Source organism: Bos indicus, chromosome 19 (assembly GCF_029378745.1).
Source record: "Bos indicus isolate NIAB-ARS_2022 breed Sahiwal x Tharparkar chromosome 19, NIAB-ARS_B.indTharparkar_mat_pri_1.0, whole genome shotgun sequence".
NCBI lineage: Eukaryota > Metazoa > Chordata > Mammalia > Artiodactyla > Bovidae > Bos > Bos indicus.
The window spans coordinates 44980462-45042446 of record NC_091778.1 but is presented as its reverse complement, the minus strand read 5'-3'; the positions used below and the strand labels follow the sequence as shown (position 1 = coordinate 45042446).

At 49.3% G+C, this 61985-nt stretch overlaps 2 protein-coding genes across 9 annotated transcripts in view; one reads left to right on the top strand and one right to left on the bottom strand.

Annotated features, from left to right (window-relative positions):
- The first annotated feature begins 3929 nt into the window (after window positions 1-3929).
- On the top strand, window positions 3930-33814 carry MPP2 (MAGUK p55 scaffold protein 2). 3 transcript variants are annotated; one of them, XM_070773577.1, is made up of 13 exons: window positions 3930-4491; window positions 7316-7366; window positions 12056-12174; window positions 26045-26197; window positions 26311-26460; window positions 26775-27002; window positions 27770-27901; window positions 27995-28100; window positions 28182-28250; window positions 28471-28632; window positions 29284-29486; window positions 29831-29959; window positions 31284-33814. In XM_070773577.1, exons 2-13 carry the CDS (start codon window positions 7336-7338, stop codon window positions 31458-31460), a joined length of 1659 nt encoding a protein of 552 aa, XP_070629678.1. In that variant the 5' UTR covers window positions 3930-4491; window positions 7316-7335; the 3' UTR covers window positions 31461-33814. The 3 variants fall into 3 exon arrangements, with proteins under 3 accessions (XP_070629678.1, XP_019838163.1, XP_070629677.1); XM_019982604.2 differs by lacking the exon at window positions 3930-4491 and adding an exon at window positions 4525-4852; XM_070773576.1 differs by lacking the exons at window positions 3930-4491; window positions 7316-7366 and adding an exon at window positions 10370-10473.
- A 17362-nt stretch (window positions 33815-51176) lies between these two features.
- CD300LG (CD300 molecule like family member g) overlaps window positions 51177-61985 on the bottom strand; it is an 11732-nt gene continuing 923 nt past the window's right edge. The window contains exons 2-7 of one of the 6 annotated variants that reach the window (XM_070773579.1): window positions 61561-61887; window positions 60515-60776; window positions 59555-59667; window positions 57430-57482; window positions 54126-54245; window positions 51177-53644 (exon numbers count right to left, since the gene is read on the bottom strand). In XM_070773579.1, the coding sequence (XP_070629680.1) occupies window positions 54168-54245; window positions 57430-57482; window positions 59555-59667; window positions 60515-60776; window positions 61561-61887 (833 nt within the window). In that variant the 3' untranslated portion in view covers window positions 51177-53644; window positions 54126-54167. Of the gene's footprint in view, window positions 53645-54125; window positions 54246-57429; window positions 57483-59554; window positions 59697-60514; window positions 60777-61560; window positions 61888-61985 lie in introns of all 6 variants that reach the window. The other 5 variants (XM_070773578.1, XM_070773580.1, XM_019981997.2 and 2 more) reach the window with 5 other exon arrangements.

The following is a 61985-nucleotide window of genomic DNA, read 5'->3' as shown; positions in this document are numbered from 1 at the left end:
GGGTAGGAATGAAGAGGACATGCTGTCCGTAGTAGATACCTGGGGCTCCAAAAGCCCTGGGGGGCCCACCGTCTTCCCCAGGAGGACCCGAGGTCAGTTATGGGCATGTCAGACAGCCAGAGACAGAGACTAACCACCCACTGCTCAGCTGGCACCTAGTGAGAGCCTGCTCAGACCTACTCCCAGGAAGGAACCATAGTTATAAGGCATTTTCTGTGTGCCTGGTACTGTGGCATCCATTCTGTGCCCTCTCCCAAGGTGGAGGCTGTTATCCCTATTGTGCAGATGAGGAAACTGAGGCTCAGAGAGGTTATGTAACTGACCTAGGACACATATACCACATGACAGAGCCAGGATTTCAACGCAGAGCTCTCTACTTCCAGAACATCCCACCCCATGGGGTTGTGGCAGAGTAAAGCAAGGAGGCAGGGCAAAGTGCAAGTGTTGGGCCAGGGGTGGGGTGGGGGGAGGAGGGCAATGCAGCAGCTTCTGGGAGAAGTTTTGGATCTCTAGACCGGTATCTAATGTGGGGGCAGGGCCGGTTAGTGTGTGGCTGGCGGGTGGATGATGATGGTGGAGGGGGTTTCAGGCTGTCTGAGGTTGTGATGGGAGTCAGGGCCCAGAACACTTGGTTCTCCAGGGAAAATTTGGTTTGATCCTGGACGGGTGGGGGCGGGGTACAGCTAGCTGTCCAGATGCCCTGTTGAGGCTTGGGTTATGCTAGTGCTGAAGCTGGTATCTGACTCAGTACCAGTGAAGCTGGCACCCTATCTGGAACAGAATAAGAGCCTCCTTTCTCATAGAAATTTGGTTTTCTTTAGAAATTTGGTTTTCGAAGTGGGGAATGCACCTAGGGGTGCATCAGATGATCCTTTAGGGTATGGTAAGAAAATACTGGAACTTCTATTTATAGTCTAAAAATAATCATTAGAATTTTTGAATGTGATTTTTAATAGTAACTATGTATATTAAAAATCACATTCAAAAATTCTAATGATTATTTAGTAGCATACATATAGTAATATGGCTTCCCTGGTGGCTCAGACGGTAAAGCGTCTACCTGCGATGCAGGAGACCCGGGTTCGATCCCTGGGTTGGAAAGATCCCCTGGAGAAGGAAATGGCAACCTACTCCAGCACTCTTGCCTGGGAAATCCCATGGAGGAAGGAGCCTGGTAGGCTAGAGTCCATGGGGTCGCAAAGAGTCAGACATGACTGAGTGACTTCACTTCACTTCATATAATAATATATAAATATAAGTATACTTACAGTGATGGTTCCAAACTTTTTTGTTTTTACTGAGAGATACAGACAGTAGAAAAGGCTTCTAGAATAAGACTGGTGAATTGCTGAGGTAGTGGGCTAAGGGATCGGAGCCGGTGGGTGTAGAAACAGAGACGCGGGGTAACTGTTGGCGGCCCCTGCTGGTCATCACCGGAAGTGCAACATCACTCAATTACAGAACGGGCTCTTTTAGGGCTTCCCTGATAGCTCAGCCGGTAAAGAATCCGCCTGCAATGTGGGAGACCTGGCTTCGATCCCTGGATTGGGAAGATCCCCTGGAGACAGGAAAGGCTACCCTCTCCAGTATTCTGGCCTGGAGAATTCCATGGACTAGAGTCGGACACGACGAAGGGACTTATTTCACTTCACTTCTGCTGAAAATTTATAACAGCTGCTCCGAGTTTTCTCTCTTTCTGTGCGTTGAATCCCAAAGCCTTGGAGCGAATATCCACCAGAGGAATATCTCGATTTGAGGGTAAGCAGAAACACTGCCGGCACCGTTGTGGCGCAGGCAGGGAAGAAGACAGACCTCAGAGGAAGAGGACTCATTCCTCTCACTTTTCCACCTGCCTCCTCCCCACCCCAACGCCTCATTTCTCCTTACTCTCCACGTTCCTCCATCCCACTGGCAGAGGGGGCAGCCTCTAACTGCCATGGAATGCATTGTGGACCCCTCAAACCTGCTTCCTACCCCAGCTACACTATATCCCATCAGTAACACCCTCATTCCTTTGGGGCCCTGCTTAGAACACAGCACGTCTATTACGACATTCAGTTGTACCGCTAGAAAGTGATTTCTGTGTCTGACATTCCCCCTTCCGGACCTCCACCTTCAGGAATCACTGATGCTGGCCCTGTAGCTGGTATCTGACAGTATCAGTGAGGCTGGCACCCTATCTGGACCAGAATAAGAGCCTCCTACTCTGTATCAGGAAATGTTTCTCCTCTCTCTGTAACCTCATGGGGCTGTTGTGAGAATTAAACAATTTATCAATTGTAAGGTCTTGAACAGATGTGAGGAGCTGGCATTCTATAAGGCCCTTATAAGAGAGATGCTTGCTGACTGACTAATGGGGGTGGGGGGAGGGACTGCGAGGAGGCAGCTGGTAAGAGTAATGAGTTAGGCTCCATTTCCTAGAGGGCCAAAATCAGGGATCCTCGTTCTGGGGATCTTGAATGAAACTAAAAGTTTGCTGTATGTTGTTATGGGGTAATAGTTGCCTGACTGAGAAGTAATTAATACTATGGAGAGATTCAAGATGCTTCCATTTCCCCACCACCAAATAGCCAGGTGGACAGGCTAGAGTGGAGAGTAGCTTTCATGACGGGAAGGGGACTTCTTCTCTTTTTAAAAAAATTTATTTGGCTACTCCTGTTCTTTGTTGCAGCATGTGGGATCCATTTCCCCGACCAGGGGTCGAACCCCGGGCCCCCTGCATTGGGGACGCAGAGTCCTAGCCACTCGACCACCAGGGAACTCCCAGGGACTTCTTCCTAAATTGAATTATGAAGATCTTTTGGCTTGAAGGCAGAAGAGAGGGCAGAAAGCATTTTGCTCCGCCAAGTTCTTTGGTTGGAGACGGAAGCCTGTAATTCCAGTCCCTGCCATCTGGGGTCGCTAACTAACTTTCCTTTCCTTGCTCAGTAATAAGGGAGGAGACCACCGAGAAACATCAGGACTTTCTGTAGAGCTTGGCAGTGGTTTTGTGGCTTGTGTTTGTGTGCTTGTTGTTAGTCGCTCAGTCGTGTCCGACTCTTTGTGACCCCCATGGATTGTAACCCGCCAGGTTCCTCTGTCCATGGGAGTTCCCAGGCAAGAATACTGGAGTGGGTTGCCATTTCCTCCTTCCGGAGATCTTCCTGACCCAGGGATCGAACCGAGATCTCCTGCACCGCAGGCAAACTCTTTACCTATACTCAAACCTGGCTTTTCCCGATGGCTCAGTGGTAAAGAATCCGCCTGCAATGCGGGAGACGCAGGTTTGATCCCTGGGTTGGGAAGATTTCCTAAAGAAGGAAATGGCAACCCACTCCAGTGTTCTTCCCTGGGAAATCCCATGGATAGAGGAACCGGTCGGACTACAGTCCACGGGTTCGCAAAGGAGTCGGACAAGACTTAGTGACAAAACAACAACAGTACTGAAACGTATGATCGCCGGAGCCCAGTGCAAGCTGAGTCTCCTGCAACAAGGGGACCAGTCCCCCCTGCTTCCAGGATCAATTTCCAAGTCAAACCCATTTCTGAGCTTTCCAAGCAAGTTTCCAGAATGCAGTGCATTTCTGATCTTAGGAGACCTGCATATTCTAGAAAGCAGTTGGAGAGGGTGCAAGGTGGGGAATACCGCGGCCAGAGTACTACCTCGGCTGACCCACCGCGCACTTGGCGAAGCGTAGTCTTCCCGCTGAGCTTTCAGTATTCCACGGCTAGAACTAAGTGCAGGTCTACAGTGGAGCCAGAAGCTGGGGTGAAGGCGGGCAACTGGGTTTGTCTTTACTTCTTGAGATGGAACTACGAAGAAGGATGGCGAGTCACCTTGTTCTGTATTCCGTACACTGGGGTATGGACCAGCTCTCCGGTCCAGGCTTGAAATACGGTCTCAGCGCCCCCCACCCTTTTTTTTTTTTTTTTTGCAAATTCGCCTAGCGAGTCTGGGATCTAGGTATCCACCAATGAATCCTTAAAAGCTGCTTCTGAGTTTGAGGTCCTATGGGGATGGGTCTCCTGCTCCTTGAGGGTTCTCCCTAAACTCCTCCTGCTCCCTTACCCAGTTGGGAAGCAGGATAATGAGGAAAGGTGAGGCAAGCCTTGAACTGGAACGCGGGTCTAAAGCTGAGAGAAGGGGGCGGGTCTCTTACCATCGCCCTTTTAAGGGAATCGCTGGGCGCCGAGGGACTAGTGGGTACAGGTCCCAGTCCTTGCTTCCCTGGGTAGGAAGCCAGCTGCGGGTGGGGGAATCGTGGGCTGTGTAGTGTCTCCTAAGTCACCACCTCCCCGCCTACCCACTAGCTGCTCGGAAAGGGTACTTTCCTGCAGGTGGTCCCGCGGCGTCCTCATCCCCCTCCCTCTCCCCTTCTCTCTCGGTTTCCGCCCCTTCGCGCGGAGGAGGCCTGGCCGCTTTAAGAGCCGGAGTAGCGATTGACAAGCAATAAACGCGGAGCGCCGGGCTGCGCGGGAGCCACCCGGAGCTAAGGGCCTCTCCAGGCGCAGGTAGGCGCCCCCCGGCCCCCGGGCCAGCACCCACCCGAGGGCCCTCTTGGTCCTGGCACGGCACCTGGGGCCCTTTCTCTGCGTTACACCTCCCCTGGCCTCTTCCCTCTGGCCCCTCCCCTCACTCTCACCCTCCCGCCCCTTTTCTCCCTCTCACCCTCCCGCCCCCACTCCCCTTTTCTCGGGGCTCCGAGAGAGAGATCAGACCTCGCGGCCCGTGGACACTGGCCCCCCGCCCCTGCGGTGAGGGCTCCTAGGTGACGTCAGGCACAGAGCCTGGTGAGCTGTGCGGGGGCCCGAGTGTCCGTGCGGCTTCTCCGGGGACTGTGCGGATTCTGGGGACTTCGGAGCCGGGCATTACGTAAGAACCGCGTTATTAGCTCTTCCAGGGGTGGGGGCGCAAGACGGAGGTTGTGTGGGTCCCCTTGGCTGCCCTGCCACCTTGGGAGGCCAACACCTCAATCTCTCCTGGGAGGGGGTCCTGCGAAGGGGGAGTGCTGCTGCTTCGCCTCCCAGGTTGTAGAGGGGGCGGGTCTGGGTCGGGGGCCAGGACTAGGATCTGGAGACCTGGGAAGGGGTCGGTGACAGGAGCGAGGAGTCAGGGCCAGAAAGTTAGGTCAACTCAGAGTGGGAGCGTGAGGACGCGGGCGGGGGTGGGGTTGGGGGGCGGTGTGCAGCCATTCAGTGACCTCATCCCCTAGTCTCCGCCGGGCGCGCACGCAGAGAGACTTCTTTGATGGCTCGCAACACACCCCCCTCCTCCCAGGTCCTAGCGCCCAGCGTTTTAGGGCTGGGCTCTTGGGGCGGGGGCACTCTGTTCGTCGGTGCGTGCAGGCCCGCTTGGCCACTAGACCCCATCCTGCAGTCTGTCTACCCCTCTCCACGACCTGTAGATCTTCAAAGCTCCTTTGTCAGACCTTTCTCCTCTATATCTCTTTGTACGCGTATTGACAGAGCTTGGAGGAAACCTCCCCCTTTCTCGGTGGGCCCACATCGGCTACCAACCCAGGGTGGTGTGGATAGCCTGGAGATAGGGGTGAGAGGGCACGTGGGCCCAGGGTTTTGGAAGCTGAGGTGCGAGTTCTCAGATGCCTGGGCTCCGGACCTTGACTCGGAGCCAGGCTGGCTTGCCTGGCACTGCTGTTCTCCTGTGGGCACAACCGGCCCCGCCCTCCCAGAGGCTTGGGTGGGGGTAGGGCAGAGCTAGCCGATGCCCGTGGGAACGACTCCTCAGGGAGAAAACCCAGGCAGGCTGGGCAAGACTTCTGGGGACCGGATCCTCCCTGCCTCTTCCCACCCTCCACCCTCTGGGGAAGGAGGACTTGGGAGAGTAGTGCCAGCTGGAGAGAGCTGCAGGTTCCTGGTCCTCAGGACCCGGGACGGGCCAGGGGTGGGGTTGGGGGGTGCGGAGAAAGGGATCCCTCTCTGATGCTCTCTAGGAATAGGGGTGGCAGGAATTGTGCCCAGGGCACTAGCTGGCACAGTGGATCCTGGGCATTGCTCCTAGTCTAGGTGCTAGCCTGATAGGAGATGTCCTTCCTTTCCCCGAAAGCTCCTTTCTTCCTTGTCCTCAGGGCAGATCCAGGAGGAAGGGGAGTCATCCTTCCACTTTTGTAATTTCTGCTACTTGAAATTACAAGTAGCAGGGAGCACAGATGACCTGCTCAGGCCTGGGAAGGTGATAGGAAGAGAGAGGATTTCATTAAAATCAGGTAGTGGTCCCTCTAGGGACCTTTTTAGGGGGAGGAGGTGAAATCGTGGCTCCCCCACCCCCAGGGCCCAGTAGCATTCAGACCTAAAGTGGGCACTGCCAGATGCTTTCTTCCACTCCCCCACCCCTGCTGGGAGCCACCGCGCCTCCTGTTGTCATGGCAACCGGGAATTAGGGTTTTCTCCACTGGCACAAGCCCAGAAAGGCAAAGGGATGAAGGATGGTGGGTTACCCACCTGCACCCTTCCTTGGAGAATAAAGGATCCAACGCCATTCCAGGAGGACCTGGGATGGAAACTGGGTCTGTAAATTCCGTGATGGGTTTTGCCCAGAGCCCCTGCTCTCCTTGTCCCAGCTCTGGGCTAAGAAGGGGTAGAGGGAGAAAGAGGAAGCAAGAGAGGCCCTAGTGAGGTATGACATCATTTCTGCCAGACAGATGAACAGATGTTTGTAGAGCATCTTCACTGTGCTGGGTCTAGGATCCAGAGGCAAAATAAAACAGATGTGATTCTTGACCCATGGAGCTTAAAGTCAGGGAACACCCATTTTCTTACTTTTTACCTTTTTACTTACATTGGACTTTCCCCCATCCTCTCTCTCTCTCAAAATAAATAAATAAAATAAAAAAGACAGATGGTAGGCAGAAATTTTTTTTTTTTTTTGAGTCATAAAACCTGGAGTTTCATTGTGGCTGTCCTTTTCTTTAAAAAAAATATTTTTATTCATTTATTTGGCTGCACCAAATCTTAGTTGTGCATGTGGGATTTTTAGTTTTGGCATGTGGGTTTTAGTTCCCTGGCCAGGGATCAAACCCAGGCCCCTAGCATTGGGAACCCAAAATCTTAGCCATTGGACCACCAGGGAAGTCCCCATAGCTCTCTATTAGCTTTGTGACCTTGGACAAATCAACTAACCTCTCTGATCCTCTGTCTCCTCCTCCTTGGAGAGATGGGTGTGTCATCCCTTCTTGCCTCCCAGAACTATGGGATAGTTTGGAGTCAGGGCAGTGCCCTCTCCCCTACCCCACTGGCTCCTGAGGGGGAGGTCCTTCCTAATTCCTTCCCCATTATTTTGCCCTTCTGCCTTTTCAATCTCCTCTCTCCCTTCCTCCAGGAGCCCTTGCTGATTTCACCATGCCAGTTGCAGCCACCAACTCCGAGACTGGTAAGAAGTGGGAGAAGGGATGTCAGTTATATCAGTGGTTCAGGGGATTCCAGGCAGGTTGGGGAGCACAGTCAGGCACTGCCACAGCTCCCTGTAAGAGCAAACTGACCCCTGCTGCAGCTGCTCCATCCAGCTGCTCAGCCATTCCTCCGGGCAACTTCTATCACCCTGCTGCACCAGCCCCAGGGTGGGGCTGGAGACAGAGCACAACTCACCTCCATGGAGGGGGATGCATGCTCTGGAGACGTCCACAGTGCAGTGCCCCCCAGATAGGTAAAGTGGACCAACACATGGGAGTGTGTGTGTGCTGGGCTGTGGAGAATGCCAGGTCAGGAAGCCTTGGCTTAGTTCTGTAGGAAGTTTTAGGGCAAGGTTGTGGGCCACCCAGACAAGCTAGGAAGCCTCAGGAACAATCTGCTTAGATTCTTGGAGGCTGTGTCTCTTCTGTCAAGATGTGATGTGAAACTCAAAGGCTATAATAGGGAAAGCATGTTACCATTAGGGATATTCACAGTTATTATGCTGTGCTGCTGAGTTGTTGTTACCTCTTTAACCTGTGACCCTGAATCAATCACCTCGCTTTGAGGACCTAGGTTTCCCCATCTGTAGAATGAGGTGATAGGACAAGATCAGTGTTTTTAACTTGTATTGGTCCTGGATCCTATTGAGAATCTGATGCAAACCAAGGGCCTTCATCATAGACAAAGGCTTCTATGCACGAAGTCTGCATTCCACTCCAGGGGTTCAGGGATCGCACCCTGAGTGTATGCAGAGACCCACCAGGTGAAGTACCCTGTACTCAGGCTCTCAGAGGGCCCTGACAGTTGTGAACTGTTCTTGTTTTTCTCTGATTGATCCCCGCTTGGGTGCCTCCTGACCTTGTAGCCCCTTCCTTCTCTCTAGGTGCTGCTATTGCTTCTGCAAGATGTTCCAGGCCTCCCAGTTTAGATTGACTTCTCTGTGCCCTCCCCTCTGAAAAACTGAAGCAGGAAAGTGAAGGCTGCTGTGAGGGGCCAGAACTAAACTGTGACACCCTTGTCCCCCAGGAAAGGCCTCTTCTCCATGCAGTGGCCAGACTGTCCCAATGTCCCCTAGCTGCTGCAGCCTTGGAGGGTTCAGTGCATTCCCCACTGCTCCAGCCTGCCTGGGCCCCTCTGTAAGCTGCTTAGGGGTTAATTAAGCCCATCCCTGAGCCTGTGATTAAAGGCCTGTCAATCTGGGGCTGTCCAGTAAACCCATTAATGGTGCCTGGCAGGGGTGTAGAGGGAGGGGAAGGCCCACCGCTTTGGTTTCCCTGCTTCAGGCCACTTGATGGGCCCTGGTGGGGTGGGGGACAGGGTAGGGAGTGGAGTTCAGGAGATAGGTGTGAGGGTCTGCTTCCTCTGAGGACTCCTAGGGCACCTGCTCCCCTGGGTGTTGTGTCATGGGCTTTCTGTATCCAAAGGAAGAAAGTTGCTTAAAGCAACTTAAGCAAAACTTGGAGGCTGCATTTCTTCCTCTGAAAAGAGGCAATGGGCGACTCAAAGGCCAGAAGCTTTGTCTTTCCGTCAGGTGGCCCTCTGTGCCTGCCCCGGGGTTGGGCAGGCTCCTGGCCTCAAAACTCTAATGGTGGCTTCTGCCCCTTCTCATTTGGTGGTCATTACACTTCCCACGGGTCTGATAGACAGCTGTACCCTTGCCTCTAAGGTCAAGTTCACCACCCCCCTCCTTCTCCTTTACCTTCCCCCAGAGATCCTTGCCTTGGCCTCTGCAGAAATTGAAGCTAGCAGGGTCCTTCTACCCTGATCCACATATCAATATGGCCACTATCATCGTGAAGGGAGCGAGATGGTGTGGGTGTTTTCCTCTTGCAGAGAGACCCTAACTCCATTCCTAGTAAGGTGGAGGAGCTCTTTCCCTGAGGGTTGGAGATGCATGGGTGTTGGCATGGGTGAGAGTCCTTGCTCCTGGACTCCAGACCTGAAGCTCTGCCTCTGCACCGGGTTCCCTCCTTTCTTTGAATTAAGGCTGGAATGTGGGGCTTTCAGGTAGAGCTGTCCCTTTAAATCTCTGGGTTAATGTTCTAGTGTGTAATCCTGCTTGCTGCCATGGCAACCAGGGTGTGCTGTGACCCTGTGCCACTCCTCAGGGAATGGCAGTCTGGTGGCAGGAGCAGTGCCTAGTGGTGGCCTCAAGGGTGCAGGGTCTCAGAGGAAGGAATGGTGGCTCTGGGCTGGGGTAACTTTCAAAACCCCTCCCTTCCTGCCCACGCTAGTCTCTTCTGAATGACTACTCCCTCACCTTTTCCCAAGTCCCCAGTACCTAAGTCCCAAGATGCCTGACTTGTCCACAGCCATCACCCCCTGAAGCAAGTGGTGGGGGGCGGGGGCGCACTTGGAGATGGGGATGGAGAAGCTACTCCTGAGATGTGGGGTCTGAGGGCCCTGCCACTGCCTCCTCATGAGAGTCGTTCTTGGGGGCTTCCTTTGACCCTGAGGGAGTCACTGTAAAGAAAACTGGGTGAGGGGACCGAGAGGAGCGGTCGGAAGTCGGAAGTCTAGAGGAGGAGGTGGCAGGCGGTGTAATTGAGGAGGGACTTCTAGAAGAGAGGGACTGGAATAAGATGGGGCCAAGTCCCCATCCGCCTTGGGTTTCTGGGAGGGGAGGGTCTCTGAGCACCGCTCCAGTCTTGATGGGGGGCAAGCTTAACAACACCCCCACCCCCACGCCCCGGCCAGAAACCTTTCCTCAGCCGCCTCCTTGCCTTTTAGTGATAGGTATTCAAACAGGGGAATCTGGCCATCGTGGGACGAGGACCCTTCCACGGCCCCCTCCCAGCTCTTTCACAGCTCCCTCCCGCCTGTCTGCTCCCAGTCTGGGCTTTGGCCAATCAACAAGGCAGTCAGGCGGCTGAGCCTTACAATTGGCTGATCCTGCAGAGGGCGCTCCCTGAGTCCCACCTCCTCCAGCGCTGCCCACTTCTGGCTGGGAAGGCTGCGGTGGCGTGGAGGCTACTCCACAGCCCAGGTCCCGGAGGGAGTCAGCCATGGCCGGCAGCCCAGGGAGCGGGGCCTCTTTGGAGGGTATATCCCTGGGCTCCTCTGAGGAAGCTGAGCTCCGGAGGGAAGGTAGGGAAAGGTGGAGTGGCGAGGCTGGGGTATGGTCTTGAGGGGTTTAGGGCATCTGGAGAGGGTACCCTAGGAGCAGGCTCTCCGAAGCCTAAGGGTCTCCAGGCGCGGTCCCCCAGGAGAGCTGACCTGTACTGAGGGCACCAACTCCCTTGGCTCAATCCCCTCCCATAGCTGGCAGGCTGGGGAATCCGTGTGTGAAGATGACAGGAGAGGAAGGGTCCCAGGATATCCTGGCAGAGTGGGAAGGGTTCCTGCCCTGGCCTCTTTCTGAGTCCACTAAGGACCTGGCAGGTTCTGACCGATGCCAAGCCCAGACATGAGCAGGAGGGGTCTGGAGGGCAGGTATGAATGTCATTTGTGGAAAAGGTGGGGAGAATGAGAGGGAAGAGTGTGGAAGGCCAAGGGTCCCTGACCAGTGGCTACCAGCTTCCAATCTCAGAGCCTCCTGCAGCCCACCCCCATCCCTTCCTGGAGGAGGGGGCATGGCTGAGAACAGTGAGAGGTGCCAGGGACTGTACCCACCCTCCTCCTTCCCAGCTTGGGTGCTGTTATGCAGATGTAGGCGTGGGTGGCACGGTGGCAGAGTAATGATACCCCCTGCCCATCTCTGCCCCCAGCTGGGCACACTCTGCTTCTGCCTCCCTTCCCCCAGAACCTGCCACAGCCAGTAGCTCCCACCTCTGCTGGTGGGGGAAGACAGCCCCTACCTGAGGCTGAGCCCCTCAGCAGTGGCCCAGCTTCAGGTGTTCTCCCCTTGCTGATGTCCCATCCCCAGCTGAGGGTTTGCTGATCCCTAGGATGATTTGGTCTGACCTCTGCCCCTGGGTGTCCACAGTCATCCCAAGCCCCAGAGTGCCTATTTCCCCCAGCTTCTACCAGTGTCCTGGGCCTCAGCCTTGGCTTCCTATGATCTATATTAATTTCCAGGTCATTGTCTTTCAGAGCTGAAGGGCCTGTAGATACCATCCAGTTTAATCCACCCATTTTACAGGAAGGAAAGACTGAGGCCTGCGACAGACAGTGACTTGTGCAAAATCACCCTGAATTAGTGGCACAACTGGTAGTGGATGGTGGGTAGGCCCTGACCTCCTGCTTGGCTGTCTGCTGACTCCAGGCTCACACTCCAGGGACATGTTCCAAGCGCCATCTCTCTCACCCCTGAGCCTGCCACGTGCAGGTGGCTGAGTCCTGTGGCTTCAGCCCATCCAGAGATTGAATGCTGTGGTTCTCTGGTTTAGGGCAGAAACTGGAACCTGACATCTGCTTGCATTTCTCCCCTGCCCCCACCTCAAAGTCCACTTCCTGGTGCTGGGAGCCCTCCACCTCCCAGGCTAGTATTACCTAGGGCCTAGAGAACAGGCCAAGGAAATTGCCCTTCCCCTCTTAGGGTCTCTGCCACAGGCATTCTAGGGCTTGGAGTGCCAGGCGGGGAAGGATGTGCTGCGGGGAAGGATGTGCTGCGGGGAGGGGCTGTCTTCTGTGGGATGGAGGGTAAGAGGGGTGGGGTTTCTATGGTGTGTTTGGGTCCCCTGTGCTCAGCTGGCGCCTGTGTGTCTCACTGTCTGCTCCTTCCATCCAGCCATGCAGCAAGTCCTGGACAACCTGGGATCTCTCCCCAATGCCACGGGAGCAGCCGAACTGGACCTGATCTTCCTTCGAGGCATTATGGAAAGTCCTATAGTGAGATCCCTGGCCAAGGTAATGTGCTCCAGGGAGGTGGACACAAGGGTGCTGTGCCTGGGAAGGCATAGCAGGGGGTGGGATGTTAGCCACAGGGAGCCCTGGGAATGGGACAGGTGGCACTCGAGACCCTGGGAGGGGGGTATGCATGGACATCCATGCCCGGGTGATCAATCTGAACCACTGCAGGTGGTGGGGGCCCACCTCCATTCCTGACTGTTGAGTCCAGAGACGTGCCCATGTGGATGGATGTTTGGTGACTGCCAGGTTATGGAGGGTATGCTTGGTTGGGAATGAGCATGGCTGTGCTGTAGAATCTCTGAGGTTCAGCCTGCTTATCTTTCTGCCTCTGGACACTTTGTGCAGACATCTTTCTAAGGTCACCTGCCACATACCAGGCAGGGGAGAGACTCACTGAAAGAGAAAGTTACAAACCACTTTGGTAATGACTTTGATAGAGGCAGATGCATTAGGTGTTTGGGGAGGGTAAAGGATGCCTGACCCAATCCAGGGTGGGCAGGGAAGCTACCCTGGAGGAAGGGTCACTTGTGTTGAGTCTTGAAGATTGAGGAGGAGGGGCAGTGCATTCCAGGCCACAAGAAGAATTTCAACAGGAACAGAGGTGAGAGAGCTAGAAACGTACAGGGGCTGTAAGTGTTGAGAGCTAGAAATGTACAGGGGCTGTAAGTGTTGATGTGAGGCTGGAGCTTTAGGTGTGAGACAGGGAGTATGAGCTGTGGAGATGTTGGCAGCTGTTGGCAGCTGATGAAGGGCCCTAGGAGCTGTGCCTGGGGCTTAGGCATCGTCCTGTGATGCCCTGTGAGCAACTTGGAGCCTTTTGTGGATTTTAAGCAGGCATGTGATGATGGCACATGGATGTTTTGGGAGCATCCCTCTGGTAGCCATAGGGAGGATGGTTGGAGGGTCATGACTGGAGTTGGAGAGACCGGAGTCGGTGATCATCCTGAATTAGATCTGTGGTAACAGTTCTTGAGAGAGTTCTTGATTTATTTCTTGATAAAAGAAATATTTAGGAAATAAATTGGCAGTACTTGATGCTTGGGTGTGGACGGTCAGGGGTGGGGGTAGCCAGGCACCTGAGATTCTGTACTGGGGAAGGGCTGGTGCCACCTTCAACTGTGACAACAAGCAAGGATGGAACAGGGGAGGGGGCGACCCCTTTGCTGGGGAGGAGGAGAGGAGGTGAGAATGATGCCAATAGCTGTGTTGGAGGCAAGGCTGGGAGTTGCAGGGAATCGTGTTAATTGCTCAGATTTCTCAGTGGGGTGGGCGGTCTTCAGCTGAGAATTAAGGATCAGGGATTGAGTGGAGTGGGGGTGGAGGGTGGGATTTGGAAGTGAAGGGTCAACTAATAATTACTAAAGGGGAGAGAGGGACCCTACCGAAAGTCAGGGAGCAGGATCAACAGGGCTCCAGATCATCAATCCAGGGTGGGGATGATTCAGTCCAGAGACACTGAGGGTGGCTTTGGTCCAGGGCTTGTGCCGGATGGGGGCTGTAGGAGGCTGAGGTGCAGGGAGAGGTGAGAGTGGCTCAGAGCATCACCTCTGGGGCTGAGGCTGGGAGGGGAGGGGAGAGTGGCCAGGAAGAAACAGAAGGGCGGGGAGAACGTGGAGGCAAAGACCTGGGGGCTCTCTGGGGTAAGTGTCTGGGGAGAGAGTGTACAGCTAGAGGAGGAAAAGGCCAAGGTCAGAGAGGGAGGTGGGAAGTGAAAGGTTTCCAAGGAGGACAGTTCTAGGGATAACATTTTGAATGTGGCTATGGGGGGGCAAAGAGGCCATCAGTGTTAAAGAATTCTAGGAATGGATGGGTTGGGTGTGGGATGGCGTGTCTACACAGGCATGAGGGTGGGGAGACACTGGAGGCAGCCCCAGGGTCTCCGGTAAGTGGTGGTGGGTGTGACCAGGAAGTTGGATGATAGTGGGGGGTGGGGCAGTACAGCTAGGTGGTGGGTCTTCCACAGGGTGAGGTGGGGACTCTGTCACAGGACAGCTGTGGCCTTTTCTGACATGGGGCTTGGAAGGGGACCAGATGCTAGTGGGAGGTTCTGGGGAAGAGAAAACCAAGCAGATTGGAGGAGATTGGAAAAAGGTAGGTTGCCTCTTAGTCAGTGGTTAAGGACTGGACTTATGTATTAAAAATCAAAACGAGGAGTTATGCATGTTTCAAACAGAGAGAATATGAGCTCCTTGAGGACAGCGATGTTGGCTTTGTTTACTACTGTGTTCCCAGAGCCTAAAACGGTGCCTGGCACATAACAGGTCCTCACTGAATGTTTGTTGAATGAATGAATACAAGAAAGTGTGCAGAAAAAGCACGTAGTACCCAGCTCCAGGATGTGAATGCTGATCACATTTGCTTTAGTTCTGGCTCTTTCTTTTTAAGAAATAAAAAGTGTGTCCAGTAAATGCCTCTCCCCTTTTCCTCATTTCCACTGCTGTCCCTGCCCACGGGTGACCCGTGGCTGGAGTTGATGATACCATGCCCCTGAATATTTGCCCATCTTGACTACATATGTATTTAGATGTAAACTACGTGCCCCTGTTATATGTGTTTTTAAACTTTACATAATGGAATGATAGTGGAAGCAGCGATGGTTTTTGAGATTTCTAGTTCATATAAGTGATATAGTTACTGACATGCATAGAGACATAGATTCATTTGGACTGTTGTGTTATACTCCAATATGTGAACAGAGCCCAGTGTATTCATTTTCTGGTTCCCCTACTGAGAGACAGGTACACTGTTGCTGACTTGTTGCTGTTAAGCACAGTGCGGCAGTGAACATCCTTACATCCCTCTGCTTCTACACGTGAGTTAGAGTTTCTCTAGGGTGGACACTTCGCAGTGGAATTGCTGAGGACCTACATTTGAACCTCAACATCTATAACCTTCCAAAGCTGACTTCACAGTTGAATTTATTAAACCACACCATCTCTGAGTCACACTAGCTATTTGCTTCTACAGCGTGACAGCCAGTGAAATAAGGAGGCTCTCTCGGGATGCAGAACCTCAGGGTTAGAAGGTTCTTTAGCCAGAACCCTCCAGAGGGAGATGCGCCCCTACCCCATCCCCACCTCCATAGCATTCCTCTCTAGTGGCCTCTTAGAACCCATCTGACAGCTCTCCAAAGGTGAGATTGGTGGCTGGATGGCTCTGTCATTCACTTGGTCATTCCGTCATCTGTCCTCTGTTCAACAGATATCTCTTGCATGCTCACCAAGGCCAGGCGCAGTGCTAGGGCGGTGGCAATGAAACGTCAGATAGTTTATTCTTCTCCTGAGGGAGCCCAGAGTCTGTCAATTTCTCACTGAGCTCAGCAATGTCCTAGTCCTGGGACCACAGCCTGATGGAAAAGTTACCAATGTACTGTCAGTTTACATAAGTAAACTTCCTTCTCCAGGAATGTTCTCTCCATCTAGCTGTGAAACAAACAGGAAATGAATCTCCATAAGGGAGCGTCTGAGTTCAGTAAGAACTTCCTTGGTGGCTCAGACAGTAAAGAATCTGCCTGTAATGTGGGAGACTTGGTTTTGATCTCTGGTTTGGGAAGATCCCCTGGAGGAAGGCATGGCAGTCCACTCCAGTATTCTTGCCTGGAGAGTCCCAATGGATAGAGGAGCCTGGTGGACTATGGTCCATGGGGTTGCAAAGAGTCAGCTCAGGAAAAATCCCTCTGACCCCTATATATGTGACCCTTTGCAATACAACTTTGCCAGTCCTCTCATCAAAAGGTAAACTTTCTCCACTCTTCAATCTGGGCTTGACCACATGACTTGCTTTGATCTACCAGACCTACATCTTACTCCTTCTCATACATATAATGATTACATATACACAGATCAATTTCTAACCTATTAGACAAAGTACTTTATCAAAAATATAGCAGCAAAAGCTTAGAAGCCCAGAAACCCACAGGAGTAGAGCCCAAGTAAAACCGACGTGGTAGTTATTCACCTCCTTCCCTTTCCCTGATGACACGGACTTGACTGTCCTCTCCGGGGAGGTGCCAGACAATGCGGGAGGGGCTGCCTTGGGTAGATCTGGAACCAGGGAGGAGCAGGCCCTGAGGGGACAAGCCCAGAGAGTTAACAGGCGCTGAAGGAAGTCAAATCTGGCAGGCAGATCGGAAATCCAGAGGGTTGGCTATGGAGAGCAGGTGGCAGTCCTGGCAGGTGGGTGACGTCTGGGAGCTGACGTGGACCCAGTAGCAGGTGTTCCAACAACAGGCAGGGCCACGATGAGGAATCAAAGGCAGATGACATTCAGAAATTTAGGCAAACGGTTATCAGTGAGGACAGCTGCCAGTTGGGAGGCCTGTGAACTAATCCACATGAGATGAAGAAGAAAATAAACAGCGTTTGAAGTCCGATTCATTGACTGGCTGTGTGACCTTAGTAGGGCTGACAACCTCTCCGAGCTTCAGCCATTACTTCTGAGAAATGGGGATAACAATACTTACCTCTCAGAGTTGTGGTCAGGAGAGGGGGAGGTCACGGATGTGGAAGTGTTTGGCCTTTGGACTGGAATTCAGAGGGAAGACCCAGTCCTGTGGTGGTGGTGGGAAGGTGAGACAGCTGGCAAAGAAAGGCAGGGTCTTAAAAGAATGAGGGGCCAGGAGGGTCACCAAGATGGAGACTCTGACCAGGGGACATGGTGGGGAGCCCAGTGCCTCAGTTAGCTTTTGCTGTGTAACAAACTACCCCACAGCATAGTGGCGTGACTTGTGTCTCATGATTTTGTGGATTGGCTGGGTGGTTTTCTGGTCTGGGCTTGCTCAGTTGGGATGGGGTAGGACAGCCTCAGTCACGTGACTGGTGACGCAGCCGGGAAGGCTGCACTGTCTGGGACAGTGTGGTCTCTCATCCTCTAGGAGGGTGGCCCAGGTTGCTTCACATGGTGGTCTCAGCTGTAATGAAAGACCAGCCTCCAGTCCTAGACCCTTTTCAAGCCTCTGCTTTTACATCTCATTGGCCAAAGCAAATCACGTGGCCAAATTCAGGTGGAAGAGTCCCTTTACCTTCTGGCTCACCATGCTTTCAGATTTTGAATTACTTTCAATTTTGAATTACTTTCAATTTTGAATTACTTAATTATGAGCCTGGGCGTCAAGTGGGAATTCCGTCTCCTGATGAGAGAAGTTGGAGTGGAAGGGTGGAGGGAAAAGTTTTCCGAAGAAAGGCTGTGGCGTGTTTCTGCATTTGCAGTTCACATCTGGCTCTGCATGGGGAGCTGGCAGATTTGGGATTAAGAACCAGCTCTTCAGCCGGGTGTGAACCTGGCCCAACTTTCTGGTCTGTAAGGAGCTTGAGGGTGTGCTGTGCTGAGGGTGATTTTTCAGAGCAGAATTAAGCAAATGGTTACCAGAGAAATTAAAAACTGCTTTCCTGGTTGTGGGCCCTCGTGCTCCTAATATTGTAGTGTGTGCTGTGCAAGAGAACACTTTCTAAAAACCGGTGCCCAGATAGTGGCACCACAGCTGTGGGGGTGCTCAGGAAACTTTGACTTGCATCTCTGCTGTATACCCAGGAGTTGTGAAAAGGAATTCATTTTACCTGCTAGAGCCTCAGATTCTTTATTGGGAAAATGGCCTTTATACTGTTAATCTTACCATCATTTTGACATTTAAATGAGATGTCTATTGAAGTATAATTGATTTACAATATTGTATTAGTTCTAGGTTTCAGCAAAGTGATTCAGTTTTATCTATCTCACTATATATGTCTCTAATTCTTAATTATTTTTCATTATAGTTATTCATTACAAGATATTGAACATAGTTCCCTTTGCTATGCAGTAAATCCTTGTTCTTTATTTTTTGCATGGTAGTGTGTGTCTGTTAATCCCATAATTCCCAATTTCTCTCTGCTCCCCTTCCCCTCCAGCAACCATAAGGTTGTTTTCTGTGTCTGTGAGTCTGTTTCTGTTTTGTAAATCAGTTCATTTATAGGATTTTTTAAGATTCCACATATAAGTGACATCATCTAGTATTTGTCTTTGTCTAACTTCACTTAGTGTGATAATCTCTAGATTTATCCATGTTGCTGCAAATGGCATTGTTTTGTTTTTTTATGGCTGAGTAATATTCTGTTGTTTATATGTACCACATGTTTATCCATTCATCTGTTGGTAGACCCTTACGTTGCTTCCATGTCTTGGCTATTGTAAACACTGGTTACTAATTTAACTCCATATGTCAGAGAACATATTAGATATGACTAAATGTTTAAGAAATGGAGTCATTTGAGATTTGTTTTATGATCCCAAACATTGTCTGTTTTGGGGACTATTCCATGTGCGGAGAAGGCAGTGGCAATCCACTCCAGTACTCTTGCCTGGAAACTCCCATAGATGGAGGAGCCTGGTAAGCTGCAGTCCATGGGGTTGCGAAGAGTCAGACACGACTGAGCGACTTCACTTTCACTTTTCACTTTCATACATTGGAGAAGGGAATGGCTACCCACTCCAGTATTCTTGCCTGGAGAATTCCATGGACAGAGGAGCTGGGTGGGCTACAGTCCATGGGGTTGCAAAGAGTCAGACACGACTGAGCCCTCAGTACTTCCTATGGCTCAGCAATTCTGGTTCTGGGAAAAACTCTCACGTTTTTGTGGAGACACAGAACAGAGTGTTCATAGTAGTTTTGTTCATTGCCATTTGGAATGGTAAAAACCTGAAATGACCCAGAGGCCTCTCAGAGAGAGAGGAGATGGATCAAATATGGCATAGTCACATGATGGAATATAATATAGCCATTAAAATGAACAAACTATTGGGATATGGGAAAAAAGAATGGATCATAGCAAAATAACATTAAATGAAAAATAATATGCTGGTAAGTCACTTTAGTCGTGTCCGACTCTGTGTGACCCCACAGACGGCAGCCCACCATGCTCCGCCATCCCTGGGATTCTCCAGGCAAGAACACTGGAGTGGGCTGCCATTTCCTTCTCCAGTGCATGAAACTGAAAAGTGAAAGTAAAGTCGCTCAATCGTGTCTGATTCTTCAAGACCCCATGGACTGCAGTCTACCAGGCTCCTACGTCCATGGGACTTTCCAGGCTAGAGTACTGGAGTGGGTTGCCATTGCCTTCTCCGGGAAAATAATATTAAGTGAATATGTTTTCACTTAATATGAAAAATAAGAACAAATCTTTGCAAAAAATAGTAAGTGAAATAATTTTTTACTTAAGTTAAAAAAATCAGGCATTTGGGAATTATATATAGCACAATTCCCTTTTTTTAAAGGTAAAAATAACTAAAAACAGTACTTATTTTAGGAATATATTGAATATGTATAGATACAATAAAACTATATAAAATGAGAAGCCAGGGCATGATGAACACAGGGAATCAAGATGTGGTTTCTGAGTGGGGGAAGTGGGTGGATGGGTGTGGGGGACATGTGCTTAGAGGTAGGATAGTGTCAAGATCCTTATTTATGGTTTAAGTGGTGGGTTCTTGCATCCTTGTTACATTATTACAAAAGTACCCAGTTTCAGTTCAGTTCAGTTCAGTCGCTCAGTCACGTCCGACTCTTTTCGACCCCATGAATCGCAGCACGCCAGGCCTCCCTGTCCATCACCAGCTCCTGGAGTTCACTCAAACTCACGTCCATCGAGTCAGTGATGCCATCCAGCCATCTCATCCTCTGTTGTCCCCTTCTCCTCTTGCCCCCAATCCCTCCCAACATCAGAGTCTTTTCCAATGAGTCAACTCTTCTCATGAGGTGGCCAAAGTACTGGAGTTTCAGCTTTAGCATCATTCCCTCCAAAAAACACCCAGGACTGATCTTTTTTAGAATGGACTGGTTGGATCTCCTTGCAGTCCAAGGGACGAGTCTTTTCCAACACCACAGTTCAAAAGCATCAATTCTTTGGCACTCAGCCTTTCTCACAGTCCAACTCTCACATCCATACGTGACTACTGGAAAAACCATAGCCTTGACTAGATGGACCTTTGTTGGCAAAGTAATGTCTCTGCTTTTGAATATGCTATCTAGGTTGGTCATAACTTTCCTTCCAACGAGTAAGCATCTTTTAATTTCATGGCTGCAATCACCATCTGTAGTGATTTTGGAGCCCCCAAAAATAAAGTCTGACACTGTTTCCACTATTTCCCCATCTATTTCCCATGAAGTGATGGGACCAGTCGGAGATCCAACCAGTCCATTCTGAAGGAGATCAGCCCTGGGATTTCTTTGGAAGGAATGATGCTAAAGCTGAAACTCCAGTACTTTGGCCACCTCATGCGAAGAGTTGACTCATTGGAAAAGACTCTGATGCTGGGAGGGATTGGGGGCAAGAGGAGAAGGGGACAACAGAGGATGAGATGGCTGGATGGCATCACTGACTCGATGGACGTGAGTCTCAGTGAACTCTGGGAGTTGGTGATGGACAGGGAGGCCTAGCGTTCTGCGATTCATGGGGTCGCAAAGAGTCAGACACGACTGAGCAACTGATCTGATCTGATCTGATGGGACCAGATGCCGTGATCTTTGTTTTCTGAATGTTGAGCTTTAAGCCAACTTTTTCACTCTCCTCTTTCACTTTCATCAAGAGGCTTTTGAGTTCCTCTTCACTTTCTGCCATAAGGGTGGTATCATCTGCATATCTGAGGTTATTGATATTTCTCCCGGCAATCTTGATTCCAGCTTGTGCTTCTTCCAGCCCAGCGTTTCTCATGATGTACTCTGCATATAAGTTAAATAAGCAGGGTGACAATAGACAGCCTTGACGTACTCCTTTTCCTATTTGGAACCAGTCTGTTGTTCCATGTCCAGTTCTAACTGTTGCTTCCTGACCTGCATACAGGTTTCTCAAGAGGCAGGTCAGGTGGTCTGGCATTCCCATCTCTTTCAGAATTTTCCACAGTTTATTGTGATCCACACAGTCAAAGGCTTTGGCATAGTCAATAAAGCAGAATTAGATGTTTTTCTGGAACCCAGTTTAATAGCAGCTAACTAAAAAGAAGTCATGCAGGAACCAAGGATGAGAACATATGAGCAAAGGATATGATTAATCCAATTCTGAGTTCTGAAAGTCCCAGAAAAGAGTGTTGCAAATTGTGATATATGTTGGGTGTTCTCAGTATTGGTCAATCAGCCTGCTGGTAGTGTTTCTTTTGTATAGGAATGATTAAATGTTTCAAGTTTCCTCTGGCCCATGAAGGTTGAGCTTGGAGAGTTGTGTTCTGTCTGTGGGGAAGATGTCCAGGGCCAGCCACAGGGGTGGGAATGGATCAGCCTAGGGAGAGGGGTCATTAAGTAAAAGATGGGAGGTAATGACTTGGAAGATACACTGTCTTCCTGCTTGGTTAGGTGAGGGCTCCTCGGGAAACCTGATGCCCGCATCCATAGAGCAGAAGATGCTAAAGCTAAAATGGACAATCTCTAGGCTGCTCATGTCACCTGGGCCAGAGCTAGCCCCCATTAACTGGAAGGAGCCTGGCTGGAGTCGCCATGGTGAAGGGGCTGCAGGTCTGAGTGCCTTCGTTTATTCCTGAAACACGGTTCCTGGGGCCCTGGGCTCTTAGCATTGTCTAGACACTGGTAACAGAGCCAGGGCCTCCGTGGGTTGTGCTGAGTTAATGACTGAAGATCACACAGCGTTTGGTAGGAACTTCTGGGGCATTTCTCTGCCCTCTGGCTTCTGAGGATCATCAAGGCATAACGGTCTCCGAGTACTACTTCTTTGCTCCTTCAGTTGTCTGTTTCCCCAGCAGGAACGCTCTGTCCAGTCGGGCTGTGGGAGTCACTCTGAAAGGCTGCCCTCCCAGAGGAGGATGATTTAGGGGGCCCCCCTAAATGGGAAGCTGTTTCCCTGGCCTGTTTGGGGTAGAGAAGATAGAAAAGGAGCTAGCCTTTATTGAGCAACTGCTGTGTGCCAGGCACTGTATCCATCTCATCAAATCCTCAGAGTATCCTTATGAGATGTTGTTAAAATTTCCTCATCTCATGGGCTTGAAAAACTTTCTGTTATGGAAATTTTCAAAACTGTTTCCAGAACCCCCATCATCCATTGCCCTACTTCAACATTGAACAACTCAGGAACAATCTTGTTTCATCCATACCTCCACCTCCTTCTCTCTCTCCTGAATTATTTTGAAGCAAGTTTCAGACATAATTTTATCTGTATTTCAATATTTGTAGTTAAAAGTTCTTAAAAAATATTTGCACTACCATTATTACATGTAGAAAATTAAGCAATAATTTTCTTACAGATTTTTATTAAATGGTGTTGTAATACCTGGACAGTCATTTGGAAAGATATCAAAGCAGATCCATACTTCACACCATTCATCAGAATAAACTTCCAAGCAGGTCAGAGATCGAAAAAACAAACTATATACATCCTAGAAGAAAACACGGATCTGTGTGTAAAGGAAAGCCTTTTTTTAAAACTATGCCTTGAAATTTGGATGCATAAAATATTAATAAATTAAACTAAATTAAATACATAGTTTTTGCAGTGACAAAAAAACATAAGCTGAGTCAAAAGATAAATGACAAACTGGGGGAAAATATTTGCAAGAGGTATTACAGATAAAGGGCATATCTTCCTAATATAGAGAATGTTTTAAGAAGTGAGAAAAAGAAAAAACAAGATCTGATGGAAAAATTGGCAGGAGACGTGAACAGACAGATCACAGAAAAAGATATACAGATGGCCTTTAAACATACGAAGAGATGCTCAGCTTCACTCATAATAAGCAAAATGCAAATTAAGCCCCACTGTGAGATGGCTTCTCATCGATGTGGTTGGCAGACATTCAAGGGTTTGATCACACGCTCTGGTGGCAAGGCTTCAGGAAAGTTTCTCTTCTAATGCTGCTGGGAAGACAAAGTGGCACCAGCCCCATGGAGGGCAGTTTGTCAGTATCTAACAAAACCGCATATTTATTTACTGCTTGACCCAGCAAGACTTCTAGGAATTTACATGAACGATCTACTCCGCGAATATAGAATGGCTATGCCAAGGCTATTCACTGCAGTTTTATTTGCAATAGTAAGATATTAGAAACAACCTCCATACCTATGGAGAGTAGTTGAACAAATTATGGTACTCCAGTCATGAAATCACACAAATGCAGTGATTAAAAGATAACAATAATAAAGGAAGATCTCCATGGAGCAGCACAGAGTGATTCCAGAGCATATTGTTAAATAAGAAAACAGGGACTTCCCTGGTGGTCTAGTGGTTAAGAAACCTTGTTTCCATTGCATGGGTTTGATCCCTGGTTGAGGAGCTGAGATCCTGCATGCTGTGTGGTGCAGCCAAAAAACAAGAACAAACAACAAAAAGAAACCCAAACAGCAAACCAAACCACTTAAATGGACAAAAACCCCAAAGTATCAAAGAGTACACATACCTTTTATATAAGAGAGAAAGGGAAATATTTATTTATTTTTGTAGAAAAAACACAGACTGAATAAACTAGAAACTAATGAAAATGATGTCTTTTAGAGTGTTGGTATGAATGGGGTAGAAGGGATGAAGATGGAAATAAGACTTTTCGAGTTTACTTTTTATATAGATTTAAGATAGCAGCCATGTGAATGTTGTACATATTAAAAATAAGATTAAATTTCAAAAGAATGAAAAAAATCTAACCCTGAAATTAAGTGCAGATAAGTGAATCTATTCATATATCAAATTGTTAGCAGAACAGAAAAAGGAATTAAGTAACTTCACAAAATTCTGACTATATGCCTTAAGTGGGATATTTACTAAGCCTGTAATATTTAATATTAGTAGCCACTAGCCAGCCCCATGTGGGTACTTATTTAAATACTTTACTTAAATTAAAATACTTAAGCTAAATGCTGATATAAAATTAAAAATTCAGTTTCTCAGTTGTACTAGTCGTATTTCTCAACAGCCATGTGTGGCTAGTTGCTACCACATAGACAGCCCAGATATAGAATATTTACATTAACATTGTAAGTTTTTAAAAACTATTCTGGGGACAAAAAGAATGCAGATAAGTCTTGATTTTTTACTTGGATAAAATATACAGAAGGTGATAACTAAGGTGACAGGTAGCAGTAATAGTTTAGCAATTCTGAAACTTTCTGAACATTGAAGGACAGAATAAATAAGTAAATATATTAAAGTTCTTGGGAGAAAAGTCTCACCAAAGGAGAAAGGAGATACAAATATGGAATGGGAGAAGGCAAGGAAAATCGTGTAGAGTTTGATTTTAATTAGAACAGTCAGTATTAGCTAATGTCTACTGAAGTAATGACACTCAGAATCAGTGAGCCCTGAGTGCCCAGATCTTGGTTTCTGAATACCATTCCCCAGCAAAAGGAATCAGGTTTCCTTGGGGAAATCGCTGATTCCACATCTGGAGTAGGGAAAGTACAAGGTGAGCTGGTGATGGAAGGAAGAAGGCGCTCATAATGGGAACAAGTCAAAAGGCATGCTGCGGGCTCCCCTGGACAAATTTGGGGTAAACTGAGACAATGAAGATACCAATGATGATGGATTAGAACACACTGAATAAAAAAGTTCATAGTGATGCAGAACGAGAGAGAAGGAGGAGTGGGAGGGGAAAGGAAAAGCTCTTACTTATAATAGAGTGCCAGCTAATGCATGTGGAAGGAATAATGGGGTTAGATAATGACTATTTTGCAACCCCAACATAATAACAATTGATTCAGGCAAAAGCCATAAATGGAGACTAAATCCATTAGTGAATGATTAATGGGGAACCGAATAGTCACATGGTCTCAAAGTGTGGGGAAACCTTAAGATCACTTATACAGAACTCTTGCCACAAAGATTAACTTGAGTCTAAACATGTAGAAACAACAGATAAATCCAGCTGTGGGGCACTCCACAAACTACTGACCTGGACTCTTTAAAAATGTTCTAAAGGGTCTGTTCTAGGTTAAAGGAAATTAAGAGGATGTGACAACCAAAGTTAACATCTGATCTTGATTAGACTGTGGATCAGAAAAATAAAGCCCTATAGAATATTTTTAAGGCAATAGTGACATGAACATGGACTATCTATTAGATAATATTATATTGGTGTGCAGTGTTGAGCTTCTCGCCTGTGATAATGGCATTGTAGTTTATATACCAGATCTCCTGTTCTTAGGAGGTGCGTGCTGAAGTACTTTGGGGTGAAGCACTTTGTCTCTGCAACTATCTTCCAAATGATTGAGAGGGCAAAGAAAGTCTCCATATATATCCTTGAAAGGGACTCTTTTCTTCATACTTGACATAACTCTCCCTGCTGGGCTGGTCACTGGCAGAGACTTCCTTTTCCCTTTTCTCATGGAGCCCAGAGTCAGTAGAGCAACAAGTAGGTTCAGAGCCCTCTCCTGGTGCCATGTCCTGACATCTTGTCCCCTTCCTCACTGGGAACACTGAGCTCAGGGCTTGGAGACCCACGTATGAGTCCCTGTGACCTTGGACAAGCTACTTCACTTCCCTGGCTTCCTTATCCTAGACCATGGGGTGTCCAAGACCCCACCCTACCATGATGTTGGGTGGGAGAAGCTGTCCTTGAACTCACATACTTATGGGGTTCTGGTGGCTGGGGACAGTTTGATGACTTTAATGGCTCTCTGTGGCAAGAGATGGAAATGAGGTGTTATCTTTTGGATTCTCTCTTCCCTAAACTGGGTCCCAATCGCTCTTGGGGGAGAAAGGAGATAGCAGGGCACATGTGCATATTTGTGAGTGTATTTATATCTCAGTGAGTGAGGCTAATACCACGAGCAGTGCTGTGGGTAGGGTCTAAAGTCCGGATCCAGGGGTGGGAAGATGCCTGAGAGTGGAAGACAGGGCACGGTTTGGTACCCTGGGGCCCTTGGGGAGGCATCAGACCTCACCTGTTCCACCCCTACCGTCAGGCCCATGAGCGGCTGGAGGAGACGAAGCTGGAGGCAGTGCGGGACAACAACCTGGAGCTGGTGCAGGAAATCCTGCGGGACCTGGCGCAGCTGGCGGAGCAGAGCAGCACCGCGGCCGAGCTGGCCCGCATCCTCCAGGAGCCCCACTTCCAGGTTTGGTCCTCCCCCAGGTTCCTGGAGTGGGGCCGGCAGGAAGTTAGGACTGGGGTGGGAAGGGACCTCAGGGCACTTCCCCATGGTTCCTCCCCTTCCTCCCACCTCTCCAGTCCCTCCTGGAGACGCACGACTCTGTGGCCTCAAAGACCTATGAGACACCACCCCCTAGCCCTGGCCTGGACCCCACATTCAGCAACCAGCCTGTGCCTCCTGATGCTGTGCGCATGGTGGGCATCCGCAAGACAGCTGGAGAGCATCTGGTGAGGATGCCCCACCGCGCCAGAGGGGGAATCTTGGGGGGGAGGGTGTTGAGAGTAAGCAGCGGGATCAAGTCGGGTCAGAGAAGGCCTGAAGACAAGGTCAGCTTTGTCCAGGGTCGGGCGCACACATCTCTGTTCTGCCCAGTTTTGGTCCTTTAGTGCTCCTGGAGGTGAAGAGTTGGGGAGAGTGTGGCAGAGAAAGTGGCCGTAAGGGTGGGGGTGGAAGGGTAGAATGGAGGGGCTCTTAGGACACACATTTGAAGATTCTGACCTGGAGCAGTTGGGGCTTCACATACCTGCCCTCCGTCTCCCAGGGCGTGACATTCCGCGTGGAGGGTGGCGAGTTGGTGATCGCGCGCATTCTGCATGGGGGCATGGTGGCCCAACAAGGACTCCTACACGTGGGCGACATCATCAAGGAGGTGAACGGGCAGCCGGTAGGCAGCGACCCTCGTGCGCTGCAGGAGCTCCTGCGCAGCGCCAGCGGCAGCGTCATCCTCAAGATCTTGCCCAGCTACCAGGAGCCCCATCTGCCCCGCCAGGTGGGCCCCTGCACCAAGCTCTACCCCCAGCGCAAGGCCCACGGGGTGGCTGAGCCTCCCAGCTGCCAGGGTCACTGGCCTCAGGGTGGGAGCGGCTCCTCCCCAAACAGTGTGCTCAGAGCAAGAGGGGGGCGGGACCTGGCAGATCCAGCCACCTACAGGCCTGTGCACCTTGTGAACACGCTTGCATACTTATCCTAGTCTTGAGCACTCATGCGCATGTACAAGGGAAATACGCACATCTAAAGCCTGGGGTACCCAAGTGTACAAGTGAATTCCTGCATTGCCTGCAGCCCACTATGTGCCTATGTGTATGCAAGGGTGCTCAGCGTCGGGTGGTCTCATGTCCCATACAGCTGCCTCCTGGCTGGTGGATTGTGGAGGTCTCGCTGCTCTGCCCATCTCTTCTACTGGTTGTCTGGCTTTTTGTCAAAGCCCTCTCCTCTTGGGGAGGAGAGGGTGTAGGGGGGACAGAGGGATCCTGCATTAGGGTCACGCATACCCCAGGCCTGAGCAGATCCCCTGTGCTTCTGAGTCCTTTTGTTCTGGATGCAAAGGGAGGTACTAGGGAGGTGGGCTGGGCAGGCCTTCAGGCATCATGCCTTTAGATGGGCAGTGCCAGGCTCTCATCTTTGTGAAAAGAGGGGGACTGTGTGATACTCCCAGCTCCCACTCTGGGCATAGGGGATGGCAACAGGACAGGGCTCCAACCCCTCTAGCTTTCCCCTGCTTCTGCCCTTAACTCTTCTCGGCAAATCCCTGGCCAGGTATTTGTGAAATGCCATTTTGACTATGACCCAACCCGAGACAGTCTGATCCCCTGCAAGGAGGCAGGCCTGCGCTTCAGCGCTGGGGACCTGCTTCAGATTGTAAACCAGGACGATGCCAACTGGTGGCAGGTGAGTACTGATCGCCCATGTAGTTTCCCCAGGCATAGCGTGTCAGGGAGGTGAGGGCTCACTTAGGCAGATCTCTGTCTACGGTCATTTTAGGCATGCCATGTGGAAGGGGGCAGTGCAGGGCTCATCCCCAGCCAGCTGCTGGAGGAGAAGCGGAAAGCCTTTGTCAAGCGGGACCTGGAACTGACACCCACCTCAGGTACAGTCTTTCCCCAAGACCCCAAATCTGAGATCTGACATGGCCCTGCCTGGCCTCACTGGTCCATCTCCTTATGGCCAGGGACCCTGTGTGGCAGCCTTTCAGGAAAGAAAAAGAAGCGAATGATGTATTTGACCACCAAGAATGCAGGTGGGTGTTGGGTGCCCCTTTCCCCCTGTCCGCCTCTAATGCCCCCTTTTCCCCACCAATAACTGGTGCATCTCTTGGTTCTGAGGCTGCCAGTCCTGTCTCTAAGCCCTGCTTGGTTTCTCCCTGCTGCCCTTGGCCCCAGCCCTCTTACCCTCGGCCTCTCTGAGAGCCCAACCGCACCCCCTCCACCTGATGAGCAGTGCCATCTCCCTGTGTCCAGAGTTTGACCGCCATGAGCTGCTCATTTATGAGGAGGTGGCCCGCATGCCCCCCTTCCGCCGGAAAACCCTGGTGCTGATTGGGGCTCAGGGCGTGGGCCGCCGCAGCCTGAAGAACAAACTCATCATGTGGGATCCAGATCGCTACGGCACCACAGTGCCCTGTGAGTGGGAACCGGGTCCTGCTGGGTGGGGGGTTGGGGGCGAGGGAGCAGGGGCAGCCCTGAGGGCCAGGGCGGGTCCTCTAAACGGGCATCTGCCCCAGGTGAAGTGATACCTTTGGGCGAGAGGTGTAGGGTATGCGCCCTCTATGGGTGAGCGTGGGAACTGCAGGCTGGGAGGGCGCAGAGAGCTGTCTCAGGACCCATTGGCCAGGTGGGCGGTGCTGGCCCTGCCTCTTCTTCCCTCACGTTTCACTTGCTGAAAGCCCATAGTGAAACAGAGCTATGAGCTGCACGTGGGCTTGTATAAGACAGGGCTTCTTGGTGACAGAGGCAGCTGGGGTATGAAAGCTCCTGGTTCCTAGAGGCAGGAACCTGAGTGCTGACCCCAGGTGTGCTTGGCCTTGCTGTGTGGCTTTGGGCTGCATATTGCCCTCTCTGAGCTTCAGCCCTGCTTCTATAAACACTGGGTTAGAGCAGTGATCTCTGCAGGTCCTCTCAATATGGACATCTTGAGTCTGTGGGTGCCATTGCTGAGGGTGAGGGGCAGGTGTGCAGGAGGGCACAGGGCTTCTTGGCTCTCAGAGAACACGAGCCCTTAATGTCTGAGGTGATGCATCCTATCTGTGCCCATCGGCCCCTCCTTCCCCCTAGACACGTCCCGGAGGCCCAAGGACTCAGAACGGGAAGGCCAGGGTTACAGCTTTGTGTCCCGTGCGGAGATGGAGGCCGACATCCGTGCTGGGCGATACCTGGAACATGGTGAATACGAGGGCAACCTGTACGGCACACGTATCGACTCCATCCGGGGCGTGGTGGCTGCTGGCCGGGTGTGCGTGCTGGATGTCAACCCCCAGGTACTGCTGGCCCGCTCCTTCCCAGCCTGCTCAGTACCTCTCTGGGTACTCTGCTTGCCCCCAGTATTTCCCCATGTATTTCCACACATCCGAGTATAACCCCTCAATTACTGCTACGGCCACAGCCCACCCAGAACCCCTTTCACAGCCTCTTGCACTCCCACTCTTCTAGCTTCCTCCAGTTCACCCCATCCCAGCCACCAGCCAGCTGTTCTGCCATTCACTCCCAGGTTTCATGTTCTAGAAGCCCAGGTACCTCATTCTCCTCTGTTCCTAGGTACCTGTCCTCACCCCATCACCCCAGATGTACATGGGGATAAACCCCCGGCCCTCATCTTCTGCAGGCAGTGAAGGTGCTGAGAACAGCTGAGTTTGTCCCTTATGTGGTGTTCATCGAGGCCCCTGACTTTGAGACCCTGCGGGCCATGAACCGGGCGGCGCTGGAGAGCGGGGTGTCCACCAAGCAGCTCACGGTGAGGGCCTCTGAGGTATGGTGGGAGGGGCCTAGCAGCTGCCTGGGGGTAGGGGCCAGGCAGAGCTGAGAAAGAGAAGGAGATGGTGTCCGCAAGGGGAGAGGCGCCCACCCAAGGCACCCACCCAGTGAGGTAGGACTAACAATTCTCACTTTATAGGTGTGGACATGGAGGTCTGAGCAAGGAAATGAAGGGACGCAGCTAGTCCGGGGCACGGGAGCTTCTGCTAGGCCCTGCCCAGTCCACTCTGTGGGAACAGAGGGCTGACTCTAGGGAGCCCAGAGGGCTGGAGGGCAGAGGTGGGCTGTTGACGGCTGGGGAAAAGGCTGAAGGGAGGGAGGAAGCTAGAGACTGGAAGGCTGGCTGGAGGGACCAGGTAGCATCAGGGAGGAGGCAGTGCGTGGAGGAGAGGCTTCAAGTCAGGTGTTGCACGACTCCAGGGCACCCCTTAGCTCCCAGGGACCCCTGGGAACAGTCTTCCTCTGCAGGTGCAGGGTTTGCAGAGAGTTGAACCCAGGGGTCCCTCTGCTGGCCACACCTGGTACTGCAGCTCCCAGGCTCAGTTTGGAGCACTGTGCAGGCCCAGGAACAAGGTCTGGGCTGGGCTCCCCAGGGCTGCAGCACCAAGCCCCCGCCCGGCTACAGCCCCTCCCCGCCCCCAACCCCGGCTACAGCCCCTCCCACTCCCCCACCCCCGTCCCCGGACACAAGCAGGGCCTACTGGAGCCCCTCAGACACAGCTGGGCCAGTCCTTGAGCTCCTGCCTGGGGTTATTTAAGTCAATATTCAAGTTCTCCTCCCACCTCTGCCCTGCCAACTTGGATTGGGTCTGGGACCAGGTTTGTCCTGGGCCACACAAGGGATGTGCCCCTCAGGCTGCCTAGATAAGGGGGCCTAGTCAGACCGAAGGGAGGACTGGTTTTGGAGTCAGGCAGACCCTATGCAGCCACTGGCTGGCTGTGTGGCCTCTTTGTGTCTGAGTTTTCTCTGTTGTAAATGGGAACAATTAGTCCTACTCGCAGAGCTGTATTGAAGATTACTACAGAGCTGTAGTGAAGTGTTCAGTGTTGCGCTTGTCACTTCCTAAAGGTTATTTCCTTCCTTCCTTCTATCCACCTGCCTGTCCATGGTTACAGGAGAACAGCCATGGGGCATGCAGGGAGGGGCTGCTGCCTCCCAAGCCAGGGGCTCTGAGCCGCCATGGTTGGTACTTTGGGCTCTGGGGAAGGGCCTAGATGATGCAGGCTCTGGGTCCCCTACGTGGAGGGCGGGGGGTGGGTGTCTGGGAGACACTGAGGGGTGGTAGGCCCCCTTGTGCCGGCAGGAGGCGGACCTGAGGCGGACAGTGGAGGAGAGCAGCCGCATCCAGAGGGGCTACGGGCACTACTTCGACCTCTGCCTGGTCAACAGCAACCTGGAGAGGACCTTCCGTGAGCTCCAGGCCGCCATGGAGAAGCTGCGCACGGAGCCCCAGTGGGTGCCTGTCAGCTGGGTGTACTGAGCCTGTTCACCTGGACCTCAGCTCTCTGGGTCATAACCAAACCCTGAATCTGTCCCCTTCCCACCCGTGACCCCCAGCCCCCATCCTCAGCTCCCGTCCCTGGCGCTCTGGCTCTTCCTGGGTCTCGGCCCTTCATCTGGCTTTAACGCAGAGGCGTGTACTGCCAGGGAGGTGGGTGTTAGTGGGGTACCCCTGTGCCCAGGTGCTGCCCACTCCCTACATCCATTGGCCACCAGATATCCCTCTCTGGGGGCCAGACCGTGCCCAGGAGGGTGTCAGAGTCACCTCCGTAATGCTCAGTCCAGAGGAGAGAAAAGCTGCTTTGGGACCACGTGGTCATAGGTACACTGCCCGCCCCCCTCCCACCAGTCCCCTCTCCAATCACTTTTCCTCCTCTGGACTGGCCCCACCACCTCCCCATTCCTAGGCTCCTCCTACTTCTCACCTCTGTAGCCTAGGAGCCGGCCTTAGGCTGGTTCCCTGTGACCAGGGTGGGTACATGACTCCCTGGCAACCAGGCAGGCCCGGGTGGGGGTGTCAGCCTGGTGCCATCCCAAAGGTTGAAGGAGCCAAAGCACCAGCTAGTTGCCACAGCCAGGGACCCGTGCAGCTCTCAGCCCCTTCGGAACGGGGCTGGGTCCCTGTCCTTCCCTCATCCACAGCTTTTCACTGCCGAAGTCTCTCCACAGACTTCTCCAAGGTGACCCTGACAGGGCAGATCTTGCTCCCTGCAGGGCAAGGCTGGCAGGGGCCGTGGGCTCAGCCCAGGCTGGGGTGGGTTGGAGGCCAAACCCCGTGAGGAGAGGAGCCTGTAACTTCTGACGGGAGAACTCCCGGCCCTCCGTGGCCCGTGGCAGGGGTATGTCTGAGCTCCCTCTCTGTAGTTGTTGTCCATTTTGGTGTCTCTGGCGGGTCCAGGTGGCATGAGGGCTGCCTGAGGGCTGAGGCAGGGTGAGGGCCCGGCCATGAGGTGTGGGCTCGGAGCACATTTGTGCCCCAGCAGGCTCCCTGCATGACTCCAGGGGGCGCCATTCACCTTGTAGTCGGCTCAGTTTCTGTTTCGCCTTGCAGCGGTGCCTGGTCTGTTTCTGCCACTGATGTGTGTGTCAGGCTTCGTTTTGGGAGAGGGAGAAGCAAAAGGTAGTTTTGCTTTGGAGGTTACTCTCTGGGGGCCCCCCTTTTTGGGGCTCACCATCAGCTCCCATTTCTTAGGAGACCCTTATCCCAGATTCCAGAGGCTTGGCCCTCCCCAGATATCTTCCTCCAACTCTCCTATTGTCTCCTGATCCTAAATGCCTGCCCTCCAGTCCTCAGGGAGGGCGACTGTGTAAAATAGGAGAATCCCTTTTAAGAAAAGAATGCTGTCCTCGACTTCCCCCGGCATCTCATCCCTCATCCTTCTCTGTGACCTTTCCTGGGGGTGAGCCTGTCCTTGTAGGGGACCTCCCCCACTACCCCTAGCCCCAGCCTTTGTGCTCCCCAGTTCTTCCGAGTGTCTAGTCCGTCTTCGCTGCAGTGTCAGCCCAAGCTGGCCCCTGAACCACTGTGTGCCCATTTCTTAGGGAAGGGGAGGGAGAAGAAACAGAATATTTATTACAAAGTTAGAAATATATTTATTATATTAGGGATCTCATTTGCATTTGCCTAGGTATACAAGTGAGATGTGACGGTCAAGCCTGCTCCCATCTCATTTGCATAGCTCTGCATCCACTATGCACCTCTGCTTTCCTCTTTTCCCTTTAGTCAGCGTTCTTTTAATTTATCCTTCATTCAGCTCTCCCTTGCTTCCCCCTCACCCTTAGCCCAAGGAGACTGGGAGTGGGAGGAAAATGGGTGTTCTCCTGCTGGCCCGGGGCCATGGCGCCCTTTGTCCATCCATCCCCACCTCACCCAGAAGACTTGGGAATAGAGGCAGCCACCCCCTTCCCTTTGGTAATGCTCCAGAGCGCCCTGATTAGAAGACCATCCTCTTGGATGGGAATGGGCGCTGGACATCATGCTGAGGAGTTGGTACCTGGTTCTTCAGGGTGAATCTCCATCTCCACTTCTGGTGATGCCTGAGGGTCAGGGCTGGGCCCCTCCTTTCCTGTCTCCATCCCTCTCTGAACAGCTTCCTTCCTCCCCTACCTCAGCCCTGCTCAAGGGACCAGGGCTGGGTTGGAACAGGTGTGTGTGCTCATCCTCCCCCCCTCCCACTGTGGACGCTTGTATTGAGGAACCTCGGGATAATGAGGACCCTGTCCACACCCAGTCCCAGCCCAGCTGTCCTTCCCCCGTCCCATCCCTCAGCCATCTAATCCCCAAGCTTTCTCTCTGACTGGTTTTCTTTCCTTTGATTAAATGTGAAAGCAAAGGTTCTAGGCTCCGTTTGTCTTTTGTTGGGATCGAGTGGATGGCTTCGGGAAAGGTTTAGAGTGGGGGCAGCGCAGCATAGATGATTCTGGAATGGAAGCTGGAGTGACATGTCTTGTGTTCTGTGATGTCCCACTGTTCCACACTCCCCAGCCCCAGAAGATGCTCTTGTTAAAGGCTTGTATCCAGGAGTCTATGAGCATCCATGAGGGCCAGGGAACTCAGGGAACCCATAGCTAATCCACTCAACTTTACCCAGAACTTGCTGTGTGGTCTTAGGCAGGTTCTTCTCCTTCTCTGGACCTCAGGTTCATCCTCTGTAAGGTGTCATGGCTTCTCCCGGGGTAATGCTGGGATTGGTTCTAGGTGCTCAGCAGCAGGGGCCATAGAGAGTGGTTGAAATATCACCCCAATGTCTCCATGGGTGTGTGGTTGAGGGGTCAGCTTCCTTCCCACCTGAGTTCCTCAGGGGATCCCAGGATGCTCACTGAACATTCTCAAGAAGGGCTTTGGCTGTTCCCTTCTATGACAACCAAATGTTGAACTGGCTCCCTTCCTTTGATTTCTCCAAAGCATCCACTCACACAGGGACTAGTGTGGGGACAGCTTGACTGGTGATTTGGAGGCAGCCATGGGGCCTCATTTCACCCGCCTAACAGCTCTGACGAGAATTGAGAACCGAATAGTAAACACTCCAATTCCAAAATGTCCCTTGACCATTCCCAGCTCAGGGAGTGTTTTCTTAGCCAACTTTTCCTCCTTGGGTCCTCCCTTCATGTCACTGGTCCCTCTCCTGCTTCTTTCTCTCGCTGTGGACAAACTTCTTCCCGTCTCCTGGGGGCACCCCTGGAAACTCAGTCCTTCTTTACTATACCAGCAACTCTGCACTTGTATTTCTGTCCACCTCAGTGGTTCTCAACACTGGCTACCCATTAAAATTGCCTGGAGAATTAAATAAACAAACAACAATTGTTTGGATGCCAGTTCAGAGCAATTAAATCAGAAATTCAAGAAAGTCTATCAGCTGTAACTAACAATCAGAACATCACAGCTTAATAGTTTAACAACTTTATTATTCATTTCTTGTTCACATCACATCTGATGGAGATGGGGTGGCACTCCTAACGATGATTCAGGGATCTACTCTCCTGGGTTATTACAAGGGAAGCTGGGAAATGTAGTCTTTCTCAGTGCTCCGGAAGAGGAAACAGGGTCTAACCAGCCTCTCTGAGGCTGAGAGTGGAACCTGGGATGCAGTATGTTTTAAAGTGCCCCAAGTGATTCTAAGTGAAAGTGTTAGCTGCCCAGATGTGTCCGACTCTTTGCAACCCCATGGATTGTAGTCCATCAGGCTCCTCTCTGTCCATGGGATTTTCCAGGCAAGAATACTAGAGTGGGTTGCCATATAGTGATTCTAATGTGTAGCCAAATCTGCCAGCCACTGCCCGTCTATTTTGCCCATACCCTTCAGGTGGAGGGAATTTCCTTTTAGCTCCAAATTGGCACCTAAGTATTTTCCTAATAAAGACAGTTGCATTTCTTTCTTTCTTTTTTTTAAGTTGCTCAGTCATGTCGACTCTTTGCAACCCCATGGACTGTATAGTCCATGGAATTCTCTAGGCCAGAATACTGGAGTGGGCAGCCTTTTCCTTCTCCAGGGGAACTTCCCAACCCAGAGATCGAACCCAGGTCTCCCACACTGCAGGCGGATTCTTTACCAGCTGAACCACAAGGGAAGCCTGACAGTTGAATTTCTAAAGGGAATTCTGCTGCAGTTTTGTTTTGTTTTTTAAATCCTTTTCCCCTCTTGGCACAGTAGCCTGTGCTTTGACGGGCAGAAAGGATTCTTATCATATCGTGTGCTATGCTCAGTTGTTCAGGTGTTCAACTCTTTGCAACCCCACAGACTGTAACCTTCCAGGCTCCTCTCTCCATGGGGTTTTCCAGGCAAAGATACTGGAGTGGGTTGCCATTGCCTACTACAGGGGATCTTCCTGACCCAGGGATTGAACCGGTATCTCTTGTGTCTCCTGCATTGGCAGGTGGATTCTTTACCACCAGCACCACCTGGGAAATTCATAATCATTATAACTAGGCTCAAACACATCTTCATTAATCAAAATAGGAACCATTACATCCAACACATTTTTGCCAATGAGAAATAAGTGTATTTATTCCTGTTGCATAAAACTCCCTGCTTCAGGATTCAGTGAACTCTTGGAAAGTATTTTCTGCCTTCTGCTCGTTGTGGAAATGTTTTCCCTGCAGAAAGTTGTCAAAATGCTTGAAGAAGTGGTAGTTGGTTGGCGAGAAGTCAGGTGAGTATGGCGAATGAGACAAAACTTCGTAGCCCAGTTAGTTCAACTCTTGAAGTGTTGGTTATGCAATGTGTGGTCAGGTGGTGGTGTGGAGAATTGGGCCCATTCTGTTGACCAAGGCCAGCTGCAGGCGTTGAAGTTTTCAGTGCATCTCATTGATTTGCTGAGCATGCTTCCCAGATGTAATGGTTTCACCGAGATTCAGAAGCTGTAGTGGATCAGATAGGCAGCAGACCACGAAACGGTGCCCATGACTTTTTTTGGTGCAAGTTTGGCTTTGGGAAGTGCTTTGGAGCTTCTTCTCAGTCCAGCCACTGAGCTGGTCGTCATTAGTTATCATATAAAATCCACTTTTCATTACACGTCACAATCCAATTGAGAAATGGTTTGTTGCAAAGAATAAGAGAAGATGACGCTTCAAAATGACCCTTTTTTTGATTTTTAGTCACCTCATGAGGCATCCACTTATGGAGCTTTTTCACCTTTTCAATTTGCTTCAAATGCCAAACGACCATAGAACAGTCGACATTGAATTCTTTGACAACTTCTCGTGTAGTTGTAAGAGGATCAGCTTCGATGATCTTCTCAATTGGTTGTTGTCAACTTCTGATGACTGGGCACTGTGATTTTCATCTTCAAGGCTCTTGTCTCCTTTGCTAAACTTCTTGAACCATCACTGCACTGTACATCCATTAGCAGTTCCTGGCTCAAGTGCTTTGTTGATGTTGCATGTTGTCTCTGAGGCTTTATGACCCAGTTTGACCTCAAATAAGAAAATTTCCTGAATTTGTTTTTTGTCTAACATCATTCCCCTAGCCTAAAACAAATGTAAAATAAATAGCAAGTAATGTCATTAGCAAAAAAAAAAAAGACCCATAAAATGAGAAATGCACATTAAAATGATGTATAACATAACCACATTTATTCAAGAATGCATTTCAATATCAAACAGCAAAGTTCAGCAATGCAAATCCACAATTATTTTTGCACCAACCTAAAGTTGGAGAAGGCAATGGCACCCCACTCCAGTACTCTTGCCTGGAAAATCCCATGGACGGAGGAGCCTGGGGGGCTGCAGTCCATGGGGTGGCTAAGAGTCGGACACGACTGAGCAACTTCACTTTCACTTTTCACTTTCATGCATTGGAGAAGGAAGTGGCAACCCACTCCAGTGTTCTTGCCTGGAGAGTCCCAGGGACGGGGGAGCCTGGTGGGCTGCCGTCTATGGGGTCGCACATGACTGAAGTGCCGTCTATGAACTGCCGTCTATGGGGTCGGACACGACTGAAGCGACTTAGCAGCAGCAGCAACAGTAAGGAACGTTTCAAGTCACTCTCTTATTTTTTTTTTTCTGAGTCTTGTTTGTTTCTTCTAGAAGGAGGAGCTCCAGGTTCATTTTGTCAGAGTATTCCCTCTTCCAAGTGGGATCTTAACTGGAATTGCATTAAAACAATCCACAATGACAAACCTAGATAGTGTATTAAAAAGCCAGAGATGTGACTTTACTGACAAAAGCCCGTATAGTCAAAGCTATGGTTTTTCCAGTAGTCATGTACGGATGTGAGAGGTGGACCATAAAGAAGGCTGAGTGCCAAAGAATTGATGCTTTCAAATTGTGGTGCTGGAGAAGACTCTTGAGGGTCCCTTGGACAACAAGGAGATCAAACCCATCAATCCTAAAGAAATCAACTCTGAATACTCATTGGAAGGACTGGTGCTGAAGCTGAAGCTTCAATACTTTGGCCACCTGATGTGAAGAGCCGATTCATTGGAAAAGACCTTGGTGCTGGGAAAGATGGAAGGCAAATGAAGGGGGTGGCAAAGGAAGAGATGGTTAGATAGCATCACTGACTCAATGGACATGAATTTGAGCAAACTCCAGGAGATGGTAGAGGACAGAGGGACCTGGCGTGCTGCAGCCCACAGGGTCTCAAAGAGCCAGACATAATTTAGTGACTGAGCAACAATCTAGGAGGAATTAGGGCTCTTTAGTCTTGCCATCCAGGACTGTGTTCTGCCTCTCCACATATTCAGGCCCCCCTCTAGCCCAGGGTCCCCAGCGGCCTGTCTGCTAGGCAATGCTGTTTAGATTGGCATATTTCCAGGCAGTGGCAATGTGATAAAAAGGACAACACAGTGACTTTCTCATTAAAGAAAATTCATTCCTCTCAAAGAACTGCCATTTTGGGAATTCTCTGGTTGTCCGGAGAATCTGCCTGCAGTGCAGGAGACCCAGGTTCAATCCCTGGGTTGCGAAGATCCCCTGGAGAAGGAAATGGCAACCCATCCTAGTATCTTTGCCTGGAAAATCCCATGGACAGAGGAGCCTGGTGGGCTGCAGTTCGTGGGGTCGCAAAGAGTCGAGCATGACTGAGCGACTAACACTTCACTGGTTGTCGAGTGATTAGGACTCGGTGGTCTCACTGACAAGGGTCTGAGCTCAACCACTGGTGGGAGAATTAAGATCCTACCAGCCTCACTGTGTGTCCAGAGAAACAACAACAACTGTCCTTTGTCCCAAGATTCTCTCTCCTTTCCCTACTCTTTGGGATTAAAATGGTCTTCCTTTTATAAAAGGGCTCTGACATTAGAATTTTTTTTTAGAAGTTCGTCCACCAGGAAAGTCCCTAGAATTATTTTCTTATTTCTGAATGCTTAAGTTGAGAACGTATATTTTGGAAGTTTTGCTGATCTGTGAAATCTCAAAGTTTGGATTAGATCCCTTTCTAGGTTTAGTTATATAGGTGTCCTGTGTTTTGTTGAGTATTTTGCACTGGAGTTGCTATTGTGCAAGATTTCCCCCCCTATCATATCTTCTAATAAATTATCCATTTCCTTAAAAATTATAGCATGAACTTTAAGTCCAGTGGTCACCCATTATCTGTGGGGGATACGTTCCAAGACCCCCAGTGGATGCCTGCAACTATGATAGTATTGAACCCTATATATACTGTTTTTTCTTATATATACTTACCCGTGGTAAAGTTCAAGTTATAAATTAGGCACAGTAAGAGATCAACAACAACAATAGTAAAGTAAAATGATTTTAACAGTGTACTGTAATAAATGTCCATTCTGATTCTGTAGATCTTGGGTGGGACCAGAGATTTTGCATATCTAAACAGTTCCTGGTCATGCCCGTGTGCTGTTCTTCAGGGAACACATGTGAATTAGCAAGTGTTCAAAGCAGAGGGCTCAAACTCAGTTGCATGTTAAAAACCACTTTGGAGGTGGTTTTAAGTACTCATCCTAATGGGCCTCCCAGTTGGCTCAGCGGTAAAGAACCTGCCTGCCAATGCCAGAGACACAGATTTGATTCCTGGTTTGGGAGGAGCCCCCAGAGAAGGAAATGGCAGCCCACTCCAGTATTCTTGCCTGGGAAATCCCATGGACAGAGGGCTATAGTCCATGGAGTTGCAAAAGAGTCGGATACAACTTAGTGACTAAACAATAACAACTGTAATAAAAGTTATGTGAATGTGATCTCTCATATACACAAAATATCTTATTGTATGAATTTAATGCCTTTTCATCTTAACTGAGCACTTATCACGCAGTGTGGCCATAACTTTTGCACTTTGAGGCGCGAGAGCAAAGCTGGAACAAATTTCTTTTTCCATCTTCACCATCTCTGGGATAGAAGGTTCATTCTTACTGTAGATCTTAGCAACCACAGTGTTTGATTTTTTTCTTTCCTTTTAAAGTTGAGCACATTCACCTTTTCACTTAAAGGAAGTATTAATGTTTTACAGCTTCTCTGTGGCAAGCCTGAATAACCAGCATCAGTTCTTGGTGTTTTGGGGTGATTTTGAGAAAAATAAACACAAGCAATGTGGTAGCAAGGCAGTCAATCTAATTTAGAAGGCTACTTAGTAACTATCAGCTAAGATACTCTGGGACAGGCATCATCACTCTTCTCAAAATGGCATGCAATTGAAAACTTGAAGATTGTTTATTTCTGGAGCTTCCCATTTAATATTTTTGGACCACGGTTAACCACAGGTGATCAAAACCATGGATAAGGTTGGGGTGGATGTACTCATGCAGCAACCATCTACTGAGCACCATTGATCAAGGCAGGGTCCCTACATCCAGAGGCCCAGAGTCCAAGGCAATAGATAGGAAGAAGGTCCTGATTAGCACTCTGTAATGAGAAGCTGTTATGGGAGTACCCAGAAATGGCTATTCAATTAACCCATGGGGGCATCAGAAAGCATTCCCAAGAGGTGCTGATGCTGGAGTGAACTCTTAAACATATGGGGATGTTTACTAAGTGAATGAATGAATGAATGCTTGTTGTATCCTGGAAAAGGATAAGTATTTTGGTATGTTTGATATTGAATTTCTTCTACTCCAGAATCCTGGCTCCGAGTGTGTATGCACATATGTGAGGGGAGGGTGGTGGTCATGGAGTTTTTGCTTAAGGCACAGGTCACTGATTCCCCTCTACCTTGCAGTCACAAATGTCCCTGTTAGGGAGTGTCCCTCCCCTCAGTTTGTCAGCCCGCCCTGGTTTGGGGCCAGACTTAAGACACCCAGACTTCCTGGATTAAGATACTGCCCCTCTTACTGCCTGTTGGGGTTAAGGTGTGTCTCCATATACTTACTTAATGCAGAAGATAAAGCTGTGTTCTTCTAAGAGAGACACAGTGGGAAGAAATGAGACTACCCATAAGCCAACCTCTGAAATGTTACACTGCCTTCAGCTCTCTTTTCTTTTCTGCTGTACTGGCTCCTGGGCCAGTGGATCCACAGCCTCAGTTAGCTTGCATTCTTCAGTTATACTTTAAGAGTCCCAAACCCTATCTGCAACTGCTCATGAGACATATCTCCATGTACATGAACTTCTTTTTTTTTTTTGTCGGCTGTGTCGCGTGGCATGTGGGATCTTACTTCCCCGACCAGGGATTGTACTCATGCCCCCTGCATTGAGAGTGTGGAGTCTTGACCACGGGACCTCCAGGAAAGTCCCTAGAAGAACTTTAGAATTGCTAAGTCCCTTAGAAAATTTCCAAGACCCAAAGCCACAGTTTCAAGTGCCTGCGGTTCACTTTCTCTGTGACCCTCCAAGAACCCTATCAACTCCATCTGGACTCTGTGGTCATTGTTTATATGGTTCCTGGCCTCCCCATAACTAAGAGTTCCTAGAGGGCAGAGGCCAAGCTTTCTTGTCCTTTGGCACAAAGCCTTAGTATATACAATTATAATCAAGCGAAAACTACTTCTTTGAACAAATAAAAACAATCGGCTGACATCTGTAAACATTTTCTTCCCTTAAATATTCATGAGTTGGGCAATGATCTCTGTCCTTTTGAACAGGAAAGGGTTTCATAACATGCAGTGTGATGTCTCTCTTTTACAGGGAGGAAGTAGACCCGGGGTGTGTAAGTTCTGAATTCTGAAACTTCTTAGGAACAGAGGCTTCATTCTTTTTATTACCATATAACTTAATAAAACTTCAGCATAAATTCATGAAGAAGGACTTAGAAACACCTTGAAGTATGACCTTTCTGGGACAACACAAAAGGATAAAGGTAAATTTGGCCCCAATCAGGTAAACTTTAAAGGCACATAGAAACACTCCCAGCTACATCCCCACACCTGGGAGGGGTCCAGTCCACTAGACAGATGTTTCAATCTACTTGTTCATTTCAATAATGACTGTAATAGTTATGACTAACAGTAGCCATTTTCAGGACTTCAGCCATGAGTAAACTAGAAAAATTATTCTAGGCTAAGGAATCAAGCAGAAAAGCTATCAGGATGTGAGCCCTGAGGGAAAGTGTATGGACAGTTGCCTAAAGATGGAGCTGATGATTAAGAGGGTTCATTGAACCCACTTAACCAAGGACATCTTTCAGTTGGCAGGAGTCCACTCGCGGGAGCAGCGGAATGTCCTCGAAAAATGCCATCCTGGAGCCGCAGTGCACTGTGGGAACCAAATATGCCAGATGTGAGGCATGAGTGTACACCTCTGACCGCCGTCCCCAACCAAGGAGTAGGCAGTGTCTGGGTGTTTATATTTGTCTCCTCTGTTATTTCATGCGTGCAAGTCTTGGCACAGTGCCTGACAATTTCACAAATAATCTGAGTGTTTCAGCCTGCTCCCACCCCTTTTTATTTTTATCAGGGCTTGGTTTCCCTTCCAGAAAGAGATCTTCCTTTCTCTCTGCTGTTTCCCATAAACCTGCCCTCATGCTGTGTAGTGTTAGTACTCAAGTGTTGGTCTGTGGACCATTTCACTGGCAGCAAGACGAGAAAATTAAGAACAAAAGGAAAGTTTATCACTAAGCTGAATATATCTACTTTTAAGGATTATCCTTTGCCAGAGTCCAGCTCCAGCAGCCAGGGATTCAACCTGAAGGGGTGAGCGGTGTTGGTGAGAAACTGAGGCAGCCTCTCAGTTTTCTTGGACTGCCTGTTTATTTCAAGCTTATGATTCTCTTTTATACTTTTACAAAAGCATTAGGGCAGAGGTTTGACATTTTTAGTTCCCATTGACCCAGATTTATTTTTCTCCAGAAATCATTGTTGCTCCTCAAAAGGAGTTCCTTCCTCAACGATTCTCTTATCTACTTTTTCTCATGTGTCCTTGTGAATACACTGTAACTCATGCTAATGTCTGGGCTGCATACCACATTCCTCAGTTTAATTCTTATCTTTCTAAGTCCTGTTTGCCCCTAGTATCCTAAGCTCACTATTTCTTAGAAAGGGCTTCTAGCTAATAATATCTCTAAAGTCCCTAATTTCTATAAGCTACAGTAGAATATGCTAACATTACAGCAATCCTTAAATCTTTAGCTTCTAACTATTTTAATTATTCCTAAGCCCTAAATTCAGCAAACTCCTTTGCCATAAACACTTTTCTCACAAATGGGCTTCAGATAGCAATCCCTCCCATGGCCTCAAGCTGCAGCCTGCGTGCTCACCCTGGAACAGTCTTTTGCAAAAGTCCTTGAACAAATGTCAGTGATTAACTTTATGAATTATTCTCTGAGCACAGCTGCAGAAGGCTTTGTGCCTTCTCATGCTCCTCTCAAAAACAACAAGCACCTTAATATTCTTTTCAGTCAACTCAGCCGAGGAAAAAACAAGTCAGAATCACAAAGCCTAACTCCTTCATTCTGGAACAAAGGGAGGGGGTTTAGGGCCGTGCCTCCATTTTGTCAGTAATGCCTAACGCGGCTCCCGACAATCCTTTACTGTGATGTGGTGATTATGAATTTTATTTCATCACACACTGATGTTAAGAAACACCCCATTATTTTTCTAACCTGAATAAAATCTTTCCCTGAACCCCTGCTCATCAGAGTGGAAAGAAATGAGATCTCAACCCTATTTTGGAGAGTTTCTTCACTTTCCTAGAGTTGCACAAAAATTAAAGGACCTTACGTGGTGCCCAGAAAATGAGAGTCAGGGTTTTAGTTCAGGTGGAGTGAACAAGGTACCTAGGGCTTTTATTTATTTATTTAATTTTTTAAATTTTAGAATGCTCTTTATTTTGACACTTACAGGACATGGCTAAGGCATGTTCACAAGCATCTGTTAGAAGTTATGTGCAAAACAAATTCCCCTGGGACTTCCCTGGTGGTCCAGTGGTCCAGAATCCCCCCTTCTAATGCACTGGACATGGGTTCAATCCCCGGTACGGGAACTAAGAACTAAGATCCCACATGCCTAGGGGCAACTAAGCCCACATGCTACAGTGAAGACCCAGCACAGCCAACAAAAAACAACCTTCTCTCACTCTCCAGCTGCTCTTCTTTCCCTTTGTACTTGCTGCTACAGACCGGTCCCTATGTATCTTCACAGGCTTTCCCAGTGGCTCAGTGGTCAAGACCATGCCGGCAATGCAGAAGAGGCAGGTTTGACTTCTGGGTTGGGAAGATCCCCTGGAGGAGGAAATGGCAACTCATTCCAGTATTCTTGCCTGGGAAATCCCATTGACAGAAGAGCCTGGCAGGCTACAGTCCAAGGGGTCACAAAGAGTCAGACACGACTGATCATGTACACTCATGCATGTATCTTCATATCTACAAATCCTCAGTTGTTTTGAAAATGCAGACAAGGTTTTAGGGATCTGATTCAAAATATGAATTAAGCTTCTATGCACTAAATCACTGTGACATCAAAACTCAGGGGAACCTTGTGCTTTTAAACAATGAGATCCAATATGAAACAATTTTTATTGCATTGCTGGGATTTGTGGGAAGGGAAATCTCAAAGAGGCCACAAAACAACACAGTCCTCTTAGGCATGGCAAATGGACAGGAAAGGTGGAGTTGTGCTAAAGGCAAATGCCAATATTAGCATCACATTTGGTAAGCTAGATATTAACCCAGGGTCAAGGTAAGGCAACCTAAGATTCTGGTATATTAGGGACCTGGTCCCAAGTTGCTATCCTATTCTGGACCCCTCTGGACAGAAGCAAATGCAAATTGTTTCTGGAAGAAAGTATCCTCAATTTCAGCCTCCAGATTTTCCATAGATTCATCCAAACACAAGCTCACAACGTGAGATCACAAAACACAGAGAAACAGACCACCATGAGCAACAGTCAACATAAACAATATATTTATAGGTCCAAGGACTTCTGATATTAGCCACAAAATGTAAACTAACCACATGTGTGTAAATGTTTAATGAAATAAAAGATGGCATTATAAAAATTAACAAGCAACAAGACCCTAGAATGGTCAGTTTTGAAGGAGAACCATCCAGAACTTATAGAAATAAAAGAAAATACAATGATTAAAACAAAAGCTAATTGGAGGGAGCTAACAGCAAATCAAACACAACTGAAAAGAGATGAATGAGTAAAAAAGCTGCTGTCTTAAGTATGGTCCTTGGATTAGCAGCAGCATCACCCTGGGAACTTGTTAGAAATGCAGACTCTCAGGCCCTATCCAAAACTACCGAATCGAATTTGAATTTTAGGGACTTCCCTAGTGGTCCAGTAGCTAAGACTCTACACTCTCAATGCAGGGGTCCCGGATTCGATCCCTGGTCAGGGAACCAGATTCCACGTGCCACAGGTAAGAGTTCACATGCTGCAACTTAAAATTCTGTGTGCCCCAATGAAGGTCGAAGGTCCTGAGTGCTGCAGCTGAGACCCGGTGTAGCCAAACAAATATATATTTTTTAAGGATTTTGTAGTTTAACAAGATTCCTTGGTAATTAATAGGCATTTTCAAGTTTAAGAAGTACTAAACTAGAAGATAGAGCTGAAAAAATAAGACAGAATGAATAACAGAGAGGTAAGAAGGGAAATATGAGAAGGTAAAAGCAGGTATAAAGGTAAGGTCTAAAAATTTTTTATCCTGATCAATGGAGACATTTTTAAAAAGAATGAAGTACAAAAAAATTTGAAGATAAATATTTTTCCAGAACAGATGAAATATATGAGCCCACAGATATAAGGATTTGTACCAAACAAGAAAAATTGGGGGACTTCCCTGGTGGTCCCTGGCTAAGGCTCTGAGCTCCCAATGCAGGGGGCCTGGGTTCAATCCCTGGTCAGGGAACTAGATCCCACATGCCACAACTAAAAAGATCCCGAATACCACAAGAAAGATCCCAGGTGCTGCAACTAAGACCCAGCTCAGCCAAATAAATACGTAAATATACATATTTTTAAAATTTGAAGTTTGCGGCCAGGAGTAAAACATCAGGACACCAAAAGAAATAGAAAAGCAATCTGAGAAAAAAAACATCACATTACTCAGTCAGACACCAGCAACACTTACAGCTAGAAAACAATAGTATTTCCAGAATGCCGAGAGAAAATGGATGTAAACCTAGGATTGTACACCCAACAAAATCCTTCCAAGAATTTTGATGGAGTTTTTCAGATAAAAACTGACAGACTTTACCATTTACATGATGTTTTAAAAAGAAAAGCTAATATGTAAGAATCCAAGTTAATGTTGTCTATGTAAAATAGCAACGAGCAGTAATGTCTAGTTTGTACCTTCCCACAAAGAAAATTCTAGGCCCAGATGTCTTCACTGATGATTTCTACCAAACATATAAAACATTTACCAATTATACATAAACTCTTCCAGAAAATTGAAGATGAGGGACCACTTCTCAGCATCAGTTCAGTTCAGTCACTCAGTCACGTCTGACTCTTTGCGACCCCATGAACCACACCATGCCAGGCCTCCCTGTCCATCACCAACTCAAACCCATGGCCACCCAAACCCATGTCCATCGAGTCAGTGATGCCATCCAACCGTCTCATCCTCTGTCTGTCCCCTTCTCCTCCTGCCCTCAATCTTTCCCAGCATCAGGGTCTTTTCAAATGAGTCAGCTCTTCGCATCAGGTAGCCAAAGTACTGGGGTTTCAGCTTCAACATCAGCCCTACCAATGAACATCCAGGACTGATTTCCTTTAGGATGGACTGGTTGGATCTCCTTGCAGTCAATGGGATCTCAAGAGTCTTCTCCAACACCACAGTTCAAAAGCATCAATTCTTCGGCGCTCAGCCTTCTTTATAGTCCAACTCTGCCATCCATACATGACCACTGGAAAAACCATAGCCTTGACTAGACGAACCTTTGTTGGCAAAGTAATGTCTCTGCTTTTTAATACGCTATCTAGGTTGGTCATAACTTTCCTTCCAAGGAGTAAGCGTCTTTTAATTTCATGGCTGCAGTCACCATCTGTAGTGATTTTGGAGCCCAGAAAAATCAAGTCAGCCACTGTTTCCACTGTTTCCCCATCTATTTGCCATGAAGTGATGGGACCGGATGCCATGATCTTAGTTTTCCGAATATTGAGCTTTAAGCCAACTTTTTTACTCTCTTCTTTCATTTTCATTAAGAGGCTCTTTAGTTCTTCATTTTCTGCCATAAGGGTGGTGTCATCTGCATATCTGAGGTTATTGATATTTCTCCCGGAAATCTTGATTCCAGCTTGTGCTTCTTCCAGCCCAGCATTTCTCATTATGTACTCTGCATATAAGTTAAATAAGCAGGGTGACAATATACAGCCTTGACGTACACCTTTTCCTATTTGGAACCAGTCTGTTGTTCCATGTCCAGTTCTAACTGTTGCTTCCTGACCTGCATACAGGTTTCTCGAGAGGCAGGTCAGGTGGTCTGGTATTCCCATCTCTTTCAGAATTTTCCACAGTTTATTGTGATCCACACAGTCAAAGGCTTTGGCATAGTCAATAAAGCAGAAATAGATGTTTTTCTGGAACTCTCTTGCTTTTTCGATGACCCAGCGGATATTGGCAATTTGATCTCTGGTTCCTCTGCCTTTTCTAAAACCAGTTTGAACATCTGGAAGTTCATGGGTCACGTATTGCTGAAGCCTGGCTTGGAGAATTTTAAGCATTACTTTACTAGCATGTGAGATGAGTGCAATTGTGTGGTAGTTTGAGCATTCTTTGGCATTGCCTTTCTTTGGGATTGGAATGAAAACTGACCTTTTCCAGTCCTGTGGCCACTGCTGAGTTTTCCAAATTTGCTGGCATATTGAGTGCAGCACTTTCACAGCATCATCTTTCAGGATTTGAAATAGCTCAACTGAAATTCCATCACCTCCACTAGCTTTGTTCATAGTGAAGCTTTCTAAGGCCCACTTGACTTCACATGCCAGGATGTCTGGCTCTAGGTGAGTGATCACACCATCATGATTATCTTGGTCTTGAAGATCTTTTTTGTACAGTTCTTCTATGTATTCTTGCCACCTCTTCTTAATATCTTCTGTTTCTGTTAGGTCCATACCATTTCTGTCCTTTATCGAGCCCATCTTTGCATGAAATGTTCCCTTGGTATCTCTAATTTTCTTGAAGAGATCTCTAGTCTTTCCCATTCTGTTGTTTTCCTCTATTTCTTTGCATTGATTGCTGAGGAAGGCTTTATCTCTTCTTGCTGTTCTTTGGAACTCTGCACTCAAATGGGTATATCTTTCCTTTTCTCCTTTGCTTTTCACGTCTCTTCTTTTCACAGCTATTTGTAAGGCCTCCCCAGACAGCCATTTTGCTTTTTTGCATTTGTTTTTCTTGGGGATGGTCTTGATTCCTGTCTCCTGTACAATGTCACGAACCTCCAATCATAATTCATCAGGCACTCTGTCTACCAGATCTAGTCCCTTAAATCTATTTCTCACTTCCACTGTGTAGTCATAAGGGATTTGATTTAGGTCATACCTGAATGGTCTAGTGGTTTTCTCCACTTTCTTCAGTTTCAGTCTGAATTTGGCAATAAGGAGGTCATGATCCAAGCCACAGTCAGCTCCTGGCCTTGTTTTTTCTGACTGTATTAAAGAATATAATCAATCTGATTTCAGTGTCAACCATCTGGTGATGTCTGTGTGTAGAGTCTTCTCTTGTGTTGTTGGAAGAAAGTGTTTGGATTTCCTGCATAACATCAATTTCTGATTAAAAAAAAAAACACCTCAGTAAGCTAGGGCTAGAAGGGAATTTTCTCAATCCAATAAAGGGCCTCTATGAAAAGCATATATATTATATGTGTTCTTTTCAGATTCTTTTCCATTCTAGATTATTACAAGATATTGAACGCTGCATAGTTCCCTGTTATCTCTTTTCTATATAGTAGTGTGTATCTGTTAATCCCAAATTCCTAATTTATCTCTCCTCACCCTTCCCCTTTTGTAACAGAAAGATTATAGAAAATCTCTTCAGTATGCTTCAATGGATTAGGATCACAGCATCTAAATCTTTGTAGAGGGTAGTTTAGGGAAGGACCTAAATCTTAAATCATTTATTTTCACCATCAATACTCTTTTTGGTGTTAAAATATTTCTCTGAAAGAATCAAATGAGATGATAAGGGATAGTTTATTATTATAGTTCATGTCCCGATTTGACAAAACAGAACATGAGCCATGTTGATGTTCCCCTAATTTTTACCTCTCAGCATGTTCCCAGGCTGGAAACTCTTCCTCTCAGGATGGGTGAACAGTGGCTGGTTGCAATTCTTTTGTTCAAGGGCCTCTTGTAGCTCACAGAGCTGAAGATTTGAGTGTACAAATATAAAACCAAGGTATATCAAGATGAGGGACTGCAGAGTGACAGCTGGTGAGGAGCTGGACTTCCTCCCCTGCCCAGGCTGGCTCTGTGACAGTGCTGGGAGCTAGGTCAGTGTGGCAGGGTTTCTAATAAATCCATAGAAACTTGGCATCTTGAGGATGTCAATCCTAGGCTACCTTGGAGAGAGTTTTACCTCTGAAAGACATAAACTCTGGGACTTCCCTGGCAGTCCAGTGGCTAAGACTCTGAGCTCCCAATGCAGGAAGCCCAGGTTTGATCCTTGGTCGGGGAACTAGATCCCACATGCCTCAACTGAGAGTTTGCTGCCACAACTAAAACCCAGTGCAGCCAAATAAATAAATAAATATATTTTTTAAAAGACATAATGGGCAAGGGGTGGGCCTGGGATGACTTGGCTGAGTCTCCACCAAAGCTCTGGCTGCTGTAGGTGACAGGTTGAGAGGACAGGAAGGTTCTTTCCCTCCTGAGAAGCCCCCATTCTCACCAGCCTCTAGCTGATTGATCATGGGGGCAGCCTGCTTTGGAGGAAATTTTGAGGTCTCTCTGAGACCATCTGTAACTTACTGCTTCCTATCTCCCCCAATATTTGGGCACACACTGTGCCAGGATCCTGGACAGAGTCCCCAGAGCTCAGACCTGGGGGTCCCTTTCCACTTGGAAAAGGTAAGATGTGCTCCCCAGGTGACACCCACCACTCCCACCCTGCACTAGCTGCCACTTACTGGTGAGTTTCCTTAGCATCATAAGATCGGCTCCACCTTGCCCAGCCCCCTAGGCCCTCACTTCTGGGGCATTATAAGTGGTTTCTCCTCCTATAGCCACAGGGGCAGGGGTGGAGGCTGTTGAGGACTTTGAGAAATGCTGACTGACAGACCCTGGTGGGATTGAAACGGGTTCTACTATTTCTGAAAGCTGTTCAGCGATGAGTATCAGTAATTTAAAAAATATTTATGCGCTCTGACCTGGCACGTCCATATAAGCAAATCCTTCTGAAAGAAATCTCCAAATGCAGACAAAGCAGTGTGCAAAGATTCACCACGATGTTATGTATAATAGCAAAAATAGAAACAAGTATCTAGTGAGAGAGAATTAAAATAAATTGACATGAAATATTATGCAGCCAATAAACTTTAATTTAGAAAATGTTTGTAAAAACCTTATGCAAAACATGAATGCTTAATGATATAATAATTAAGTGTGAAAAACAGGATATAAAATTGTATGACAAAATAATTTGTAAAAACACATCGGCAAGTGATGTGGAGAAAAAAAACTGGAAAGAAACAACAAAATGCAGTAACGATGGTCTCTGGGTAGCCATGAGACAATGAGTGATATGTTTTTTCCTTTTTATCCCTCCATATTTCTAGGTTTTGTATACTGAGCAGCTCCTGGTTCATTTTTCAGAGAAAATAGAAAAAGGAAAAAAAAATAGTAGTTCTGTTACTTTACCTCCCCTTCCCTCATTCCAGGGGACCAAATTCAGGGTCACTTTCATGTTCCCCTTAGGGTCCTGTCCTATCCCCTCCCTTGCTTTTATTTACTTATTTATTTTAGATATTTTAATTAATTAATTAGGCTGCGCTGGATCTTAGTTGGGACATTTGGTATCTAGTTCCCTGACTGGGGATCGAACCCGGGCCCCGAGCATTGGGAGCACAGACCCTTAGTCACTGGGCCACCAGGGAAGTCCCCCTCCTCCCTGTTAGATATCCACCTCCATCTGCTCTCTGTGTCTTCCTACCCACCTCCCAGCTGCCAGAACCCACAGGCAATCAATCCTTTCTTGACAAGGAAGGAGTCAAGATTTTTTCCATCCTCCTTCCAAAGCCTGGAATGCACGCTGAGTAGGAAGACTGATTCTGGACTCATGCAACAGTGAACAGTAACTTGCAGTAAGCAGCAGCCAGCAGCAGCTGGCTTAGTTCCCTGACCAGGAGTCCTAACTGCTAGACTACTGGCCCTAAATCCCCAGTCCTTGCCTGCCTTGACAAGAAAGAAATCTGAAGAGGAGGCAGAAGGTAAAGAGAAAAGTAAACGTTTATTGGAAAAGCAGAGTACATGCAGAAGGAAGCATGGGCGAACTCCGAGAGTCTTGAGAGCTGTGCCTTTGGGAAGTTTAAATTCTTTATAAAGAGGCAGTTATCCAGGTCTTTTTCTTCCCTCTGGCCAACTGTCTTGTTTGTCCCCCTGGCTAATTTGTCTCAGGACCCTCCCCTAGGTGAGCACGCACCCCTCAGCCAAGATGGATTCCAGCCCAGAGGCCTATGGAGTGACCTCCCTTCCTTTTGCCTCCCTTGCCCCATTCAGATTCAGATTCAGTTCAGTCGCTCAGTTGTGAGCGACTCTTCGAGACCCCATGGACCATAGCACGCCAGGCTTCCCTGTCCGTCACCAACTCCCAGAGCTTGCTCAAACTCATGTCCATCAAGTCAGTGACGCCATCCAACCATCTCATCCTCTGTCCCCTTCTCCTCCTGCCTTCAATCTTGCCCAGAATCAGGGTCTTTTCCAATGAGTTAGTTCTTTGCATCAGGTGGCCAAAGTATTCAGCATCAGTCCTTCCAATGAATATTCAGGACTGATTTCCTTTAGGATGGACTGGTTGGATTTCCTTGCAGTCCAAGGGACTCTCAAGAGTCTTCTCCAACACCACAGTTCAAAAACATCAATTCTTCTGTGCTCAGCTTTCTTTATAGTCCAACTCTCACATCCATACGTGACTGTTGGAAAAATGATAGCTTTGACTAGACAGACCTTTGTTGGCAAAGTAATGTCTCTGCTTTTTAATATGCTGTCTAGGTTGGTCATAGCTTTTATTCCAAGGAGTAAGCGTCTTTTAATTTCATGGCTGCAGATACCATCTGCAGTGATTTTGGAGCCCCCCAAAATAAAGTCTGTCACTGTTTCCATTGTTTCCCATCTCTTTTCCATGAAGTGATGGGGCCAGATGCCATGATCTTCATTTTCTGAATGTTGAGTTTTAAGCCAACTTTTTCACTCTCCTCTTTCACTTTCATCAAGAGGCTCTTTAGTTCTTAGCTTTCTGTCATAAGGGTGGTGTTATCTGCGTATCTGAGGTTAAAGGAGGGGGAATATGGGATCGCTTGATCTTTTGCTCCAAGGTTTAGTCCCTCTTTGTTCTTGCCAAGACTGCTATCTTAAAGTGTCCACATGAGACAAATCCTGGCTATTTACCCTGTTTCTGTTGTTACTTCCATTTCAGAGCACAAACAGGAGTCTGACTATAAATGCCTAACCTGGAGCTCACCTCTCGCCTGTCTCAGGAAATGCAAACTGGAAGCTAGTTGAAAGTATTCAGCCTGAAGCCCATCTTTTTCTCGTCCCCAAGAAATCCAGATAGGAAGAAGCCAGTTGTAAATGCCTAGCCTGGAGCCCATCTTTCTCCTACCTCAAGATCGGATAGACAACCACTCCTAGCCAGTCTTGGGCTTGGCCTTTCCGATGTGCACTGGACCTGAGCCTGGACTCAGGCAGGTCCAGGAAAGCCTCCAGCTGGGCCATGGTGTGGTGGGCAGAGCAGGCCCTATAGGGGGAAGGGGGAGACTCCACACACCAAATGTCGACTCTCTAAGCTGGAGGGACCTGAGAGCTCAACCAGCCCACTGGTGCTCAAACACCAGCGTTAGAGCCACTGGTGCACTTGGAAGAAATGCATAGTCCCAGGCCCAGCCTCAGAGATGGTTTTGGTAGTTTATTTTCTTCTTTTTTTCAGCAGTACCATGCCAGTGCCCCTTGCAGTAGAAGCATGGAGTCCTAATTACTTGACCACCAGTGAAATCCTGGTTTGGGCAGCTCTTGATGGGGCCCCATAATCATCTTTTTAACCAGCTTCCTGAAGGACTGGGATGCAGGTGGTTCACAATTGGCTTTGAGAAATTAGGATCCAGGCTAACCCCACAGGCTCCCTCCTCCTCACCAGCTTATGTGGGAGAACTTAGCCCTGAGTCTGAGGATGGAAGGAAGGGAGGAGAAAGTGGCGTCTGGAAGGGAAATTAGGAGGGACCTGTGACTGGGCACCCAGGCCTAGGGGACCCCCCCATAGCAGATACAAATTTCGACCAGACCCTCTGAGCCCTGCCTGACCCCTCGAAGGTCCAGCGGCTGTATGCTTTGCCCAAGGATGTGACCATCTTGTAGAGGTCCCAGTTTCCAGCTGGAACTGTGAGGCCACCGCATCAGGCTCCAGGGCTGACGAAGCCTTCAGGGTCAGCTGAGATGGGCAGGAGGAAAGCTTGGGAAGGGTCGGGGAGAGACCTGGACTCTGGCAGGAGGATTCCGAAGTCATAGCAGAAAGCTTGTCCAAGTTAGTGCAAGTTCAGCCCTTCCAGAGATTCAAGGAGGGCGTGTGGTGGCTAGACTGAGCTGAACTTTGAAAAGCCCGGCTCGTCCCCCGACATGGGGAGGGTAGAGGCTGGGGTCATGTCTCCCTTAGGGTCCCGCCAAGAGGCTTCGTCATCCTCTGAAGTCTGTAAAGACAGCAGTATGGGGTAAAAATCGGAGCCCAGCTGGGGAATCTCCAGGCAGCTACCGGGTCCACTCTGGCCTTTCTCACAAGCTCTGGGCCTCTGCCCATCTAAGAGACGTAGGACTAACCACTCCTTCTCCCCAGGACCCCCGAGGCTTTGTTTCACAACCCCCATTTCCCCATTCCCTGGGGGAGCATCCTTATGGGCTCAGGCCCAGTTCTGACTGCAGACATGGGAATCCTGCCAGCCCAGAACTTTTTAAGTTGTCACTCCCACCATGCTACTCAAGAATTTTTCTGGGTCAGGAAAAAAAGAGGATGTGAAGTCAGGAGCCCTGGCTTCCCAGGTGAAATGGCCAAGACTCTGGTTATGGTGGGGGCGGTTGGTGGACGCTGAGAGCAGGGCCCTCCCCCACTTCCCTGCATTGTCAGAGTGGAGCCAAGTTAGGCAGCTCCAGGCCCCCAGAGCCCTCTGTCCACACCTGGCTCAGGCACCAGATCTCCGTGTTGGAGCTGGCGGAGGGCTAGGGGCTGGCAGGAGGCCCAGTGGGCTCTGCAAGCTTGATCACAGTGGACTCCGGGACCCAGCTGTTCCCCAGCGCCTGAAACACAGATTCAGTCAGAACAGCCTGTTCTCGGCGGCCACAGGGATGGGCTGCAAGCCGGAGAAGCAGGAGGGACAGGCAGCGGGTGAGCTGTGGAGTCAGAGTCCTTACGGTCAATTTACTACGTCTCAGTATGACCTTGGGTGAGCCACCTAACTTCTCTGGGGCCCAATTTCCCAAGCTGTAAAACGGGGAGTGAAATATTCCCCTTAGGAAAATAATAAACATTTCTGATAATGTTTTATCACACTCAGCAACTGGGAACTCCTGGAGTGATTAATTTGTTTCCATGATTGTTATTTATCTCCTTGAAGCAGGAAGACTGTGCAGGCTGCAGGCTTTTTGTCATAGGCCAGAGACAACAAAGTTGGACACGTCAAAGACTCACCGAATAACAAACAGCACAGGAAAGATTCCTTAGGAATCGTCCATCTGAGCAACCCCTCCTTGATCAGATGAGAAAACCGAGGCCCAGGGAGGAAAGATAGGTAGTCTAGAACAAGTGAGGCAGCCCATCTCCTGACACTCAGCTGCTCCCATGGGTCCTCAGGTCTGAGTGCTGGGCCCCTCTACCTCTCACTCTCTTGCCCAGCAGCTGGGCAGAGCAGAGGCTGGAGCTGGCAGAGGCCCCCAGCCACTTCTCCTAAGGGTACAGCTGCCCAGCAGATCCCACAGTCTGATGGGCACTGAAGCCAAGGAAAGAAGCTCCCACTTCCTGGATAACTACGAGATGGCTCATCTCACTTGTTCTAACCGCAGTCCCGAGAGATGGGAAAACCGAGGCTCAGAGAGGTGATGTCACTCACCAGACGTCACACAGCAGGCGAGTGGCTGAGCCGGGCCTTGAATCTGTGACTATCTGACCTCAGATCCAAGCTCTTGCCTATGCTATGCTGCCGTCCTGGCAGGGCCTCATGCACACTTCTCTTAGTGACAGTGTCTCTTGTCTACTAACTGGCCCTGGCTTTGAGCAATACCCTAGCTGTGGGGGGTGGGGAGGGGTGGACGTGTGAGCCACCTCTAGTGACACCTGCAGGCTGATGGGGACAAGGTAAGAGTCAGAACAGAGTTTCTCAGGTGAGATGTGACTGGGGGATGAGGGCCTGAAGGCGTGGGGGAGGGGAGAGATGTCACAAATGCTGCCACTCGTGGCCCTTGTCCACCCCAGCCCTGCCTGCGGCAAGGACATGGCAGGGCTGGGCTGGACCAGAGAGCTCCCGAGCTCACTTCCATTTCCCATGAATCCCATACCAACAGCTTTGGGATTTGGTCAAAACCCAGCCACTGCTGACCACTGGCCATCAACAGCTGCAGAAATGTCACCTACTCAGGGGTGACTGAATTTGAGGAAACAGCTTCAGGGGGTCAGAGACCAAACCACATATTTGGGCTGTGGCCAGGACCACTGCCCTCTGCCCCAGGAGCATCTGCATCTCTCAGTCGTCCCTCTGCCCACGCGGTGGACCCTGGGCTGCTCCAGCAAGCGTGGAGGCATTTTCTGGATTGTATTATACAAGATCTATATGAGCCTCTATTTCTGCATGTGTGCTAAGTCGCTTCAGTTGTGTCCAACTCTATGCAACCCTATGGATTATAGCCTGTCAGTCTCCTCTGTCCATGGAATTCTCCAGGCAAGAATACTGGAGTGGGTTGCTGTGTCCTCCTCCAGGGGATCTTCCTGATCCAGGGATTGGACTCACATCTCTTATGTCTCCTATATTGGCAGGCAGATTCTTTCCCACTAGCGCCACTTGGGAAGCTTCTAGAAAAACAGGTAGTGAGGCAGCATGGAGATTCTCCCTCCAGCCCAGCCTCTCTTTCTGAGTTGCGGAGGGCGAGCCCCAGGATGTAGAGCCAGGAGGAGGGTCCTGGCGGTGGCCATGTCAGCCCCTGCATCTGTCTCCATGACCTCTCCCTCACTCCCATCCACCCCCGTTGGTCTCGTTGAGCTTCCTGAGACAACAACAGCTGCTTCCTAAGCGAAGGACGGCCCAGTGCCCCATCCCACCGCAGGCTCTCCCTGGGGGGATCCGGCCTGAGTCCTTTGTCCTTGCTGGCGCCAGGAAAGAAGGCAATGGCAGTCCCCCTTTCCTGCTCTAGTGTTTAAGGGAATCAGAGTGGAGGCATCTCAGTAAACAGCTGAGGAAGGAAAGATCAGGTGGGGTGGGTGGGGGGAGGCACGTGGGGCTGCTGTCTTCTAAGGGGTGGCCTTCTCTGTAGGGTGCTGATATGGAAACCGGGGGTCTCTCCTTGCAGGGATAAGAGAGGGGCCTGGCAGCAGGTAGCCTCTCTCCAGGAAAATGGGCACAGGGACCACCACCCCCCATTCTTCCTGCCCCCTGCCCCCTCAGTCTGAACGTCAGGGTAGCATACTGCCTTGGTCTCAGAACCAAGGAAAGCTCAGAGAAGGGTGCTCTGGAAAGAGGAGAAATGGAGGTCAAGACCTCTAGAGCCACCCACTGCCTGCAAGACGTTTTCCCTCTCTGGGCCTCAGTGCTCTCTTCTGCAAAAGCAGATTAGCATCTATTGGTAGTCATATTCCAGCGTGCTGTCGGAATCCCCCAAGGCTTTGTTTAAAATTCAGGTTCCTAGCCCCACCCCTCGGAGAAGGCAATGGCACCCCACTCCAGTACTCTTGCCTGGAAAATCCCATGAACGGAGGACCCTGGTAGGCTGCAGTCCATGGGGTCTCGAAGAGTTGGACATGACTGAGTGACTTCACTTTCACTTTTCACTTTCATGCATTGGAGAAGGAAGTGGCAACCCACTCCAGTGTTCTTGCCTGGAGAAGCCCAGGGACGGGGGAGCCTGGTGGGCTGCCGTCTATGGGGTCGCACAGAGTCGGACACGACTGAAGCAACTTAGCAGCAGCAGCCCCACCCCTAGAGGGTTTGGTTGGGACTGGTGTAGGAGAGAATGTTTCTAATAGGCCCCCACCCCCACCCCCACCCCCAGGTGTTTTGAAAGGGAGTTTGTACCAAACTTAGAGAAAGGCTGGGTTAGATGATCGCAAAGACCCGCTGTGGATCCAGCTCCAATGTTCTCTGATGCTACAAGGACAGGAATGAGAATGGAGCCCTAGGCCAGAAGCAGAGACCTGCTGGCACCTGATGGGAAGTCAGGGTGAGTCTTGACTTCTGGCCTCAGGGGCATCTGAGCTTGGGCCTGCCTCCTTCCTTACCAAGTGGGAGAGATGGACCTTGTCCTTCTTCTGTGTCTCCGAGGCCAGTTGAGCTGAAAGAGACAGGAAGGAACACCTTGAAGCCGGGAGCTGCTCCCACAGAGATGGACAGCCCCTTGCACCTGGGGCTTCCCAGGCAAGAAGATTTGGCAGAGAAGCCCAACCCCTTGGCAGTGACCCTGACTTTTGAGATCATTACATGGAAATCCCAGTGTGTGCGCCAGAAACTGGCTAGGGAAGTGATTCTGTGTGCTCAGGTCATTGTTTCTTAAACCTCAATGTGTGTATAGGAAACTTTTTTAAAATGCAGATTCTAATTCAGTAGGTTGAGGTTGGGGCCCTAGAGTCTGAATTTCTAACAGGCTACCCGGGGGTGTCACTGCTGCCAGGTGGGGACTGCAATTTGAGAGGCAAGGGGCTACGAGGCTCTCAGGTTGTGATTGGAATGTTTTCACCCCGTGGGATCCTCCCAACTCCTCTGAGGGGATCTAGGGACATGGGCAGAGTTGACATTTCTTCCTGGGGGCCACACAAAGAGGAGGTGGGTGGCAGGCCCATCGTTTCCCACCACGGCCACTTGCACTGGCACAACATTGCCAGTTGGCAAATTTGGCTTCCTGGCTGTACTGCTTCCCAGCTATACCAAGGGCAAACTGCTTAACCACTCTGTGCCTCAGTTTCTTGCCCTATAAAATGGGATATTTGTAGGTATTGTAATGCATGCGTTCATGCTAAGTTGCTTCAGTCATATCTTGACTCTTTGCTACCCTAGGGACTGTAGCCTACCGGGCTCCTCTGTCCATGGGATTCTACAGGCAAGAATATTAGAGTGGGTTGCCAAGCCCTCCTCCAGGCGATATTCTCGACCCAGGGATCAAACTCTTGTCTTCTGCAGTCCTGCCTTGCAGGTGGATTCTTTACCGCTGAGCCACCAGGGAAGCCCAGGTTTTGCAATAAGTAGTTCCGAACTCCACAGTATTGAAATTAAAGCAGATTAAAAACAACATAAGCCACACCACAGTGCCTGGCACAAGGCGTCTCCCAGTACTGTTATTTTAGTTAAACCTTCTTTATCTGTCCCATCCACCTCAGGAGCTACACATGGCCACTGAGCACTGGAAATGTGATTACTTTGAATTATACTGGGTTTCAAAGACTCTACATGAAAAACTGAATGTAGAATATATATAATTAGTATTTTATATTGATTCCATGTTGAAATGATAAAGTTTTAGATGTATCATGTTAAATAAAGTTTATTATTAGAATTAACATCACTAGTTTCTTCTTTATTGTGTGTGACTATTAGGGAAATCTTTAAACAATTTATTTATTTCTAATTGTAGGATAATTGCTATATAATATTGTGTTGGTTTCTGCCATACATTATCATGAATCAGGTACACATATGTCCCCTCCCTCTTGAACCTTGCTCCCACCTCCCACTCCATCCCACTCCTCTAGGTTGTCACAGAGCCCTGGTTTGAATTCCCGGAGTCATACAGTGAATTCCCACTGCCTATCTATTTTACATATGGTAGTGTATATGTTTCCATGCTACTCAGTCAGGGAATTTTAAACCATACACGTGGCTTGTATTCTATTTCTATAGGCCATATATCTGGGGAAGCTGAGGCTCAAGGAAGTTAGGTGACTTGCCCAAGACCACACAGCTAAAAAATGGCAGAGCTGGGAATTTGAAACCAAGCCTTGAAAGAGGCTGAGCATCTCTAGAAATGCAGCAGCAGGTATAGGGCCTCAAGGTACATCCTGTTCAAGTGCTCCAGCCCGAACTCCACCCTGTAGTCAGTCCTCACACAAGGTCAGAACCTGCAGAGACTGGATACGGATGGGTTCATGGGATCAACAGGGAGCGACGTGGCTGATGAGCTTGACCGGACAGATCAAAGCAAGATGAGAGCCCCCCAGTGTCTTGCTTCCCCATTTGAATTGCTTGTGGACTGCCCCGTGGGTCCCTCAGAAAAGAGGAGCAGGACTCCTGACACCCATGTCTGAGATGCACACACTGAGCCCCACAAGGTCTCTCTGGGGTCATGGGGGGATTGTGGGTCTCAGGGAGACCCCTGGCTGAGAGCCCTTCACCCCTCCCATCCACATGGCTCACCTTTTTCTCTCCGCTGAAACATGTAGTTGCCAAGGGCGGCCAGGCCTGTGGCCAGCAGAAGGGCTAGCAGCACCAGGACTGGGGCCAAGATCCGGATCAGTGGGATGGACACCCTGTGGGCGAGATGGAAGGAGCCTGGTGGCTGTCACCAGGTGTCAGTGAAACACTGGGCATTCTTATTCTGAGTCCTGGTCACATCCCTCATCTCTCCCAAGGAGATCAGAGAGCACCAAGGACCAGAACATCCAGTTAGTCCCAATGGAAGGGGCCTCAGACCCCATCGCCAACCCCAGGAGACACTTTCAGCAGGGTCTGAACCCGTGAGCAGTTGCCTGGCTACCAGTAATGGAGTATGCGTGCATGATCAGTCACTCAGTTGTGTCCAACTCTCTGTGACCCCATGGACTGTAGCCTGTGAGGATCCTCTGTCCATGGGATTCTCCAGGCAAGAATACTGGAGTGGGTTGCCATGCCCTCCTCCAAGGGGAACTTCCCGACCCAGGGATTGAACTCACATCTCTTATGTCTCCTGCATTGGCAGGCAGGTTCTTTACCACTAACGCCACTTGAGAAGTGTAGTTTGTATACAACCCCCCAAGAGCCAGTCCTTCCACCTGGGAATCCAGCTGGGTAAGAAAAAGTCATTTTGTTTGTTTCCATGTTTTCATGCTTGGCATAGGGCCCAGTGCAAAGTGTTCAGGCAAAAGCTGCTGGACTAGGGTGGCTTTCCCTAAAACTGGGCAGGGAGTGAGGTGGGGACTGGTGGCTATGGGGGCCTGCATGTCCAAGGCAACAGGGCTGCTGGCCCCTGTAGTGCCGGGTAGGGGGTGGGATGGTGCAGAATCTGCCCTTCGTGAGCAGCTGCAACCCAGAGGAAGGAGTACTGGGTTCTTATTGGATCAGAGGCACCTTATAGTTTAGTGCTGACCTGAAAGCTGGCTTTGGTCACCTAGGGCTCACCTGGACTTGGAGCTGCTGCTGGGGACAAAACTGGTGTCCTCTGTTGAGGTGGAGTCCAATTGTGTGGCTGGCTGGGAGATCCCTGCAGGAGGAGAGGTTGCTGGGTGAAGAGAGGTCCCTGCGTACGGAGAGGTTGCTGGGTGAGGAGAGATCCTTGCAAATGGAGAAACTGCTGGGTGGAGAGAGGTCCCTGCATACGGAGAGGTTGCTGGGTGAGGAGAGATCCTTGCAAATGGAGAGGTTGCTGAGTGGAGAGAGGTCCCTGCATACGGAGAGGTTGCTGGGTGAGGAGAGATCCTTGCAAATGGAGAGGTTGCTGGGTGAAGAGAGGTCCCTGCGTACGGAGAGGCTGCTGTGTGCTTGGACAGGGAGGTCCCTGTGAACGGAGAGGCCTCAGCCTCTGTCTTCCCCAGCTTGGCTGTGGTGACTGTCAGGAGGAGACCAGGAGAAGGTACAAGTCCAAAAGCAGTGCCTCGGCACCTTCCCTGATCCTTGAGTCCCAGCATCCTCAGACCTCTGACCCTTGACCCCTGAGCCCTAGTCTCCCTAGGACTAATTTCTCAGAACCTCCCCAGCTACAGGGCACCCCAAACAGAGGTCTCAATGAAATTGTTTTGAGGACTTCCCTGGTGGTCCAGTGGTTAAGAATCTGCCTGTCAGTGCAGGGAACATGGGTTCGATCCCTGGTCTGGAAAGATCTCACATGCCTCGGAGCAGCTAAGCCCTCGAGCCACAACTACTGGGCCCACACGCCTGTGCTCCACAGCAAGGGAAACCACCGCAATAAGTGTAGTCAGAAGCCCGTGCACTGCAACAAAATGTAGCCCTTGCTCACTGCAACTAGAGAAAGCCTGGGCATGTCACTGAAAACCCAGCACAGCCAAAAAAAAAAGGAAGGAAAGAAACTGTATTGAACAAGCAGGTCACACCTCAGGAACACCCCACTTTTGTGTTGCAGTCTGTCCTCTATCGTGGGGAGGTGCAATTCCCCTGCCCCCACCTCCATGACCTTGAATCCCTCCCAGGGAAGGAGGGATGTCTGTTACCTGGAAAGACAAGCAGAGAGACTGACATAGTCTTATCGAAGCCCAGTCTTTTGACCCCACACCAGTACTTCCCCATGTCCTTCAGGGTGAGGTTCCTCAGGATGACCGTGAACCTGTTCTCCCGCGGGTTGTCGTGGACCGACACCCTTCCTTCCTGGCCGTATTCTCCAGAGAAGACAGTCCCGGTGCAGCGGGAGATGAAGAGCCCGGCCTCTCGGCACCAGTACTTCTGGTGCTTCTTTAGCTCCTCCTCGTAGGTGCATTGCAGGGACACGGTGTCACCTTCGAAGCCACTGATCTCCTTCGGGTTCACCACCGATCCGTAACCTGAAACCACAGCACATGTGAAGGCTGGAATTCCCTGATTTAAGTCCCAAGGTCAAGACCAGAAGGTTTTCCACGGTTACTCCCTTCTTGGGGCAACC

What these genes read in the sequence shown, in the direction of transcription:
- MPP2 (XM_070773576.1), top strand. Translation starts at nt 10,392, where the DNA reads ATGGCCGGCAGCCCAGGGAGCGGGGCCTCTTTGGAGGGTATATCCCTG. An exon ending in GGAACTGACACCCACCTCAG is followed by an intron (nt 28,101 to 28,181) that starts GTACAGTCTTTC and finishes CCTTATGGCCAG; the next exon opens with GGACCCTGTGTGGCAGCCTT. An exon ending in TTTGACCACCAAGAATGCAG is followed by an intron (nt 28,251 to 28,470) that starts GTGGGTGTTGGG and finishes CCCTGTGTCCAG; the next exon opens with AGTTTGACCGCCATGAGCTG.